Source organism: Pinus tabuliformis, chromosome 6 (assembly GCF_031772625.1).
Source record: "Pinus tabuliformis cultivar Carrire ecotype Pingquan chromosome 6, CPIR1, whole genome shotgun sequence".
In the NCBI taxonomy this organism is placed as follows: Eukaryota; Viridiplantae; Streptophyta; class Pinopsida; order Pinales; family Pinaceae; genus Pinus; species Pinus tabuliformis.
The window spans coordinates 352,366,774-352,438,862 of NC_142292.1; the positions used below are offsets into that span (position 1 = coordinate 352,366,774).

Sequence of the window (72,089 nt, forward strand, 5' to 3'; positions counted from 1 at the left end):
AAGAGACAACAGCAATACCCCCAAGACATAGGTAGTGTTTCCCCTGATCTTCCCCTAGTACTTTATCACAATCTAGAGGAATTTGTTATTAGCTTAAGCAGTGCTGGTATATAGTGCATGGGAGAAATACCGAATCAATTTCAACATCGGGAGTAGCACAGGAACTAGTAGTATTAGTAATTTAGGACTATAGGGATCCCAACAATTGGGGAGCAAAGGGTTCATGCTGATAGCTCTTACCCAAATCATTATAGCAGGATCGTTTACCAGATATCCTGAATTTGCGGGGAGAGGAAACCAGGATGTAGAGCAACACTAGTATCTCTGCGAAGCTATTTGGAGGGCCCGTCAGACTCGAGATAATTCCAGGGCAGTAGAATTTCAAACCACGCTGAGGGAAATGGCTTTGTGTTTGTTTATAAAGTGGGCGGAGCAGAATTAGAACCCCACAATAGATGATATTAAGAGAGGATTTATGCAGGAATTCAAGGTACCACAGATGGATCAACAAGGGCTATTGGAAATGTGGGAAATTAAGCAGAAGGAGCGGCAAACGTCTTGGGAGCTCATACAAAGATTTAAGGATGCCATCGCCAAGTTAAGTTACACTCTGCACCCAAACCACCAGTGGGACTAGTTCATTAACACACTCTTGCCTTTGACCAGAACGCCACTAACACAACAAAAGATGGGAACCCTCTAGGATGTGTTGGAACAAGCATCACACACAGAAGCTATGGCGGGATAACCGCATGAATACAGGGGAGGGACGAGCTTGCAAGTTCCGTCGTTTTTAGGCCTACAGAACTAGATCGCGACCTTGACAGAGAAACTAAAAGATCTTCAACCAGTGCATCTAACCAAACCCAATGTTTGGTGCACCCATTTCATGGTGGAGGGGCACGTTGCGATGGAATGCCCAAGGTTGTGGGGGATTAATCATCTATGTGGGGTTGCGGGGTTGTTAGGAGCCCCACCAACCACAAGAGTTGCGGCAGTAGGAGCGCAAGGGGCCTTCCCAGGGAGGAATAATCAAGACTTTTGTGAGATCTGTAGGGCATATGGACACCTGCCACGAATGTGCCCTATTTTTGCAAAAGTACTATAACGTCCCCAATAAAAAATATTGTGAGTTTTGCGCATCAACAACGCATCACACCGATCAGTGCTAAGCATTGGACGCTCTAGCAAAAAGGCTGGACAGATCCACGTTCAGAATTAATGAGTCAAACCAGGGAGGACGAGGAGGAAGAACGGGAGGAAGAGGACCCGTGAGGTGTTACAACTACGACCAAGAAGGGCATGTTGCCAGAGAATGTCTACTGTTGAGGAGACCATGGTGCTCACAATGCAGAATTAATACCCACGCAACGGAGGACTATTCGGAACTCATTGCAAAGTGGGAAGAAAGGACCAGACAAAGAGGGGCCAACTTGGTGAATGTTGAACCATGGCCTCCCCACAACCAATATTAATATATTCACCAGAGGAGGGAAAGAGACAGGGGAGGACCACTACACAGAGGACCCCCCCTTAATCCTTAAAGCGACATCTCCATACAATGGGTATCAGCCTGAACACCAAAAGTAGTACTATCAGGAAGTAGCTAAGTTGTTCGAAAGGATGATCGCGAGATCACGTGCCTAATCACACTTAGCCGATTGGGGAATGGTTTAAACTGTTATTGAAAATTGTTGAGGATGAAGGCATGTTGAAGGAGTTGAGAAAAAGTCTAAAGGCTACGATATCCATGGAAGAAGAGGAAGTGGAATGACAATGCACAGGGTTGCCAGAGAAGGCTTCCAGAAGAGTGAGACGGAACAAGAGAAGAAGTGGTAAGGATTTCCACATCAATGCGCAAGTGGCAGGATTCCGGATAAGGGACACCATGTTAGACTTAGGGTTGGATGTAAACATCCTACCTAGGAAACCTTGGGAGGCAATGGGGAAGCCTCAATTAAAATACTCATGAATTCAACTAAGAATGGCAAATCAGTACTACATACTACCAATTGGGAGATTGGAGAATGTAGTGATTGATGTGGCAGGGGTGAAGACGCACACTGAAAAACCCATTGTAATACACTAAGAGACTGGGTGAGCGTCAAACAATCCATGAAGGAAATATTTGGTCGGGATGAAGATCGGCCACAGGATAAGGAAATATACAGGGAGGATTCAAGTCCCAAGAAGCACATCAAGGACTGCATAATGAATTAGAAAAGCAAAGGAACACCGAACGATCGATGGGTACATGCATTTATACACACCCTTGGGACTATCCCCGGAGCTTGGTATGTCCAAGAGGAGCTTCGTCGGCAACAACAGATTGGGATACTGTGGAGGTAAAGTTTGTTAGCAACTTCTCATTCAGAGGCGAAAAGGCACAAATGACAGAGGCACTCCAAGTAATAAAATGGGTTCTAGTCACACCAGAGTTGTTGGTTGAGGTAGGGCCCAACGGAAATTGTCTGCAGTATCTGTATGAAATAGATTCATCGGGATATGCAACCTGTGACAGGGTAAACGCAGGATCAGATGACGACGATGGATTGGAGGGGCTGAGACACCTAACCTTTGGGGAAATGGAAGGGGAGAAAAATATGGACCATCCGGTGTACTATGCTAGCAAAAATTTGTCTACTGCAGAAAGAAACTATACAACAACCGAAAGAGAAGCCCTGAAAATGGTTTACTATCTCTAAAAGTTCAGACACTATTTATTGGGCGTGCCATTCAAATTCTTTACAGACCATTCTACGCTCAAATATTTAGTAAACAAGCCAGTACTAGAAGGGAGAATATGCTGATGGCTATTACTGTTCCAGGAATTTATGTTTGAAGTAGTGGTAAATCCTGACAAAATCAATGTGGGACCAGACCACTTGTCGCAGCTGGAAACAGGGGAGAATGAAGGAGTAGTGGATGATCGATTGCCTGATGCCAATTTATTCAGAATAGAGGCAATCCCAGACCACCTAGAACAGATCGCCTCATTTTTAACAACCGGTCACTGCCCAGCAGGATACACAACAGCACAGAGATGACACTTAGTAGTTAGGGTAGCAGATTACCAGCTAATCACAGGACACCTCTACAAGATGGGATTAGATCAAATACTGAGGTGTTGTGTCTTTCAGCATGAAAGGAATGATGTCTTGTGGGAGTGCCACGCAGGGTCGCAGGAGGTCATGTAGGAGGGAAGGCCACCACAAGAAAGATACTCCACGTAGGACTATGGTGGCCAACTATCCATAAAGATTCTAAATAATTTGCCAGGACATGCGACATCTGTCAAAGGGTCGGGAAACCTTTGCGACGTGATGAGTTGCCTCTATATTCGATCCACACAGTGCAAATCTTTGATAAATGGGTGGTAGACTTCATTGGACCCATTTCTCCACCAACGAGGCATTCGCGAGTAAGGTACATCATAACAATAACAGAATACCTCACAAGGTGGGCAGAAGTGGCACCCGTAAAGGACTGCACAACAAAAACAGCAGCAAGGTTCATATTTGAGAACATCATTTCATGGTTCGAATGCCCAAGGAGCCTCATAAGCGACCAAGGGATGCATTTCCTAAACGAGACCATTGAGTCTCTGCTGAAGACCTTCAAGGTTCAACACAAAAAGAGCAGCCCGTACCACCCATAGGCCAACGATGCAGTAGAAGCATTTAACAAGATACTAGAGAAAGGGCTCACAAAAGTCGTATCTGCCAATAGGGATGACGGGGATGGAAGAATACCTGTGACTCTATGGGCATATAGGATGATGGTAAAGAGACTCCATAAGAAAACTCCATTTCAACTTGTATATGGAAGGGAAGCAGTGGTATCAACAGAATCTATACTACCTAACATGTTCATCTCAGAGGCAATGGGAATGACAGACAACACTGCCTTACGAGACAAAATAAACCAGCTAATGGAACTTGATGAAACCCAATTTTTAGCAGAGTTCCATCAACCAGTGGAGCAACGAAGAAAAAAATATTGGCATGATAGGCATATAAAGAGGAAGTCGTTTGAAGTCGGGGAATAAGTGCTACTTTATGACAACAAGTTCCAGAAGTTCCCAGGGAAATTACAGATGCACTGGTTGGGTCCATTTATAGTAACAAAAATAAGAGATTTGGGTGCGGTAAGGCTCACGTAACTGGATGGAGTATTACTGCATGGATGGGTGAATGGCGGACACCTAAAGCCCTTTTGTAACTTGTAAATAAAAAAAAAAGGGGCGGAGGAATAATAAGGTTGCAGCAAAGTCTTCGCTTACCGCAACCCATTTGTGGTCGGGGGGGAAGTAGCATCAATGGACACACATGTAGTCCCAGTCAGCAGAGTCAGTGGGGGAGTAGCGTCAGTGGATACACATGTAATCCCAGTCAGTAGAGTCAGTGGCCACACACATAATCCTAATTAGCAGAGTACACATAGGCATGCACTTTTTCCAACATTTATGACCACACAGATACCCGTCCTGTCCATCGTACTAGTAGTCATTTCCAAATTAAGTAACTAAATAAGAAACTGTCAAAGTAGGAGCTGCAATATCTTTTCCCATTAAGCATAAAGTTAGTTAATAAATAAACCCATCACGACAAAATAAATATGCCATGCAGCCCACTCTGTACTTTCTAGTCCACGTCATGGTTGTCACGTCCAAGTTGGCCGGCAGTGGCAAGGTCTAGCTAAAATGCATGGGAAAATTGACAGATTAATTAGTTATTAAGGCCTCATAAGATAAGGAACGTTGTGTTAGGGGAAGCTACTTCAGTCGTAGAAGAATGAGGGGAATTTCATAATTCCAATTGCAGACGACATAAGAGTTACAAGTTCGCTCTGAAGAATAGGTGCAAAGACAAAGAAGCAGGAAGCCTCCAATGCAGATAGTTTATCACAGGAGAAAGGAGATGGCGAAAGGACTTGTATCAGTTCCACAAGACACATTGGATGCACGAATTGAAATGGTCGATAATCTATATGGCAAGTATGACAAGGCAAATTTGATAGACAATGACTTCACAGACTGTTTCCAGTTCCCGGCCATGAAAAGAGAAGTTTACGCAGAGGATTTCCAGAAGGAGGATGGCACCAAGTCCTCTAGGGTCAAGGAAGAATTTAAGGGAATACAGAGATCGACAATACTCCATTTGAGGAGTCTACCTGTGTTTGGCACTCAATTTGCCACGATGCAGTGTACGAAGCTATTAGTGAGCAGGATGCATGGAGGATCATTGTGGCTGGATAAGGAGTACCCCATCCATGTGGAAGATATCAGTCGGCTCACAGGACTGGCCGAGGGTGGAAATGCAGTTAGCACTGCATTCCAGACAGGGGCTAAGTGGGGCAAGAAGTAGAGTGAAGACAACATTTATGCCAGATATGGGACCGAGCGGGGCAGGAGAGGAGTGAAGCTAGATAAGATTAACAAGGATGACATTAGATTTTCCTGTTACCTCATTGCAGGCAAAACAATGTGGCACTTCACAAAGAACGAATGCACTTTGGACGCAATCTTAGTTGCAGAACATTGTTGCTGAGGGGAAGTTCTCAACTGGTCAACCTTCATTCTCAATGAGTTGTTTGAAGCATGTGAAGACATGTACAGAAGGGGTGTTGGGTTCATGTTTGGATATCTGTTGATGTCGCTGGCAATGTGGAAATGGAGGCCACTGAAGGAGAGGGAAATGGAACCCATCCTCGAAGGCCAACCAATTGCACTTTGGTACGATCCATGGAAGGCATCAGGAGACCCCAGCATGAAAGAGATCAATGAAAGACTAGTACGAGTAGATGTTGGCCACCATAAGGTCAATAGAGAGGATACCAAAGGCTCTGTTGGATGAATTCTCAGAAGAACTCTGGTTTGGTGCCTCCCACGTGCATATGTACTTGAGACCAAGGTGTGTCCACCCTCAAACATTTAAGATGAGACCGCAGAGGTTTGTCCTAACTGAGGAAGCGCTACACAGAGAAGTGGGGTCATGGTTGGGAGTGGCCTGTGAGATAACAGAAGGCAAGCACAAGTACCTCTTTGGAGCGCTGACCCTGTAGGGGCAAGGGGAAGATGGGGCAGAGAGCAGTAGGAAGCGACCAGCCGAGGAGGAAATCAAGCTGATGGTGCTCCAGATGGAGGAAAGGATGTTCGAACTCCGACGGACAATTGCTAGCTTCAAGTCAGGTGAGAGCAACTACCCTACCCTATTCTAGGGCTCCACCATGTTTTCTCCTATCATAACGACGTCATTGGCCATGAAGCTCCCAACAGGAGTAGCTCAAGCCCCCTCCCAGCCCACGGTCCCCAAGCCCAAGAAAAAGCGAGTCGCCCACACCCCAACTGTCAAAAAGCCAAAAGTTATTCCACCAGCTCCGATCGTCGACCTTACTGTGGAGGTCGAGCAATCAATCCCCGCAACCACCATAATTGAAGAGATCCCCACCACCACCTCCACTGCATTGCATCAGTCGTGGGAGTCATCCCCACACACTGCCTCAACCTCTGCGACCTTATCCGAGACCCTTCAGCCTGGCTGGTGAAGGATGACTATGGAAGCAGAAGTTCAGTCAGCTGGGCAAACAGAGGGCACCACTCCTACCACCGAGACGCAACCAACGGAACTCACATCCCCGATGCTTGGGTTGGACCCACCAGAAGGGGGAAACTTAGATGCTAATCCACAGGGGGAAGGGTTGAGCTGTACTTGCCACCTTTCCCTATAAGTCTCACAGTCCACCCGATTCCCAACATCATTCCACCCACTCCACAATTCACCCTACCATCACAGAAAGCCCATTCTCCCACCTCCCATTCCGACAAATCCATCGCCGACGACCTACCCCTATAACAACAGTTCCCAGACCCTAGCACAATGCAGGCTGATACGCTCCAGCACTGGTCATCAGCACAATTGTTTTCATTTATCCAATAGGCAACATAGAGGGCCGAAAGGATACATGAGGACCCTGGAACATGAACATCAAACAAAGCAGTTGCAAGCGGTGATAGAAGAGCATGACCACCTGCGACAAGAAAACGTTGGATTGCAGGCGTAGTTCAACCAAGTCACATAACGATTTAGATCACTATGGTCGACCATCATTGAGGCGGATACTGAAGCACCAACAAACATGGCTACCTGCACGCTGGTCAACTGTTGCGACCACATCCAGGCAGCATATTCGTGCCTGATAGCTACCAATGCCGAGATAAAGAGGAAATTGGATACGGTGAGATATGCACTACCGGATCTAGTGGCAATTTACACAAGGATGGTCAAGGGAAAGTTTATGGAACTAGAAGCAAAGAAGAAAGCTTTAACCAACACCCTTGCTGATGGATATGCCTGATGAACAAGGTCCATGGCTGGTCTGGTAGTCTAGCACCGAAGAACCATCTGGTTTAACCCCTCAGAGAGAAAATACAAACCTTGTTTGCTAGCACGAAAGGCTGTACAGACCTCGCCCAGTTGTAGTAGATCAACGATCAAATTGACACCCTTCAGGCTCAGGTTGATAGTATTGAGGAGGAGTCTGCAAGGGCGAAAAAGATAATCATGGATCTGCAGCCACCGGTTTGAATGCGGGTGTTACTTCTGAAGGAGGTGTGTGACTCCAGTGGGCAACAATGGAGCGAATTTCAAAGCCATTGGCCAACCAAACTAATGTCGCACTCGGCCGAAGTGTTTACTCAGGCCATCGATGCAATTCTTAGACGGTGGGACACCGCCGTTCAAAATTATACAATGTTCAGGTAGCAGACCACAACCTTTGTCCCAGAGTTGGAGCCTTTGTTTGGAACGAGGGAACCTCAAGGGCGAGAAGGTGCAATAGAAACAGATGCCACTCCGCAAGAAATGATCGAAGCAGAAGAAGCACCACACAACAGACAACAGAACCAACGCAGGTAATAGCGCAGCCACCACCCACAGGATCAGCAGGACCGACAGAGGTTGAAATGACTTGACTCGGGGACGAGTCAAGGAATTGTGGTTGGGGCCTGTTGGGGCCTTCATTTAAATTTTGAAAAGGTTTTGACCAATTTTGGCTGACCAAGGGACGAGAAGGAAATGGGTGGCAGCAACGGTTGGTTGGTGGAACAAGCAGTTGCGCAAGAGTTGCGGCAAGGTGGCAGCGGAAGGCAAAGGCAGTCGAGCAAGAACTGGCAGTCCAGGTAACAGAGAAGGATATAAAAGGAGAAGACTAGGAAAGAAGCGGGGTTAGATTTAGCGAGGTTAAGGAGAGGAGCAGCAAAGTTGTGAGAGGAGGTGAAAGGATCCCCAGTTGCGGCAGACGGAGGGAAGGTTGCAGGAGCCTGGAAGACTTGGTCCTTGAAGCTGAGCCGAACCCGTGGAACTGAGCCAGGTATTTCATGTAGTTGTTTGCGGTGGAAGCCGAGTTATATTGTAATGTTTGTTATTAAGATTAATATAAAGAATGACTAAGATCGGTTGTGACTTGTGATGTATCTAGGCCTTGTGTATGATGAATCTTTAAATTTTTGAATGTCTTATCAATTGCATGTAATCGATAGTCCTTATATTATCACGAGTATGTTGTTATCTCTGTGTTATATATAATGTGTCCATGCATGTGATCGAATGCAACCTGGTTAATACTTTCTCGACTCCATGTTGAACCCTTCTCCCTTTTGGTCGCAACGCGCCTTGGGTGAGACTCCTTGCCCTTTGGGGTAGTGAAAATGTTGGCGTTGTCCTAGACTACAGCGGACTATTGTTGGCCTCCTATGCCCGAACCCAGGATCTCCCCCCTGATGACTCTTTCGAGCCAACAGGAGGTTGGTTTGAAGAAGAGGGTAAGGACTTTGAGTGTATGGGAACAAGCTGTGAAGCAACATCATTGTTTGAAATATTATGAGTTTCCTCCTCAACTTTTTCCTTAATGATTATTGCAGGTTATCTATGTTTTTGTTTTTGTAGGTGTATCACCTATCTTGATCTTAGTTGGAGGTCATTTGACACCAACTAGCATGGTCTAATAAATGGGGAAAGGGAGCGGTCCAATAGAATGAATCATTTGTACTGCTTTATTATTTGGGTTGGGCACAGGTTGTGCTAGAAACTGAGGTGGTCGAAATGGTGGTGGAAATGGAAATGGTGGTGGTATAGGTTGTGTCTGTTGAGGAAAAGCAACCAGTAATGTAGGTTGTGTCATAGGGTAAGGTGCATATTATGTAGGATATGTCTAGGTAGGCATGGGATAAGAGAAATGAGAGTGTGGTGGTCCTATCCATCCCTGTTGCCAAGGAGGAGGAGACTATCCAAACTGTGGATGGTACCCATGTTGCCAAGGCTAAGGATAATTCATATTTTGAAAAGAATACTATGATGAATTATGAAAATTAGGATAATATGGTGTGGGTTCAATATTCATACATGTACTTACCTGTGGCCATGATTTTCGAGCTCCCATGGCATGTAGTGGCTCAGGTACTGAAAGTTCCTCTTCAAATGTTTCTTTCAACCCAAGTATAGATGGACATTCATCTGTAGAATGTTTACCTGCACATATCACACAGGTATTAACAACCTTGACATTTGTAGGACATTCATGTGAAAGATGTTTTTTTCTATATTTTGGACAATAAATGGATAATGAAGATTGTTCTTCCGCTAGTTTTTGCTGAAATTTTAAAGAGTTTATTTGCTTAATAACAATATTCATGATTTTAGTTTTCATATTATCTATTTTATTTTCTAAACCAATAATCATAGCATCTGTAGACCAAATCTATTATTTCTAGAATTGCATCTAATTCCCTTGCCAGATCTGGACTGATTATGTGAAAACTTCCTGAACAAGTCACAAATTTGCTCAAAGGAAGGTTAAGCAATGTCTCCCTATCCTGGAAAATTCAAATTATTCCTAGAGTCATCGAAATTCCTCGCAAAAATAAGGTTCTAATAATGCTCAAATCAAATTTTTGTTTGGACCTTTGAAGGATATACATAAATATTTCAAGATAGTCCTCCAAATTTTCATCGTCATTTTGTGTGATAGTAAAGATTTCATCTTTCATTTCACATGTCTTACAATATTCTTGATATTTTTTCATAAAAGTCCTCTTCATTTGATCCCAACAAGTGATAGTATTTCCTCCCAACCCCATAAACAAGTGTAAAATTGGGTCTTTATGGGTTGCATGACAAAGTTTTAACATCTGGGAATCTAATGAATAATCATAACTCCTACAAATTATGTCAAAATCAAAAAGAAAAGAATCGGGATCCTCATGTACCTTACCATGGAAATGTAAAATATCTGAAGGCATAATATTTTTCATTTGAACAATTGTATCATGGTACACAATTGGAAATCCAAAGGTGGATTGTTCTTCTAGTGGTTGATTTTCACCAAACCCTTCACCATTAACATCCTCGTGATTTTTCATCTTCTTTCCTCCAAGAAAGTTGCCTCCCATGGATTGTGAAGATTGACTGTGTTTCAAATGTGATCATTTAGTCCCAATAGTCTCCTTATTCCCCACTAGTGGTTGTGATACCCCTGAACTGCTGTCTCCAAAATCTAGGTGTAAAGTACCAACCTAGTTGTTTTGTGTTTGCTTGGAATTTTTACCTACGGCAGAAGGCCCACTGTAAGAAAATATTTCCAATTTATCAATATTTCATGTGCCCTTCTTGGGCTTTGGGGTCCTACACCTCCTAGTCTTTCATGTTTAAAAATAGAAAAATTAGACTGTAAAAAAAACACTTGCTGGAAAAAATTCAAATCCAAATTTAGCTATCTCAAAAAATGTTCCTACAACAAGAAAAAAAAAAAATTACCCCTCCTTAAACACTCAGCTATAGAAGCACACACTTGCTTAACAAAAACAATGCAGAACTCACCTCTATTGGTGAAATAATTTTAATCAGAATTTACCAGAACTTTTCCAAGCGCCTCCTCGATAACAATGCCAAAATGTTGGTTGTCAATATTGCCCTCAACACTTACTTGTCAAACCAAGAGGTCGAATACTTCAAGGCACAACATAGTCAATGCCAAGAAGAATTGGAAAACCCAGCAAAACCAAACTCTATCTCCAACTAAATATTCAATCTTCCTAAGTTTTGAAAAGAAGATGAAAAAGAACCCTAACTGCATGTCCCTGCACTAGTTGTTATGGCAACACCTAGATCACTCTGGTTACTAGCCACCTTGATCACAAACACCTCAAACAGACTGAGATTATGAGCAAAACAAAATAGTCAAACTAAACACAAGCTTCAATCAATAACTTTGGAAAACATATATTGAAATCACACAAGTAATCAAATCATTCATGCACTGTAAAAATATTCAATCAATCTTGTTCTTGTACCATTTGCAATTTCATTCTATAAAATTCCTCACAACTCTCTTTTTAACATTGTGCACTTGAATCATAACCTTCTTGGTGTGTTACGTCAATCATAATACATGCACAATCAAGGAAACATGCCTTTCTTGAACCAATCGGAAAATGTTCTGAATCCTAGAATCAATCTATGCTTTTAGTAAAGATCAATGAAGAAGAACTTTCAACTTTCAAGCAATAAAAAGAAGCCAAGTCCAAACGAAAAGATAACACAAAGCAACAAACTCACTCAGTTAATAAGCTTCTTCCTCACACCAACTCATAAAGCACTGAAGAAAACTTGTCTTACTCAGGTAACAATCAAGATACTATGTTTTTATTTTATTGTTTAGTCATCATGAAAAGACTAGATAATCACATTCATTTCCATTGTAACTTATATCTCTAAAGTATTCACTTGTGGCTTGGTTTTGTCTCATGCCCAAAAGAAAATCAATGAATGGACATATGTCCCTTTCAATTAGAAGATACATCAGGGTCTTGTTCCCGCAGTAAACCCTGGCATTGCAAATCCTTTAGGTTAAAAACTTTCAAAATCACTGCGTTTTATATTATTTCAACATCATTATATTGCTTTCACTCAAAACAACATAGAAACCTCAAAAGAACCACTTTTGATATGCAATTTGATAAATAAAACCTAGTCTCAGAGACCTTCAAGGTTAATAGTCCATTATGTTAAAGTGATTCATTGAAACTTATAGGGTTTTGGAAAATCATTCAAGGGTTTGCTTTAAAACATGATATATGAGTGTTGGATGAGGTCTTAAATAGAGTTCTAACATCAAACCTAGATTTCACAATATTTCAAATGTAAATACAGTCATCATAGAGAAGAGGCCTAAATATAGCATCGAGTCATTTCAAAACATTTTCAAATAATCTCAAAGCAACAAGATGTTGAACTCAACAACTCAAAATAAAGAAAACGATACCACAAGCCTTCATAAATACACAACGATTGCTTCGAGATCTGGGTTATTTCTTTCTTAAATCAAACACATCATAAATAGAACCTTTAAATCTCTTGTGCAAGCTTATGGAAACAATGAAAACCAAATCTCACAAACACCACAACCATATAAAGCAAATCCAATCACACAATGTTATTTAATCAAAAGATAACGAGCTAGGTTGGTTGGTCCCTAGCCAACTAGCTTGTTTCCATGTAAGAAAAATAAGTAACTCTAAGATAATGAAATACATGAACAAAATCAAATACACATGAGATTTAAACCTGGCATTGAAACTTCTGTATAAATAAAAATCTCAATTCAGTACATCTGATACTTGGTGGTCCAACTCAAGAGAGATCTGGTGATACCTGACTTAACTTTAACAGTATGAAAATGACAATAGTATTGCTAACTTGATGCTTCCTATAACTCGACTTATATAGACTTTTTACAAAGAATCCATGGCCATAGCGAGCCATCCTTTACAAAAACAAAATAGAAACAATTGACAACAAATTCTATCAATAGGTCTTCAAGTCAACTTCCTTTGAATGTCAAGATTTGCTTCTCAAAAAAATCCTCAAACTGGTTTCATTTCGAGAGAAGTTGTGATATTAGAGTTGCTTGCTAAAGACTAGGTGTAAAGAGTGCACCATATTCTCCTTAAAATCCACGAAGATCTTTGACAGCTCATCTGATAACCAACAATCCTTATGCTAGTGCAGGAATCCTTTAACCCAATGCAAGAATCTTGAGGTTAAATAGTTGTCTCTTGTTGTACCATATGCACTTCATAATAATGTTAATAATAGATAGAAGGATAAAAAGACTTAGGATAGCATTACTATAAGCATTAGTCATTAAAAGATTAATCTAATGAACCTTTTTAAAGATAAGCAAACTTCCTACCTAGATTATCATAAATGCAACAGTGAGAACTAGAAAATGCATGCATGAAGGTCTTTTAAATTATAAAACAAAGGATAAGGTGGGGTTTTGTGGGTAAAAAGTAAGACAATTCTAGAACTTGACAAAAACATCATTGTAATTATTTTGGCTTCTTCTTATAACATTGTTAATCTTTTGTTCTCCAAATGGTCCTACAAAAAATCAATAAATGACATGAGTTAAGAATGATAAATTGTTATAAGAGGGCACACCTTACCATTATTGCTCCTTGGTTATAAGTTGATTTCTCAACATAAAAAACTTACATCTTCCATTATTTTAATTAATCATTTAAACTATGTGATTAATGATGACAAATCTAATTTGTTGAGAGGTATTAAATATATTAAGTCACCATATAATTTCTAAAATGTAAAATCCAAAATACCATAAATCATATTTGTATAATTGATTAATTTTAAAATTATAAAATAAGCTTCAATAATTATAAATTAGAAATTATTCAAAATAAAAAAAATTAAACTTATTCAATAACTAACAGCGTTCTTTTCATAGAATAGGAAAAATGCATCTACCTAGAAGAAAGAAGAAACCTGGATCCTTTCATAGAATGGGAAAAATGCATCTACCTAGAGGAGAGAAGAAACCTGGAATTTAAGATAACGTAACTCAGACACCATCAAAATCTATTCACACGATTCCTTTTCTTATGAGGTAGACGTTTGGAAAATGCGCGTAAATTCATAACTTTTTCCTAATTAACATGAAGTTTCGTACCTTGCTCCTTCGTGGGTCTCATCATTCCAAAATTGATTATTACTTCTCCACTTGCATGGCAACTGGGCATAACTACACTTCTTCAAAATCATTTTCTATTTACTACATCTTTAGCAATGATTTAATGCAGAAAGTTCATTCGTTATTGACTCCGAGGTGATGATGCAGAAACTTCAATTAGAATTTATTTTTTTTAGATTTTTAAAATTTATTATTTTCGTTTATATGAGCAATATTGGATTTATGGTCGGGTCTGGAGTATGCCCTAAAACTGCTTTTGCTTGGCTAAGAGCTCGTCTTCCTCAGACGTAAGGAAACAGGTTAACGGCCCAAGACCCAGAGGCATCTGGCAGGAGTGATAGCCTGCTCCCTTACGGACCACCAGCGGGTTATTTTAGGTGGCGTGGTTTTCCTTGATAACAGTGATGTGTCAACTCACATTCGCGGATAGCAGCCAGAGATGGCTGTCCTCACTGTTGGTTTGACAAACTGAGTTTGATAGGTTTTTCCACCTTTTGAAAAAAAAGAAAAAAGAAAAAAAGAAAAATATTGGATTTATGGCCATATCAAAAATGTTTTGATGGAGAAGAATACAGACAAATGGATTTCTACTTGGACATTTTATTCACTAAGTATTATATGTTTTTTAAATTTTGAAAATGATATTGGAAAAGAAAAATTTTCTTATAAATATTTATTTTTATTTATTTATATATTAAAAATCATCATTATAAAATAAAAATTAACTTTAATAATATGAAATATACTATTTCATAAATATTTTAATACATATTATAAATTAATCTTTATAAATATTAACCAACCATTTAATTTATATATCTATATTAATTTCAACCACAATCACATTTTTTTCGAATTCAAATTAAAAAAACAAAACATAAGAAAGTTCAACTACTATGTTTTATTCTCTTAATCCATACCCCCTCAATTATTGGCTTAATCTATACTTCCTCAATGTTAAACTACTCGTGTTAGGGGAGGGACGCCATTACCTGTGCACCCTCCCCTCCACCTGGCGGACAAGCACGTGGATGGCACGCGACGGTGTACAACACGCGTCCAGCTTGGAGAGCCACCTGTTCTGCAGCGTGTCAACCATTAAAACTTCAACTGCCGACCTCCCGCCCGCTCATTTCCGCCTTTACGCCGCAATGTGTGGTTTCCCTATGGGTTTTCTGTTCGGGTCCGATGTTTGTTCGAAGCCCTCCGCCGACGATGGCGCAAGAGGGCTCCATTACCTACACATGATGTCCGCCATGGTTGAGCTCATGTCCGCCATTGCTTGCTTGCACAAATCCATGGTTGGAACAGGGTTTCTATTCTTCTTGTCGGTTTCCGCCTACAATTGTTGTTCAGTCTGGACCGCCAGTGGTTTAGGGTTTCGTGGATGGTTGTTTAATTTGCGCTATTCGCTGTTTGGGGAGGAGCCAGTACCAATTCCAGCCAGTTCGAGGTCGAAGGTGGCATTTTCAGGTAATTGCACGTTTTGGTGGTATTTGTGTGGTTTTTTGGGTTTTTTTTTCTCCATTTGTTCATTTGCTAATTTTTCCCACTTGTTGCAGGTGTGGCAGGTTCGGTGAGCACTGGAGAAGGTCTGCCGAATGTGTGGTGAGCTCTGGACTTATGGCTTCGGCGAGCTCTGGACTTATGGCTTCTATCCGGTAGGATTTTAATCCTACCAACCATTTTCTGAAGTGTTTTTCAACACCTCACCATGTGTTTCTCAACACCTCACCTGGTTTATTGGAATTTTTGTTAAATTTGGAGACAGGTTTTGGGTTTTGTCAATTAAGCCATGGGATGTTGTTGGGTTTTGAGAAAAGTAATACCTGTATATAAAGATAGAGTGTCTCTTTTTTTTTGGTCAAATGTTAACCTGAAAATCTTGAAAAGTTGTTGTACTTCAGAATCTCCAATAAACACGGCTTGCAATCTGACCATTTCAGCTGCAAAATTGAGAACAGTTTCCATGTCAGACACTCTAGTAGACATATGACTCAACAAATTGAAACATCCAAGTAATCTGTCTAAAAATGCTTACCGAATATACAACCAACAGACCAGATGTCTACAGGTGTAGAGTAGTGAGTAGCCCCCAGAAGAACTTCAGGAGCCCTGTACCAGAGAGTGACAATCTGCAGCATGAGCCCACTAGTTTGTCAAAGGAGAAAGAACCTTGTCATGATAATGATAAGAAATATTTCTCCACCCTCAACCCTTTTTTATTCCTTTGTAATATAGAAAGCTATGAAGGTAAGTTTTATGAAGAGGATATATAAAGTTACAAGCAATAACCCACTCAGCACTGTAACTCCCGAAATTGAATCCAAACTTGTTATTGCATTAAATTTTATGTTGTTTGATCGAGAGGTCTAACAAGCTCTGTAAAGGGTTGCTTCTGAAAGGCCAAGCAAAGGGTCAAACCTGGTCTTACGTCCCCACTCTAGAAAGAAAAGGGTTACAAATACGATGTGAATCCTCAGCCTATGACAGTAATCCTATATGTCCAAAAACCCTAAACCTCTTCCCTTATACCTGGAAGTTAAATGGTATACACTATGAAACCTAAATGACCAAAATCAGGAACGACCAAATTTCCTGCTAAACCCAGAAGCAAATGTGGACTATTCCCAAAATATGAATACAGAAAATGTGAGTCTGACATGCTCTGCAAAGGGTTGATCCTAAAAGGCCAAATCATCCAACAAGAAGTTGAACACCTGAAACCTCTAACCTTAGTGCTAAAAATTAGATATTATTCACCAAGAAACCAAAACCAAACCATCTCTAAAATCAGTGAGGACAAAATTTCTACAAAAACCAGTAGCAAATGTGGAAAATGCAGTTAAAGCACTCACCTCATGTGTATATTTCTTAATAGGAATTGTAAATGCTCTTCCGAGGCCAAGATCTGCTATTTTTACTACACCTCTTTGCTTATCCACCAGGAGATTGTGAGGCTTCAGGTCCCTGCCATATTATAGGTTGCCTTTCAATATTGGAGCGTGAACAGAGAATGTTTTAATGACATCCTATTCCTCCTTGGATATCCTTTGCATTTATGGGAATTTTCTTTTGTAACCAAATTCCTCCATGATAGGTTTGCAATAGTAACAACCTTACACTCTTTATCATCATCAAAGAGTTTCCAAAACATGGGATAGGCAAGAGGATGGTAATACTGGATTTGAATAAGCGATTGAATGACATGAAAATCTTGGTCTTCACATCCTTCAATTTAAGTGCTTCGGATTTTGAGTTAGATGTGCCCAAAGAGATTATTTTATGTTCGAACTCATGTAATTTGACAAATCTTGCCCTATTGACTTATCTTTTATTGTTTTAATTGCCTTTCGAGCTTCTGTACCATTCCATATAATTTATTAGTGCTTGCAGTAGCTTGGGTTAGGTTCCTAAAGACTATCTCCCATGTCTGCCTATGCCATTCAATTTTGTCTATCACATGCATTTTGTTCGTTTCCTTGGAACAATTCTTAGCTCAATTATTTTAGAACTATATATGAATACATATTTGATTATATTAAAATCAGATTTGTTGGATTTATTTACTTATTTATGGTTGAGAATTTATTTGCAGCTCTGTGTCTTATTATCTCAGTGTTTCAGGTTTTATTCAACAAATTTAAATAATAATTACTTCAAAAATGAAGAAAATGACTTCAAAGAGTCCACTAGTTCCAATTGTAACTCTTTATGATCTTTGTGGAGTACATATGTTGTGTAGGCTTTAAGTTTAGTTCAGTTTTGAGGGTGCATGCATGGTCCGTTTTTCAAATAGCGTACATCCTTAGGCTGTCCAAGGTGCTTTTATGGGAGTTGTCTATTTCTGGATGAGAGCTTAGTTCTATAGGAGGCACCAGCAGATTTGCCTGATGTGTAGTTATCCATGGAGCTAGGGTGTACTAGGTGTTCTGAGTAGGGTTAGGGTTTGACACAGTGAAACCAAGTTCTTATTGCACGTGTTTAGAGACATTATTTTACCTTATTTTGTTATCTGAGAAAGGTAATGTAGGGTGTGCCACTGTGTTGGTTAGTGAGTTTTGGCTTTGAGTTATTGTTGTGTATTAACTTCTTTCTGTATTCAATAGAAGATGGATGTGTTTGAGAGTTAAGATATTTTACAAAAGTATGTGCTTGTAGGTAAGCTTACTTAGATTTAGGTTATTCTTTCAAAGTTGAAAAACTGCTTACAGTGGCCTGCTTTCTATGATCCTTGTTGACTGCAATGAATAATTAGATCTGAAGCATATTGCTACTTTGACTTAATAAATACCATAAGACAATAATAATAAGCCCAAGACCATTGCACATTGACCATAAGGGGCTAATAAAGTCATATGTTTTTTTGTTGGTGACTTTCCAAGTGCTTTTCTAAGGTCTGGTATATGTTTTCTGATATCTGAAATATGCTTTTCGAGATCTGGTGTACTTGTTTCAGTAAGAAGAAATCAATTTGCTAAGGTTTAATATCCATAAGAAATCACTTATCAGTCTTGGGAGCATCATTTTGAAGCTAATGGTGAAGTATTAAGTGATTTATTTTGTCAAATATTGTTCATATTTGCAGTGGAAAAAGATGCCCCAAGACATAATATGAATTGACATAACAATTTCAAAATGGGAATAAGTATCTAAGTTATCATTGTAGCATCTTTTGTGGACTGATATCATTTGTGCTTAGCTCGCAAATTAAACTGTTTTACAACCAACCAAGCTGCTGTTGGCTTTTCAATGTAGTGAATGCATAGAACCATAATGTTGTTAGCGTTTCAAAGCAATAAAACAACCTAGGTTGTAAGCCAGAATGTTTCTGTGACAAGAAAAAGACATAATCCATCCAAAATCCACATCATAATGTGGTTACAACCAAAAACATATGACACCCCTATTCTTTATGGCCCTGAGAATCTTGAGTGCCAAAACTCCCCGAGTTACCTTCTTGAGCCAGGTAGGTTGGTCTACCTGTCAAGGGTTGATTAGGAAATGGTTGATTGCTGCCATATGATTGACTCAAATTTGCAGCTTCCAACCATGGAGGTATTGAGTACCCATACCTCACATTTGCACTACTGACCCCTGCATTAAGTGGAGGTGTGTAATGAGCATACATAGAATTGGCACCAACTCTGGTAGGAATAAGGCAAGTGGGTAAACCCTCAGTTTGATAGTGAGGCACTTGAATGTTTATGAGATCTTGGAATAATGGTGTATTATCTGCAATGGAGTCCAATGAGTTTGAAATAATCCTGGTTTCATTAGCTATTCTTGTATCATTGTCAACCATATTGATCATCCCTTGTTCCTTTTCAAGCATTTGTTGTGCCTTTCATTTTTCCTTTTCATGTCTTGCCATTTGCTTTTGTTGGTCCTTAACTTGCCTTGCTTTATCTCTTTCAATCCTTTCATCTGCTCGACATTGTGCTGCAACAATCCTTGCTGCCTTCTTCTCCTTGACTAGATCCTTCTTTTTCTGTTTTAATTCTTGCATTTCAAATTTCTTTTTTTCAGACTCAACTAACAAGTTTATATAGTCCTCTGAGGTGAGTAACTGTGAGCTTTAGCCCAAACGAAGACTACCCAGTGCACCTTGCTTTTGTTTCATTGATACTCTCTGTACTGGTAGCTTTAGGAACCGTCCAAGTGTCTTCTCCACCCCTCCCACCTGCATGTCATTGCTTGGTACTTCCCTTTCAGTATCTGTTGGAACTGATTGAACTATATCATTATCCTCGTTATCTTCATTTTATGCCTCATTATGCCCTTCATCTTCTTCCATTGATCTACTGTCCACAAAAAAATGAACAATTTCATTGTTCAATTCTGCTGGTTGTGAGGGCATGTTCATGCTTTCTTCATTGGTTGCTGAGAAACTATGTGCATTCATATTGATCATTGCTTCTGCTAGCCATGAAGGTGGGGTTACTTGGCTTGGCAATGTCAACTGGTCATTGTCAACTGCATGTTCAACAATATCATTAACAATATCAGCAACAGGAATTTCATGTTCTTGAGTTGGTGGAACGATCTCCATGTTACTGCGAATTTGTTCATTGTTGTATTGTGTTTCACATATAGTTTCATCATCTTCATCATATAAGTGTCCTTGAGACAAGGAAATCATATTACCAGCTGCAACAACATCATCTTGGTCATCTACTTCTTGCACTTCAACACCTGTTTGGGCATTCCCTTCTTCCTGACCATCCACATGAAACGCTTGGCTACAACCAGTATCATGCATAAGAGCATCATAGTTCAATGGCCAAATTCCTGTCCTCCTAAAGCCAGCCTTGATATTTGATGGTGTCAAAGCCCTTTTAAAAGCTTTACTTGCAAGCTCTTCTAGCTCAAACCTTTTCACCTCAACCCTTGGATTCTTTTCCATCCATGCAGTGCACTCCGACCTGAAATAGTTCTTGAAAGGGCCAAACACACTAACATCAAGGGGTTGCAGTCTATGAGTGGTATGAGCTGGCAATGTCAACAGGTCGATGCCTAAATTGCTTGCTTCCTCAATTGTTCGTGCAGCCATGTGGCTCCCATGGCCATCTAATATCAAAAGGTGTTTGTTATTAGGCGAGACGCCACCTGGTACCGATGCAACAAAGTGAAAAAGCCAACTTAGAAACAGTTCTTTAGTCATCCATGCATGGGGATGTGTAGCCATGCATGCACCTAGTTCACAGTTCTGTATATAGTTTTTCAGTTGATTTTTACCTTTGAATAGATAAAATCCTGGGATTGAAGTACCAATTGCATTGACACAACATAAAATAGTTATCCAATCCCTGCTCTTGGGCAAAATCTTTGGCACATTTCGGCTCCCTCTCTTGGCAATTACCTGCATGCCACAATTCCTCCCTGCCTGTAAACCTGTTTCATTACAGTTCCATATATGGTCTGCTCCATAAGAATGTTTATCGTAAGCACTAGAAAGTGTGTCATAGAACTTTTGCACAACTGCAGGGCGCAAATTTAATGCTCTGTCTCTGTCAAGGCCCTCAGTAATACGCAATACAAGTTCTGGATGCCTTTTTTTAAACCCAAACCACCATGATTTACCAGGAAACCCATCTTTGAATGGGTTTGGCCTCCCTTGACAGATTTGAGCAACTGTTGATTTGAGTTGTATCAATTCTAGCCCATGTCCCAGTTGGGCCATATCTTTACACCACTCAACCACCTCAACCTCCTCCTTCTCAGTGATAACTATAAGAGGCCCTCTACGTTTTGTATGAGTCAGTCCATTTATCCAATAATGTATTGATGAGGGAGGAATACCATGTTTTTTTGCAGATGCCCGAACTGAGTATCCATGAAACTCTATGTCGTCAATTGCAACTAACATTTGTTCTTTTGTCCATCCTCTTATAGCACTGATCTTTTTAGTTGAGCTTGCCCCTTGGACTGTTGTTGATGGTGGTTCTGTGGCTGATGGTGTGTTAACATCAGTTGCTGTCACATGGTCATCCTCAACAATGTTCCCTGGTGCATTGTTGGCATTGACATCTGCTGGCCTGTCATTGTCAGACGATGTGCATCACAGCTGCGCACCCCTTGTCACTCTCCTGCCACTTCTCCTTGTACGAGCAGAGTAACTTCCTTTTGCCATAGATGCAACAACCTGTAAAATTATTGCATGCATTTAGACATTAGAATATTTGTAAATTATGCTTTATTACTTCAGCAAAAATAATTTTCCTTTATTACAGGAAATTATGAACATGTATGTTACAGGAAATCGAATTGCATTACTTCGTAGTCTCTCATTGCAAATTACTTCATAGTCTCTCAATTGCCTGCCTGTTCATCAGTTTAGCAACTTTAATATGGATTCAAGTAGGATTCTATGATAGTTGTTTCAAATATCATTTTCCATTTTTTTTGTTGTTTGGCATTGCCAAAAATGTCTCAGTACTGCAACTTCTCTGTAGAGGTGGGGGAGACCAGAACGATATTGGAACCCTTGGGGATGGCTTGATACTCTGTCTATCCCATTAAGGGTTCAGTGGTGAAGTGGGATTTTGTTTTTGTAATGGAGATGAAATTGTTTTGTGTTTCTGATGTTGTTTCTTGTTGATGTGGCTTAGATTCATTTGAAATGTTGTTTTTTGCATGTATTAATAGCCTTACAATGGATCGGGGGTTTTGATACATAGCCTAAGTGTTTTTGCTTTAAACCCTTGTAAATCTATCTGTGCCAGATTCCTTGAAGAGTCCACTAGTTCCAATTGTAACTCTTTATGATCTTTGTGGAGTACATATGTTGTGTAGGCTGACAATGGCACCAAATGACCGACAATGTAACACTTTATTATAAATTCTTATAACCCAAACCCAAAGTGATCCAAGAAATTTTGCAATTAAGCTATTTTTCCATGTATTCATATGTTTTCTTAATGAGAGTAAATGTTTCACTTTCATAGGGCAGTGTCAAAATTTTGCAAATTTCATTCCAAGTAAATCCATAGTTCATCAATTTAGCAACTTTTATATGGATTCAAGTAGGATTCTATGATAGTTGTTTCAAATATCATTTTCCATTTACTTTCAACAGCTTTATACAACTAAACCAATGAGGTATGTAAACATGTATGAATTACGCCATTCTCCTTATACCTATTAAAGATTAGGGAATACAGGTAATAAGCAGGTCTATTCAATATGTACTTACCCTATAGAGTAGTGTGTAATCATTACTAATGGTTGAATCAGTGCCATAAGTAGAACCATGGAAATCAAAGTAATGAGGAAACAGAGCTTGTTACATTAGGATATGCGTATACAGTGATTACAGTCTATCCATATGTATTGATTATGTAGAGAACAGTACTCCATATACCAATAAGAAAAAAGGTATTTATATAATAGGAATGACTAAGAGCGAGAACCCCGGGATATCTTGTATATTGATTAGCTTGTCACCTTTGTACCTTATCTAAGCTTATGACAAGCTATGGAATTAGAACATAGTAGTTACACATGACTCTTTCTAACCATGCTTGTTTACCTAATCACTTGCTTGTCTCATTCTCATTACACTCGGCATAAGTAATAGCATAGATATTTTATAAGTAACATCATCTAAAGGTTGACCTATCAGTACTAACCTAAGAAATACGTGTATAGATATGATAAAGTACGTGTATCACAGTTTGGTTATCTCCCTAATAGACTGGACTCAACTTTAATACAGATATAACATATGTAATTATACAGAGCTTTGTTCTAGCTCACTCATAGATAAGGGTGAACTAAAACCATGCGTAGATACTAATACGAGCTTTTTAGTGTATAGAGCTTACTAGTGATAAGATGAATGAGATCCATTGAATATGATACATACCTTTGCTCAATGTATTATGTTATATAGCTTATACAACTTAGCTTCATACTAGATCACATATTGAGTAAGATACACAAGTTTCATCAATTCCAGTACTCTGACCATAATCATACTAGTATACTTGTTCTAACTTATAAGTAATCTGTATAGGTATATCCCTAATTAACACTATCATAACATGTAAGAAACATAGACCCTTAGTAATACATGTTCCTTATCACTAGTCTCAAGCTTCATTAGTATCACTAAACAGTTACTCAGCTTAGGCTATGATCAGAGCTTGTATCGTTTCATCAGAGTTCATAAGGTAAGCATATCCATATTCAACATACAAAAAACAACACGTTTTAAGCATAAGATGTAATTAGAGCTATGACCATGTTGGTTGATTAGATGGATACGACTGTATTCAATAGGTTCAATTCCTATAAGCTAAACAAGTTGTGACTACAGTACTAACACGACATATGTAACCTCTATGATATGTAAGTTGTAATCACTATGAAGCTGATGATCGAATAAGTGTTGCCATAATAAGCTAGAACACATACATGAACTCTGTATAAAAAAGGTTAACTGTAACCCTATGGACAGAACTGTAAGAACAACGACTTTCAATGGCTGTTTGTGAAACCATCCAGGTATCCTTCTAGCAGTTATGGCCAGACAGATCATGTAAGAAATCTGATAAATGAAAACAATGAAAACAGAACTGTAAGAAGAATGAGTTGTAATTCATATAACTAACTTGGATATATTGGCCACTGTTTTGTGACGTTGTCTTCAAGTTTGATGAATAGTTTGAAAGCATAAGATACAACTTCAACGGTGGGTGGACTTCTTTTATAGTTTTAGGGACTTGAATTCAATTGGTGGACATGGATGCACATGGATTGCAATGGCTTCATTTTGAATGTGTGGTATGGATTTAATTTGATGTGATCTAATGGTTGGGAATTGGTTATTTGTTGATCCATGTGCTTTGATCTGTTTTAATGAGAAATAGAGTGAGTTGGGTGTCATTTATTGAACAAAGTGGGTTTACATGTTATTGGGTTGGGTGTCATTTATTGAACATAGGGTGTTTAGTTGTTGAACAACACAACAGTTATGGCTGACATACATTCCCTTTTGTTATGTGCAGGTAGGCATATTTATTTGGGATGCAAAGTTGCAGTTCTGATGAGTGGGGTTTGAAGTGACTGTTGCTTTGTACTTCTGGAATAGACCATTTTGGAAGCCTTTATAACTTTAGCTATTTTCTACTTGGGTCAATATGGTTTGCAGTATTAAGTAGTAAAATACTATTTATGGACAGTTGTGGGCCCAGTCAATGTATGGGGAAATTTTAGACATAAATTAATACTTATTTATACTTAATGTTATTTATTTTTGTTTAAATTTTGGTTTCAAAAGTCTCAATTTATGGTGGTTTGGTGGGACCAGTACTATATCAATTACTGGTCCCTGCACAACATTAGGAATCTCTCCCCTATCTTAATTGAGGGTAGCACACAAATTAACCATTTAGTTGTCAATGGAACATGTCACCATCATGTCAGTCACTCCCTGCGTTGACATTTAACATATCACTTTTCATTCGTATTGTACCATTATTTAATGAACATTCCAGGAAGCCAGTCACACAACAGTAGTTTTAGATATGTGCACACAGAATGGGTCCCATTCTGTTATTGTATCCACCACAATAAGGGGATTGCAATATTTCATCGACACCAGTGCCATAGTATGTTTTGTACTGAAAATTCTATAAATACAGACCATTGACATAAAGGAGACATTCGACGCAGGCACAAGGGTTGAAGGGTGGGGACTCTCCAAGGCTGTATATACACTGTGTATATGTACATTTGTGTGAAATCTACAAGGCATTGGCCATGGAGCCTATGACCAAATCAGGAGTGAAGGAGCGCACAGACGAGTGTAGAGATTAATCTATATATCTACTATGTCTACAACACCATCACCACCCCCACCCACCATGCAGTCTCCCACGGGTGTCATCAATAGCAGTATTTTGATTATTGAGATTGTGGTGGTTGGTGTGGCTGGAGTTGCGTTGGCCTGCGTCATCCTAGCATGTTGCCTCTGGCAGAAGCAAAGGTGGAGTTCTGGACGGTACCTTCCGAACCCACCTAACCCTCGCGAAGGTATGTTACTTGTTAAAACCTAAAGCCCAAAAGCCTCGAACCATATATTTCAATTTTATTTTAATTATTATTTTTTATTTAAAAAAATATATATTTTTTAAAAATCATTTTATTTCTATTTTTGCTTTTATGTAATTTGTTGAGTCAAAATGTTTATTTCGAAGCTTGATAGATCTATAATATAATACATAAACCAAGTGTAACTTTTCATTGTTTAAGTTGTATTTGTGAATGTATAAAATAGATTCAATATCTTCAAAATTTACTTGCACATACACTGCTTAAAATGTTAACCATAATTTTTTTTGTTTTCTATTTATATTATTTGTATATAGTTTTCTTTTTTAAACTACTTTATTTCTCTATTAAGTTGATAGAAGATTATGTTAGTTCATATGGATATTGAAATATTTTATTTATGGTTCAGACTGAGTGAAATATTTTTACCATTTCTCTTTAGCATGGCCACTTAGAGTGAGATTATTGATGTTTTATGATACTTTTAATTAAATAAACCAAACATATATATCAATGATTGATTTTTTATTATATCCACCATTTTTTAGAGGGACACACGTCAACTCACATTGAGCACGGAAGCGCGGACAAAATTACACATTGTCATCATATTAGACTATAAAATGAGCCACTTCACTCAACAAAACAAGACATTATAATATCTCTTTCATACTATTGCTAGAAACATGATAAATGTATTAACAATATTAACTTTTATTTTTATAATAAAAAATATTACAAAATATTTTTTAAATAATTATATATATATATAACTAAATTTAAATAAGTATTATAATATTATTTTCTGAGGAAAAGACATCCTTAATTTTGTCATCATGGAAAAGAAACATAATAACATTTTGGTATTAAAGAAATAATGCCTAGGACATTTAACTAAAAAAATTTATAAATTTAATTAAACTTAATTGTTAAAAGAATCACTTAATTTTTTATTTATTTTTTCATTTTTCAACATTTTTCATAAACAATTCCCTTAAAAGGAAAAAATTTCTTTATCTGAGTCAGAATTCTCAAATACATATGCTCCTTTTATACTCTACTCTATCAGATACCTAGATCTCACCATATTTAATTCCTTTCTAAATATGGATTACGATACCGAACTATGCCACAACATCTCATTTGCTTGGTTATAGTGTTGAAATAATTATTATAATATAACAAAATTATGAAAATAAACAAAGATATGAAAATATGTTATAATGGTATGGCACATTTTTATGTAAAAGTACAAATATTTTAAACAAAATAATATATATATATATATATATATATAAAAAAGCAATATTATGGTATTCTTCTTTTACCAAAAACAGATCATTTAAATAATAAGTAATATTATATTATTATTTCGTTAGTATAAAGGACAGATAGTTTAAAGAAATGTTATATTACAATATAATATTATGCTAAAGAATAAGATACATGGAAGGAGCGGCCTAAACAAAAATAATATTATAATATTATTTCATTGCTATAAAAGACAGATAGCTTAAACAAATGTTATATTACATTATTATGTCAAAGTATAAATATATGAAGGGAGGAGCCAGCTTGAATCCAGCTCACAAATAGTAAATCATAGTTTAAATAATATATAAATTAGAAATGGCTATGTGTATGAAAGCCACTCGGGAGTTGAGTATGCATTGAGTCCACCAAAATATAACCTTATTTAATGGAGCAACAATGAGTCCTTTTTATAGTTGTTTGATTTTTTTTGCTTATGTTAAATGTAAATGAATTAAAAAAATTTAAAATATCGTTTAGTTGAAATTATAGATGAAATAATTAAAAAGATATAGAACAGTAGGTGAGGGAGTGTGTTGTTAAGGCCCTCCGTAAGTAAAGGTCACCTGTTCTAGTTTCCAGCATGGTTTTCGTTGCCGTGGCTTAGGCCCGGTGACTTTGACGGCTTAGACGCCCCTGAGTCATGGCCTCTCAGCCACAGGGTAAGAGTGATTTTCACGACTTAGGCCGGGTGACTTTGACGGCTTAGACGCCCCTGAGTCATGGCCTCTCAGCCACAGGGTAAGAGTGATTTTCACGGCTTAGGTCGGGTGACTTTGACGGCTTAGACGCCCCTGAGTCATGGCCTCTCAGCCACAGGGTAAGAGTGATTTTCACGGCTTAGGCCAGGTGACTTTGATGGCTTAGACGCCCCTGAGTCATATGGCCTCTCAGCCACAGGGTAAGAGTGATTTTCAAGATTCACCCACTTATCAACCAAAAAAAAGAAATTATAGATGAATTAAAAAAAATTACGAAATTTCTCAATATAATTTCAAATATGATTATGTTTTTTAAAATATTTTTTTGAATGTATAACTATATTTAGCGCTCTAAAATATATTTGGACACTCAAATTATACCGATTAAACAATTTAAATTTAAGTTTTTTAAAAATCTCTATCAATTTAAAATGTACTTGAAAAAGATTATTTTATTTATAAGTTGAACCACTTAATTTTATAAAACGTTTCAAATAAAATTATGATTTTTTTTTGTTATTTAAAATAATTTTTTAAATATATAAATATATTCAGCACCCTAAAATATATCTAGACACTCAAATTATACACACTAAACAATTTAGACTTAAAATTTTAAAAATCTCTATCAATTTAAAACGCACTTGGAAAAAATTATTTCATTTATAAATTCAATTACTCAATTTTATAAAATCTTTCACCCATAAATCACGGGAACCACTTATTGACATAACTAGCCCAAGTTAATTTATTTATTAATTTTAAACTAAATTGACTCCGTTAAATTTATTTATTTATTTTAAACTGGGTTGGGTAGCAATTTTATTTATTTAAAATTAAGTTGGTTAGAGCAATTTTTATATATTTATTTATTTTAAACCGAGTTAGATGAACAAATTTATAATCCAAATTATATGGATCTACATATTTTTAAGGAGCAACTTTCACATGCAATGTGAGTAGTGGGTTTAGAAGAGTTCATTATTTTTCACATGCAATGAGCAATGGGTTTAGAAGAGTTCACTTTTTTTAGTTGATGGCAAATATACCTATATTATGGTTTATTTTTTTATTATATGAAGCTATGTGTTTTTTCTTTTCGTGTAGTATTTTTGGTGTAGTATAACACTGTAATTTTCTATATGTGCAACCTTTACAACTTATTTTACTAGAATCTATTTTACACTGTTGGGTCCCTATAATACTAGTAATTACCCCATTACTATTGTAGTTATACCCCTTATTTATATTGTTGTGCCCCTATTACCCCCATATTGTTATTTCTGTGCCCCATAGAATCCCTCTATTGTTATTTTTGTGGCTTTATATTATTATTGTTAGGTCGGCTGGATTATATTGTGACTCCTTAGACTCCTATATATAGAAAGGAGGTTTTGTCATTTTTATCATCCAAGAATTGTTCATTTATGTAATGTAAAGGAGGTTTCCCCCTCAAAGAGGCTGAATTCTAAGGCGTTGATCTATCTTTTCTATCTTTTCTTGAGCTGGTTTCATAACATACACTTCATAGCTTTAGTTTCCAGCACTCTTAGTTACAAAAACCTCCCTTGCTTGAGCCACAGGAGATCTGGGCTAAAGAAATTAGGAGTTGACATTGGCTGATAACAGTGGCTGACCTCTTAATTATCCAAATCTATCATTTAGAAACCTAGAATTGTTATATATTTAGGATAACAAATTGAATAATAACACCCATCTCAAAATACAGTATAAACTTTCTTTATCAGTAATAGATCAATTGTCTTTTGGCATAGGCTGGATTTTCTAAATTTCTTTGCTTTACACATACCATCGCCTGCAATCCCAAATTCGCTGACATTTAGGTTAGCAACAATATATTCTTCTTCCCGTGCGGAGACTCCTCGCAGCCTCTGTTACCATATCAATTGACAGTAATGTGTTCCTATAATTTTTGGGGGGCAAAAGCTTTAAAACTTAAGTAATCACATATTTAGTGGCAAAAGCTTTAAAACTTCAAGTAATCAGATATTTAGTTAATTGTTTTGAATCTCGCACATTCTTCCAACTCAATAATAAGGATAGAGCAACATTATTTTTCCCTGTTTAGGAAATTGCTACAATTCATATTTCAGTTAACTTTTCTCTTCGACATTGTGCAGATGACCTTTATGGGCGTACACCACAATACTTGCCTTATTTTCCTGACATTAAGACAATCACTCTTTGGGGGAATAATGATGTCAAAATTAACTCACCTCCATCCCATCTAGTTCATCTTGGCAATACGTTTGAACCTCAACCATCACCTCGTGTGTCCATGCCACATCCTCCAACTTCCCAACCCGTACTTAACAGTGGAGTCGATTCAAGCTTTGGTTTTCCAGTATCACAACAGCCATTACCTCCTCCACCTCTTGTATTGATTCCATGTCCTACACCTTCCTGACGTATATTTAACAGTGGAGATGATTCAAGGTCTGGTTTTCCGGCATCACAGCAGCCATTACCTCCTCCACATCCTGTATTCATGTCGTGTCCTCGCCCTGTCCAACCTGTAGTTAGCAGTGGGAATGATTTAAGCTCTGGTTTTCCGGGATTACAGCAGCCATTACCTCCTCCAACTTCTATATTCATGCAATCTCTTCCACCTCCCTAACCTGTATTTAGCAGTAGAGATGATTTAAGCTCTGTTTTTCCGGTATCACAGCGGCGATTACCTCCTCCTCCTCCAAGCATTAGTCTTGGTATCTCAAAAAAATTCACCTATGAAGAGTTAGAGGTTGCTACAGAGAGCTTCTCAGAGACCAATCTATTAGGACAGGGGGGTTTTGGATATGTATACAAAGGCATTCTTCCAGGAAACAAAAATATAGCTGTGAAGAAGCTCAAAGTTCGTGGGAGCGAGGGAGAATGTGGCTTTCAAGCAGAAGTGGAAATAATCAGTTGTGTGCATCACCACAACCTTGTCTCATTGCTGGGTTATTGCATAGCTGGTAGCCAACGATTGCTTGTTTATGAGTTTGTTCCTAATAATACACTAGAGCACCATCTACATGGTAAGTAATATGTGTAACAATTCTTCCATTATTCACTTATCATTATGTATATGATTTTGACTAGAAGCGAGCTGTTCCAAGATCTGCGTTGGGTGAGACCTTCAATACTTCAATTGTGCATGTGTAATGATAAAGAAACCCAGAAAAGAGCCCACAATTTAATTTTCTAAATTTTAACATAATGTCTAACAAAAAATTGCTAGTATTAAACATTTTTTAATAAGTAGACTAGATCCATTTTAATCTTCGATCTGTCATGCATTTAAAACATTGAGAACAAAAGGCTTATAGATCCTAGGATAAGATGAATCAATGCTAGTATCCGAGGAAAGAGTATTTCAGTAAATGTCAAATTGCTTCATGCTAGTAAAGTCACTTGAAGTATAATTTCTATGATTTCCAATAAAGTTTATACTTTATGGCAGCTGAAAGTCAGCCTAGCATGAAGTGGCCAACTAGATTGAAGATTGCAATAGGAGCAGCTCGTGGACTTGCTTATCTACATGAAGACTGTATGCTATATTGCTTTTGTCTTTCTTACTTCAACACTCTTTTATTATATATTTTGACATTATTCTAAATTGCAAGTTATCCGAAGATAATTCATAGAGACATCAAAGCTTCAAATATTCTACTTGACTCCAACTTCGAAACAAAGGTAACCTTATGTTCATGGTATGTTAAACCTCACAATATATGCTGAAATCTGATATAATCTTTTGTCACAGATTGCAGACTTTGGCCTTGCAAAACTTGCCTCAGAAGGTTCTCCTCGTGTCAACACAAGGCCTAAGGGGACTTTTGGGTAAATCTCTTTCCAGTGCATTTTGACTTTGTAGATACCTTTTGTACCTTTATACTGGAGCTCTGAGTCCCTATTGTTGCCTGGATAGGTTTTTGGATCCAGAATATGTGTCAAGTGGGGAACTGACAAATAAATATGATGTTTTCTCTTTCGGTGTCATGCTGCTTGAATTGATCACTGGCCGCCGGCCTCAAGATCTAACTCTTATCATTTCCGGAAAGTAGTCTAGTCTATTCGGTTAGTACTTCAAATCGGAACTTATTTGTATACTGTTTTGACTGCTTAAATCTTCATGCAAACTTGAGTTAGAATTTATTCTAGGTGGTCTGAGTTTTTTATCACTCTGTAGGCCCGACCCTTGCTTGCTCGATCAATGGAAGATGGCAATCTAGATGCCCTTGTTGATCCCCGCCTACAGAACATGAATGATATGATGCGGGTAGTTGCATGTGCAGCTTCTTGTATTCAAAAGTCCCCAAGAAGCTGCTCGCGTATGGAACGGGTACAGTCCTTGCTTGGATAAGTTATTGACCTTCAGACGTTTTTTTTTCCTTCAAAGTTCAAACTGATGGCATCATGATGCTTTCTGGGGAGGATTTAGTTGTAGAAATACCCGATCTGACAACAGTTATGTTTTTCAGATAGTTCGTGTCTTGGAAGGTGATGTTCCTCCTGGAATTCTTCACAACGGAGTCAGTCTGCCGCAAAGTACTCTGTATGTCTCAGTGGGAGGATCTGTCTGTGTCGCTAGCCAATATAATGAAGACACTGAAGAATCTCAAAAGATTGACTTGGGAAGTCAGGAACATGGTAGTGTCAGTACAGTGCCTCTACCAGTGAATGGGGTAAACCAATCTGTTTCTAGTAGATAATATCTAAAAGGAAGTGCATCCAGCATTGAGAGGTCACATGTCCCTAGGATTAATGGGCATGACAGAACTCTCTCATGTACAACCTAATAGTACCTCTGTGGGAAACACACGAACAGAGATTTTCCATCAATGTATAGAAATTATTAGTTGCTTTGCAAATGTTTGCTGTTTGAAATATTACTTAATCTGCTTATTCTACCGGTATGTGCATTTATCAACAAATACACACTTGATAGTTTGGAATCCATGCATTCTTCTCTCCTCTCCTCTCCGGTTTATTTTATCTGGCGAAGCTTCTTGTTTTTCTCACAAGTATTATAATCAAAGAAACATAGATGTTCTCAGTAGAGCAAGCTAGCTTTTAGTTTTTCAAACTAGGGCTTGACTCTTTCTTTGCTTGAGAGTGAAGTTCAGGTGAGGTTGTATACTGTATCTCTTCATGACTGCCATGAGCTACCAATAGAATGTTATAACAGATCTTGTGTGAATGAGCTTGTACAATAGCGCATGTGCAGTATAGGATGATGAATTTGTAAGTCCTTCAGTTATGACTTTTTATATTTCTAGGCATAATACAACTAGTCAATGTATAAAATTTCTAGGAATCCATACAAAATTCACTGTCCTCAGTATGTAATAATCAATTTATTTTCCCTTACTATTATTTGACCAAGTAAATTCTGCGCTTCTCAGATTTGCTGGCTTCATGACTGGGGTGACATTTATTCATCCTAGCTTCTATCCTATCCAATTGTTCTACATCCTGCCGACACTGTTTATAAGTTCCAACTTATCCATCCATAAATAGAAAGATGGAGATAGGATAACAACCATCGTACAAGTGTTTATCATGTTTGAACTGTTCCTAGAACTCGTAGGTACACATCCCAAAAGAATTAGAAAAATAGACCACTTCAAAATTGACATCAAGATTAGGAGCATACATTATGATTAGCATTAACATAACATAGATTATAGGACTTCAAATTATTTTTCAGAGCGAAAAAAGCATAATTATATTATATAAGGTATATAATGAACAGATAGTACATCATAAGGGCTTTAGGACGCTGGAGCAATCTGTACCAAAAATATCTAGATGAGATGGGAAGCATAATCCCAGCAAAAAGAGATAAGATGTCCATCAAGATAGACAGCCTTTTGAGCTGTCAATTAGCTTGCAGATAAAAGATTTTGCATAGCTCATGAAGGAGAAATAAGGAAAATAAGATCTTCTGAGTTATAACAGCACTGTTCAAAATTTTTGATTCATACTTCGACCATTCATAAACCAAAAATATTCAGTAGGGAGGAGAGAAGCAAAATGAACAAAATAACAGTGCATACCTGGATTCAGCGAAATTGAAATTAAGTACCAGGGATGGAAAATTCCTGGATGGAGAAAATTTCCTCATCAGATATTACCTTCATGTTCCAGATACCTGTTTCCGATAGAAGACCTTCCTTTGATAAGATGTCTGCTTGCTGGTTCTGTGATCTGTAAATGTGCTGGATGGAGCATCCTTCCATCCTCCTCCAAAGGAACATGATTCTGTCCATCCAGCCTGCAAGGTGAGGATTACTGATATGGTTCTTTCCCAATACATAATCAACCATGACTTTGGAATCTCTGAAAATTGAAACGGACTGTATGTTAAAGAAAAGGGAAAAAGTTAGAAGACCCGCGAGAGCCATCGCCTCAGCTTTGCAATTGGAACCCTTTCCCCCATTCTAGGAAATGAGATATTGTAAATTTTCATCCATGATGATGTGAACCCCACAACCACAAGAGCTATTTTGTGCAGCTCCGTCAAAATACGCTCTTGGAAGCATTGTGTGATCATGTGCTTGCTCTTTTTTATTAGACTTTTTTCGCTTGTATGACTTTGCCGGTAAGGTGTCATAGAGAGATACAATACTTTGTAGGATTCCCATGAAAGGCTCTTTTCTGTCCTTGAAGATTATATTGTTCCTCCATCTCCATGTGCACCAGAGGGCAATAATAATTATTGGCCTCCAGGATTCCTTCTGCCCGCTCCACCAAAGGAATGCTTCTTTTGTAGATGCATGAGAAATATGAGGGAAACCATATAAATCTGCCAGTGCATGCCATAATTGTTGAGTTTTCTGGCAGTGAAAGAACATGTGATAGTTGCTTTCCTCAGCAGATTTGCACATTAAACAGAAACCCAGCCTGTGCCAACTCCTCTTTTTCAAATTATCCCATGACAGGTTTCTGTTGTGGAAGACCAGCCATGAGAAATATATTGTTTTGGAAGGAAATGTGTTTATTTGGAAGTTTTTGAAAACAATTGTAATGCCAAGAAAATGAATACATATTGTCAGATGAAGTGTTTTGTTCAAACAAGGCAGAAAAGTGAATGGCAACCATAGATTCCTACATATTAATGCTGCAAAAGAGAACTTGTTGGTTCCCACGTGTGATTTTTGTAGAAACGTTTTCTACAAATCATCTAGCTCTGATACCATGTAGAAATTTTGAATAATTTAACACATATTCATAGAGATTATCCTGATCATACAATTATAAGCGGAACATGTATAATACATAATCTCCTCTACGTTGATCATCAATTTACAGAAGCAGAAACATTCACAGGCACACATAGAAGCATCAATCAAACTCATTAACACAGTATGTATCCCGGGGAAAGCATCTCGCTAAAAACCCCGCACTATCTGTATATTATATTGATTGAATCATGTAACATTAAAAAGTACAATGCTTATCACAAGCAATCCAGTACCAGCTCCACCTGTTACACACAATACAACTCAGATCTGATCTCCAAATCTATTCCACTGCTTGCCTGCCTCTCCAGCTCAATACCTGCTCAAGAACTGATGAGAATGGTTTACCAAACTCGTATTTGACCTGCAAATAATCACTCACACTGTGTTGGACGTGAGCACAAGCTACAATTCTTGATATTGGCCAATTCATTGGCATACTCAATCCCTCTGATTGTGCAAATCATCATGCACAACTATAGTCACAACTGATAACAATCTGATCCTCTAACACATGTCCCTGCTGAACTGAACATGCACTGACATGCAACTGAGTTAACTGATGTATTCTATAGTTGCATTATGAGTTAATAACTTGTGAATTAATTAATAACTAATTCACCCAACTCATCTCTAGTCTATTGATCAGTTAGACTAAATACAACCAGTTTAACAAAGCTAAACTGAACACAACTCCATCAACTGCACCTCCAGTCCACTAAACTCAACTCACTTGAGTTCTAACTGAAGTCCTGCATGCAAATATTAGTCATCCCATAGGTAACCACGTATTTCCCTCTGGGATTTGCATGTACCACATCCGTAGCTCATCCTGAAGTGCTCCAAGAGAATAAGATCAAGTTTATAGTCCAAATATTATTATGAGACAATAACATTTGACTTTTCTATTTTTGATAGCCAGTCTAAAAATAGACTTTGATCACTCACACTGTGATCACTCACACTGTGGTCACCCACACTGTGATCACTCATACTGTGATCACCCACACTGTGATCAAAAATAGAACTTGCGCCATAATTTTCCTGCGGGCCCACTTAGTGAAGGCGACTCTTTTCACTAAGCTCCATCATCTTGTTGCATTCTCAACAAGAATTTCTTGTTGCACACTTTTCAACACTCCCTCTCAACAAGAAAGGCTTCCTCTCAAACCCGATCCTGAAACTCTGGAATGTTCTCCATGCAACACATCTGGCTGGTCCACTTGCTCTGTCATCAAAGTCTCTGACTGCTATTGCCTCTGTCGACTGAAACTCTGCATCTCTATGCTCTTCAGTATCTGACTGCTCTAGCCTCTGTCACTTTGATCTCTGACTGCATCCGTGCTGCTGCTGGTTCTATCTCCCAGCATTGCATCCGCACTACACCTCCCAACTGACCTCCCTGTTGGGATAGAAACATCCTCTGATGCTGAAGCTCTACCTGTTGCTGACAAGTGCTCCCTCTTTGACATCTGCGCTACTGCAACATCTCCATGCATCTCGCACCATTGCACACCTCTCTGTGCCACCAAGCACTGTGCAAAACACTTGTGCCTCTCGCATTGCTGCAGCCTACTAGCTATGCGCTGTCCTGGGATTCCCTGCACTGTCGCTCTCTCTGTCACTCCATCCGCATCTGTCTCTACCCAATCAGTCAGTTCCTGCTACTACACATCTGGGGCTCCCGTAGCAAGGTCTCATCCAAGAGGTTGGGTACCTCAAGGATCTTGCCCCTCCTCCTTGGGACAATCAATCCACATCACCCCACCTCCTACCTGGAGGTATGGATGCATGCGATCCCTCAGCCCACCTGGCTCGAAGTTTCCCCCTACTGGAGGTCTCTGCATGAGTAGATGTCTCTACTCGATCTCCTCTCAGCTTGCCTTGTTGTGGCTCCTCCACAACCTCCTGAAGCTGCTGCACTAATCGTGGCTCCTCCACAATCGTCTGAGACTTCTTCTGGCTCTACATGTCAAGAGGTAATGTATGCTCCCTCTCAACCACCAAGTCTCCATCATGACAACGAAAGCATCTCACCTTCGACTTGTCAACCTTCTTCCCATCATTGGAAGAATTGGATTCAGAAAGAGAAACCTTCCCCTTCCCCTTCTTCGCCTTACTCACTAAGGCACAGTTCTCCTCATCCTGCATGGATGAAGAACCATCTTTGGTGCTCCGTCTAATCTCCTCCTGCACAAGATCCGACCAAAGTCTCTCCCATCCTGGCAGTTTCTCCCTTCCATTCACCGAGTCCTGGTAGCTATGCCAACTCTTAGGAAGGTCAAGGAGTGCTAGACTCACCATCCTCATCCGACAGTGACCCCCACACTTCCCAGCTCATCCCGGCATTGGGTGAACTTCGTGAGATACTGGGGCATACTGTCTCCATTCTCACACAATGTTTATGAGTTTCGCCCTTGCTTTGGAATAGATCCGAATTCCACTAGCTCAAAACTCAACCGCTTCCGATCTAGAATTCGTGAGAACACAATATTTCTCGTACAGAGATTGACTGTATGCGCATTCACTGGATATCTCACCTTCCAAAGGAAGGATGAATCCAGAGGCTACCTGGCCCGATTACAGACTCTGCCTGAAGAAATAAAATGTAAACACTTTCTGAATAATAGATCCGATGATCAATCCTCGCTTGATATCCTGTAAAGATCTCTTCTACAAATCAAGCAGCTCCGATACCATGTAGAAAAATTTTCTACAAATCATCTAGCTCTGATACCATGTAGAAATTTTGAATAATTTAACACATATTCACAGAGATTATCCTGATCATACAATTATAAGCGGAACATGTATAATACATAATCTCCTCTACGTTGATCATCAATTTACAAAAGCAGAAACATTCAAAGGCACACATAGAAGCATCAATCAAACTCATTAACACGGTATGTATCCCAGGGAAAGCATCTCGCTAAAAACCCCACACTATCTGTATGTTATATTGATTGAATCATGTAACATTAAAAAGTACAATGCTTATCACAAGCAATCCAGTACCAGCTCCACCTGTTACACATAATACAGCTTAGATCTGATCTCCAAATCTATTCCACTGCTTGCCTGCCTCTCCAGCTCAATACTTGCTCAAGAACTGATGAGAATGGTTTACCAAACTCATATTTGACCTGCAAATAATCACTCACACTATGTTGGACGTGAGCACAAGCTACAATTCTTGATATTGGCCAATTCATTGGCATACTCAATCCCTCTGATTGTGCAAATCATCATGCATAGCTATAGTCACAACTGATAGCAATCTGATCCTCTAACACCTGTCCCTACTGAACTGAACATGCACTGACATGCAACTGAGTTAACTGATGTATTCTATAGTTGCATTATGAGTTAATAACTTGTGAATTAATTAATAACTAATTCACCCAACTCATCTCTAGTCTATTGATTAGTTAGACTAAATACAACCAGTTTAACAAAGCTAAATTGAACACAACTCCATCAACTGCACCTCCAGTCCACTAAACTCAACTCACTTGAGTTCTAACTGAAGTCCTGCATGCAAATATTAGTCATCCCATAGGTAACCACGTATTTCCCTCTGGGATCTGCATGTACCACATCCATAGCTCATCCTGAAGTGCTCCAAGAGAATAAGATCAAGTTTATAGTCCAACTATTATTATGATACAATAACATTTGACTTTTCTATTTTTGACAGCCAGTCTAAAAATAGACTTTGATCACTCACACTGTGGTCACCCACACTGTGATCACTCATACTGTGATCACCCACACTGTGATAAAAAATAGAACTTGCACCATAATTTGCCTGCAGGCCCACTTAGTGAAGGCGACTCTTTTCACTAAGCTCCATCATCTTGTTGCATTCTCAACAAGCATTTCTTGTTGCACACTTTTCAACAATTTTCAGCTTCAAGGCTGACAATAGGAGGAATTATACAATAAATGATATAACCAGACACGGATATAACCAGAAACACAATTTAAAGCATATCAGTGTTGATTAAAAATCAGACACGGATATAACCAGAAACACAATTTAAAGCATATCAGTGTTGATTCAAAATCAGACACGGATATAACCAGAAACAAAATTTAAAGCATATCAGTGTTGATTCAAATCACAGAAGCAAACATTCTGCCACCTGAGAACTATTTGCCCCACACATCACAATTTATCTCAAAAATAGCTCTCATTTCCCAAGAGGTCGAATCTCACGACTTCACGATTAAATACACAGATTTCGAGTTCGGATGAAGCGGGGAATAAAACCCACTTACCTTTAACGCTGTCTCCAGATCTCCAACGAGTCTTCACTCAACAGGGCTGCTCTCGTATTTCCATCATTCAACGCAGTCTCCTCCCATTGGTCGAATTCTCTGTTCGTTTGACCTTTGCTCTCAATTTTCCCACTTTTGCCACACGTTCTTTCTCGCAGTCACTCTATTCGACCCTGACATCCCCACTGCAACAATACTTAATAAATATCTTCACACATGGTTGTTCTGGGTCACTAGAACGTTCTCGGCCTCCTTGGCTGAAGGTTCATTCCTGCTTTGTCTCGAAACCTCGCAAAACTCAGTGTGTCTGTGTGTAATAATGCTTCCACGTCAATCTTGAAGTCAACAAACATACCTGCCTCCTGGTCTTTGCAAGCAAGTCAACAGACACACCTACCTCCGGGTCTTTGAAAGCGCGGTCTTTGAGGCGTTTATGCCTCACTCAAAATATCGTTGCCAACTCATACACTTTTTTCTTCCCAACTCCCAATCCTTTAACACAGAATGCGTCTTTAACAAAGAATGCATGAGTTTAACAAGTATTTCCATGACTTTTCCTCTAGAGAGCCGCCTAATTTGATGAATTTGAAAGACCATTGACTTTGTGATTTGAAATGTATATATTAGCTCTCTCAATTTTCCATGTCTTTTAGTTTATTTCCCAGCCATGAATAACTTTGTTTCCAAATTTGTTAATATATTACAACTTTGGAAAATGAGATAAAGTCTCATTGGTTGTTAATGCTTCCCTATGAGCTGTGCAATGGATAACTAATAAATGAGGAGCATACGAAGCTTTGAAGATAAACCTTTGTGAATACCCCTCATGGAAGATGCATTATCAAAACAAAAACCAACAAGCTTCATCAAATATAAATCCATTTAGGCTAAAAGAGTTCTCACTAGATCATGCATACATTGAGCTATTCCATATTTTATTTGAAGCAAACATATAAACTTTGTTAAACATTGACCTCTTCCTCCATTCGTCAAATATGCAATATAAACAATTAATTGGTGTTCCATAATTTGACCAGTGCTTTCATCAACTACAATGGAGTAAAATCGGATATGTAAATTATCTTCTTTTAGTTTGTTCCAATACACCTCTTTAGCAACTTGAAGAAACTCTTTGCTTGGTGTGGTATTTGTGTATGCAGAATATTCAACAAAGTAGTGCCAATAGATGTAATATCAACATCATCTTCTTCAAAATTTTGATTCAACTTATTTAATTCAACGAGCATGTTTGCAAGTAGATGGATGCAAAATTGCACTTGAAATATCGTTGCCAACTCATACATTTTTTTTCTCCCCTAACTCCCAATCCTTTAACAAAGAATGCATGAGTTTAACAAGTCTTTCCATGACCTTTCCTCTAGAGAGCCGCCTAATTTGATGAATTTGAAAGACCATTAACTTAATGATTTGAAATGTATACATTAGCTCTCTCATTTTTCGATGTCTTTTAGTTGATTTCCCATGCCGTGAATAAACTTTTTTTCCAAATTTGTTAATATATTCCAACTCTAAAAAATGAAATGAAGCCTCATTGGTTGTTATTGCTTCCCTATGAGCTATGCAATGGATAACTAATAAATGAGGAGCATACAAATTTTAGAAGGTAAACCTTCGTGAATACCCCTCATGGAAGATGCAGCATTTGAATCAAAACCAACAAACTTCATCAAATATAAATCCATTTATGCTAAAAGAGTTCTCACTAGATCATGCATACATTGAGTTATTCCATCCTTTATTTGAAGCAAACATATAAACTTTGTTAAACATTGGCATCTTCCTCCATTTGTCAAATATGTAATATAAACAAACAGTTGGTGTTCCATAATTTGACCAATGTTTTCATCAACTAAAATTGAATAAAATGAGCTATGTAGAATCTCTTCTTTTAATTTGTTCCAATACACCTCTTTAGCAAATTGAAGAAACTCTTGTTGGAAATAATACTGAGGGGGGGGGGGGGGTGAATCAGTATTATCAAGTCAAATATTCCCTTTTTCAAATTCAGATGATATACGCTACTTCAGTTAATTAAACACGCGTATATACGCAACTATGTCGAAATAAAACTGCGTACACAATGCAAACTTATAATTTAGTTTATCTGTCAGATGTTGATTGTTAATATGTGTATCAGAATCAATTAACCAGTAACCAGGAACATTGAAAACAGAGCAGAAGAAAATCACACACAAGAACACAAGATATAAGGTGGAAACCCAATGTGGGTGAAAACCACTTGCTGCAATTCGTCTCTATCTTCTTTTAATTAGAAACTTCCTTTTACAATGTACTGGTGCAGTCCTTTACCAGTACGTAGGCTGCAACCTGCAAAGAGCTACAATCCTCTCTCGTTCTCCAGCTTCTCCTGGAAGGGAGCTACAACCCCCTTAGCTCTTGCACTAGCCAAGATACTAGTACGTAGGTGCTGGCCTACAGAAGGCTACAACCTTCTCTTTCTTCCAGGGACCACGTTTCATAAATTTTAAGACTTGATCCACAAATAACATCAATCAAACATCAAGAATTTCTGCATCAACCAATCACCTTTTCACCAATCAAAACTGAAACAAAATAAACACTTCTTTGATGACTATACCCAGATCACAGTAACAGTGACCACACACCAAATCTGAACCCAGAACACTGCAACAATAAACAGAAGCAGCAAGATCACAACTCAAAATATATACGCTACTTTAATAGCCTGAAAACTACGTGCATACGCTTCTGCGTATGGAACAACCTGCGTATACGTTGTTTTACTTCACTGAGCCAGTGTGTATATGTGCCTTCGCTTCACTGAACCTGCGTACAGATCTATAAAGAATAATTCGCTCTTTCAGATATTCAAACACTAATTCACCCAGATTATCAGTTTTATAGATCAAGTAAGCGCCACATATAACAGATCAAAATCATACAAAAATACTATCATTCAAGCTTAAGGATTATGATCCATTAATAGAACTTATCCATCTCTTTGCGCTGAGGTTCCTCCTTCATTCAGATCCAGATCTGCACCATAACCCAATTACCAGTATTCCAGATCTAGCACTTTATCAGATATTCAATAACAATTCAGATTATCCCTTGCCACAAGATCTCCTTCCTCTTTTATAGTTTTAGGCCTTCCACAATACCACGGACCCAATACTTGGGATCAACACTTCTGACGAGGTACCATGGTCCAAAACCATAGGTTCAAATACCAAGGACCAAAGGTAAGTTCTCCAACATATACACACTTTTCCTTGCATGAAAGTGTGTGTATACGCACACGCGCCTTTGAAACGTCTAAATCGCGTGTATACGCGTCTTCGTCTAGATGAACCTGCGTATATGTCTTTTCCTTCATTCTGAAAGTCTGAACTGAGATCTGTTACCAAAGAGAGTTGCCATCAAGGACAACACCTGTGCCATAGCTTCAAACCTGTGCCATAATGCCAACAATCTCCCCCTTTGGACTTGATGGCAACCCAACATCCTCAAAGTCATTCTCCCCCTTTGTCATCAAGGGCAAAGGGTTGTCCTCCCCCTGAGTACATGCTGAAATTTCGGCCCTGCTGTGCTAACCATGCTCCCCCTGACTGTAGGCAAGATCTGCAAAAGATGTTCTTCAAAAAGAACCATGACTTATACATCATAAAAGACCTTCCTATCAAGAAAAGATTCAATACATACATCCATCACCCAACAAGTGGGGATACATCAGAAATTTACATAAGACAACCAAGTTCATTACATATTCATCCCAGGCATAGTGGGGAAACCAAAATAGGCTGTTACATGACCTTGACACCATAAAAGAGATATCACAAAAGAGATACATGACATAGAGACGAAATATCTAGAACAAGACTTATGAAAGTCACCAATTATTGATAGCAGCAGCATTTGTCAATCACCATTCAGATCAGCAACCAAGATTTCCTTCTGTTCTTCCTCTGCCTTTGTTCCACCTGAAACCAACAACAGTTGTGAACTAGAACCAAAAGCTTCTAAGATAATGCCAACAATGCATTATTAGAAGATTATCTGCTTCGCCTGAACCTGTGCCGAATGGTCTCTGTCAGACCCATATCAGAATATCTTCAACCAGAGCCTGTCCCTACTGATATTCATCAAACCTCCATATACGCGACTGTATCTGCACAAACTGGCGTATGTACGTGGATCCTCCTCAAGAAACTCGCGTGCACCCATTTTTCTCTGGAACAGACAAGATTTAACAGCAAGATGATGCATCAACTACGCCCAGCTTCTGTCTGAGGTATTCAAATGTCTCCCTGGGCATTGGTTTGGTGAGAATATCAGCAACTTGTTCCTTAGAAGGAACATACTCCAGCTTGACCTTTTGTTCCAACACTTGTTCCCGGAGAAAGTGATACTTGATTTGTATGTGCTTGGTCTTTGAATGCATGACTGGGTTCTTTGAAATGCTGATTACACTTGTATTATCACATAAGATGGAGATAGGTGGTGTACAAGTGATTTGAAAATCCTGCAAGGTTTGCATCATCCAGAGGAGTTGAGTGCAGCAAGATGCAGCAACCACATATTCCGCTTCAGCTATAGATAGAGAAATTGAACTCTTTTCTTGCTGAACCAAGAAACTAATCTGGAACCCATAAAGAATGCACCACCATTTGTGCTCTTCCTGTCATCCACGCTTCCGGCCCAATCTGCATTTGTATAAGCATGAAGTGTGAGATCTGTATCTCTAGGATACCATAAGCCATAGTTTTGAGTTCCTTGAAGATACTTGAAAACTCTCTTCACTGCCTGAAGATGGGTTTCTTTAGGATTTGCTTGAAATCTTCCAACTATTCCCACTGCATGCATGATGTCTGGTCGAGTACCTGTCAAATAAAGAAGACTTCCAATCATGGATCTATATGTTGGTTGATGTGCTGCTGCAGATTCATCATTTGCACTGAGGCTGCATCCTGTAACCATGGGGGTACATATTGGTTTTGCATCTTCCATGCCATATTTCTTCAAGATCTGCTTGAGATACTTGGTTTGAGACAAAAAGATACTGTCTTCATTTTGTTGGATTTGCAAACCAAGAAAATATGTCAGTTCTCCAAGCAAAGACATTTCGAATTCTTTCTGCATCACTAAGGCAAAGCTTTGACTCATAGCTTCTTCATTACTGCCAAAGATAATATCATCTACATACACAACAAGTATTAGCAATTTGTCATTTTCAACTTTTATATAGAGATTGCTATCTGCTGAACCTTTTGAAAAACCTTGTTGATGAAGATATTTGTCCAAGCAGTAGTACCAAGCCCTTGGAGCCTGTTTAAGACCATAGAGAGCCTTTTTCAGTCTGCATACAAGATTTGGATCATTCCCAAGAATGAAACCATCTGGCTGCTCAATGTATACTTCTTCTTCTAAGTCTCCATTCAGAAAGGCTGATTTCACATCCATTTGAAATACTTTGAACTTCTAAAAGCTTGAGAGAGCAAGGAACATTCGGATGGCCTCAAGTCTTGCAACAGGAGCAAAAGTTTCTTCAAAGTCTATTCCTTCTTGTTGAGCATACCCTTTGCAAACAAGTCTGGCCTTTTTTCTAATTACTTCCCCATTTTCATTCAAATTATTTTTGAAGACCCATTTTGTCCCTATGACATTCTTATCTTTTGGTCTAGGAACCAACTCCCAAGTGTTGTTCTTTTCGATCTGCTCAAGTTCTTCATCCATTTCCTTGACCCAACATTCATCTTTGCATGCCTCTCTTACATTTTGTGGTTCAGTGGAGGAGAGTAATGCCAAATAGCTTGAAGCTTCTGCAATTGTTCTTCTTGTTTGTACGCCTGCCTCTTTCTGCCCCAAAATTTGAGATTCTGGATGATTCTTCTGAACATACCTGGATGGAGTCTTCTCTTCTATCCTTATCTGTTCCTCTGGTGCCTCTTGAGGTTCTTCTTCATCATCAGTCTGATTTGGAGAGTAGTCTTCATCCTCTTCGATATTTTCATAATTTACTTGCCTAGGAATGTATCCTTTTTCATCAACCACTACATCAATGCTGTCAACAATTCTTTCAAGTATTTTATTGTAACACTTATATGCTTTGCTTTGGGGAGAGTAACCAAGGAGAATGCCGTCATCTGCTCTAGGTTCAAGTTTTCCAAGCTGTTCATCATTATTCTTAATATAGCATTTGCTTCCAAAAATTTTGAAATGATTTACCGAAGGAGTCTCACCATACCAGAGCTCATGAGGAGTTTGAGTGTTGTTCACTCGGACATTTTTTTTGTTGAGAATAACAACCACAGCAAATGCAGCTTCACCCCAGAAGGTTGCGGGAGTTCCAGACTCATCAAGCATAGCACGAGCCATTTGTTGAACCGTTCTGTTCATCCTTTCCACCACTCCATTTTGCTGAGGAGTCCTAGCTGTAGAGAATTCCCTTCTTATTCCATGTTCTTCACAGAAATTGAAAAATTCGTTTGAGGTAAACTCCCCACCTCTGTCAGACCTGAGACACTTAATTTTGTGATCTAATTCATTTTCAGCCAAGGCTTTCAAAGATTTGAATTTTTCGAATTCTTCGTCCTTGTGTTTCATAAGTCCTAACCAAACCATCCTGGAGAAGTCGTCAATGAATAATATAAAGTATTCTTCTCCTCAAGGTGACCTTGTCCTAAATGGACCACATACATCTGAATGGACTAGTTGAAGAGGCCTGCTGGCTGAGCCTTCCTTCTCAGGGAAGTTGGTTCTAGTTTGCTTACCAAACTGACATGATTTGCATATGGTGTTGTCTGGAATTTTGATATCTGGGAGACCACGAACTGCTTGATATTTGCATGCTTTCCTTATTTGTGAAAAGCTTAGATGCCCCAACCTCCGGTGCCATAACCAGTGTTCATCATCCTTGCTCAAATAACATTGTTGTTGTCCTTCTTCAAATATGTATAAGTTATTTGGAGTTCTTCTGCCTTTGATCACTGTTTTTCCTGTATCAAGATCACGAACACTACATCCATTTGATCGAAATATTACCTCAGTTCCTTGATCGCACATCTGACTGACACTCAGGAGATTATGCTTCAAGCCATCAACATACAAAACGTTTCCAGCTTTGACCCTTTCTTTCAAATGAGTAGTGCCTTTTCCTTTTATGACTGCAGGGGTATCATTTCCAAAAGAGACTTTCTTTCCCTTTTCTAAAACACTATATGATTCAAGTTTTTCTTTATCACCTATCATATGCTTCGAACATCCACTATCGATGTACCATAGATTTTCCTGTCCTTCTGCATAAAAAGCTATCCCACATCTTTCTGGTTGTGGTTCCTTCATTCTCCATGTTCTGGCATTTGGGGTTTGTTCCTTCTGAGTTGTCTTCTGAAACCTGCTCCTGCATTCAGACTCTTCATGACCAAAGTTATTACAAATAGAACATTCAATTTCACTTTCAAGGGTGGAAAAATTGTTATAGGTCCTCTTCGTGATTCCAGACATACTTCTTTGTTTTTGAGCTTCTCTAGTCATGATTGTCTTATAGGCAACACATTGAGCTGCTTTGTGACCAAAGTTATGGCAAGAGAAACATTTCCCATTGAATAAACTTCTGCGATTATCAAATCTATCATCCAACCGATTGTAGTTTCTACCAACATCCATTCTTGAGGCAAATTGGGAAGATTTTACATGTGGCCGGTTGTAGCTTTTGTTTGTCCTTAAGGTAGTTTGCCCCCGATTTTATTGATAGTCTTTGTTCGTTCTTGAGGTAAACTGTCCCTGATTTACCTGATGATTTCTATTAAGCCTTTGCTCGCTCCTCCTTGCTGCATCAAGATAACTTTTGGAGGTGGATGCTTGAGATGCTTCTCCATTATATCCCAGACCTGTCTTGATTAGTGGAGAATGCTGCACATTGATAATCTCATCCAGAGTTTCAGATCCTTTAACAAATTTAAGATTAAGAGCTTTTGTTTTCTCAATCTCTTTTCTAAGACTAACAATTTCACATTCCAATTTTTCAAGATGTTTTTCCCTTTCAGCCAGTTGACATTGCAGAGAATCAATAATCACATTTTTCTCTTCTAAGCAAATTTTGAGATTAGAAATCTCTTCATAAAAACCTTCTTCATCTATAGCATCCATGTAATCATCATCTTCAAAAGCCATTAAAAGTTTATAATCATTACCTCGTTCATCTCCATCACTATCTTCATGAGTGTAATAGCTTTTCTTATTTGCATTCTGTTTCTTGTTCCATCTAATAGGTTCCTTCCCCTTGTCAATCTTATCCTTATGAGGACATTTGGCAGCATAGTGACCGACTCTTCCACAAGCAAAGCATTTGAAAGGTAACTTACCTCGAAATCGTCCAGCACCCCGTTGAAGATTTTTGACAAAATTTGATTCTTCTTCTTCTTCTGACACGTGTCCTGACTCATAGTAATCTCCTTTGCCGGAAGCCTTGAAGGCAGCTTCTCTCTTGTCTGATGGACCTCCTTTTCTCATTTCATAAGCAATTAGAATTCCATGCAGCTGTGACATTTTAAGGTTTTGTAGATTCTCTTTTTCTTCTATTGCAGAAACTTTAGATTCAAACCTAGGGGACAAAGATCTTAGAACTTTTTCAACCACAACAGCCTCTTTTATTTCTTCACCCAAGTTTTTCATATAGTTAACAATCTCATCTATACGAATAAAATAGTTAGCCACACTTTCATCATTGTACATTCTGAGATTTTCATACTGAATTCTGAGGGTTTGAAGTTTTGCTCGTTTTACCTGATCATCTCCTTCATAGCTCAGTACAATCTTGTCCCATATTTCTTTTGCGGATTTAAACTGCATAACCTTGACAAATTTTGATTGAGATAGGCATCCTAATAGAGTATTGACTGCCTTTGCATTTGTTTCATATTTCTTCTTCTCAGCCGGATCTGTAGGAGTTACTGATGGAAAAGTATACCCTGTTTCTATGATATCCCAGACTTCTGTACCAAGAGATTGAAGATAGGCAGTAACTCTTACCTTCCAGTATACGAAGTTTGTCCCATAAAAAATCGGTGGCCTGATTGATGCTTCCCTTTCGTAGTTGCTCATGATGAATGATCTTCCTTCAAGCGATCAAGCTTCTTCTGAAGGACCGACTTTGATACCAATTGTTGGAAATAATACTGAAAGGGGGGGGGGGGGTGAATCAGTATTATCAAGTCAGATATTCCCTTTTTCAAATTCAGATGATATGCGCTACTTCAGTTAATTAAACCCGCATATATACGCAACTATGTCGAAATAAAACCGCGTATATACGCAACTATGTCGAAATAAAATCGCGTATACAATGCAAACTTATAATTTACTTTATCTATCAGATGTTGATTGTTAATCTGTGTATCAGAATCAATTAACCAGTAACCAGGAACAGTAAAAACAGAGCAGAAGACAATCACACACAAGAACACAAGATATAAGGTGGAAACCCAATGTGGGTGAAAACCACCTGCTGCAATTCGTCTCTATCTTCTTTTAATTAGAAACTTCCTTTTACAATGTACTGGTGCAGTCCTTTACCAGTATGCAGGCTGCAACCTGCAGAGAGCTACAACCCTCTCTCATTCTCCAGCTTCTCCTGGAAGGGAGCTACAACCCCCTTAGCTCTTGCACTAGCCAAGATACTAGTACGTAGGTGCTGGCCTATAGAAGGCTACAACCTTCTCTTTCTTCTAGGGACCACATTTCATAAATTTTCAGATTGGATCCACAAATAACATCAATCAAACATCAAGAATTTCTGCATCAACCAATCACCTTTTCACCAATCAAAATTGAAACAAAATAAACACTTCTCTGACGGCTGTACCCATATCACAGTAACAGTAACCACACACCAAATCTGAACCCAGAACACTGCAACAATAAACAGAAGCAGCAAGATCACAACTCAAAATATATACGCTACTTTAATAGCCTGAAACCTACGTGCATATGCTTCTGCGTATGGAACAACCTGCGTATACGTTGTTTTACTTCACTGAGCCAGCGTGTATACGCGCCTTCGCTTCACTAACCTGCGTATAGATCTGTAAAGAATAATTTTCTCTTTCAGATATTCAAACACTAATTCACCCAGATTATCAGTTTTATAGATCAAGCAAGCGCCACATATAACAGATCAAAATCATACAAAAATACTATCATTCAAGCTTAAGGATTATGATCCATCAATAGAACTTATCCATCTCTTTGCGCTAAGGTTCCTCCTTCATTCAGATCCAGATCTGCACCATAACCCAATTACCAGTATTCCAGATCTAGCACTTTATCAGATATTCAATAACAATTCAGATTATCCCTTGCCACATGATCTCCTTCCTCTTTTATAGTTTTAGGCCTTCCACAATACCACGGTCCAAAACCATAATAAACCAATACCACGGACCCAATACTTGGGATCAACACGTCTGACGAGGTACCATGGTCCAAAACCATAGGTTCAAATACCAAGGACCAAAGGTAAGTTCTCCAACATATACGCGCTTTTCCTTGCATGAAAGTGCGTGTATACACACACGCGCCTTTGAAACGTCTAAACCATGTGTATATGCGTCTTCGTCTAGATGAACCTACGTATATGTCTTTTCCTTCATTATGAAAGTCTGAACTGAGATCTGTTACCAAAGAGAGTTGCCATCAAGGACAACACTTGTGCCATAGCTCCAAACCTCTGCCATAATGCCAACAACTCTTTTCTTGGTGTGGTATTTGTGTATGAAGAATAATCCTCTGTTAGAAGCATGTGTGGAGTGCATTTATACCTATTCAAGTCACATATTGACTTGTATATTTCTAAATATAAATCATCTATAACAACAAAATACATGTTTTCAATCATTGACATAATTCTCTTATTCTCAGCATCTACTGTTAGTTCTACATGTTTAGTGATTAGAATATTGTTTCGTTTTCTTTTTCCCTCCAAAATTTGTAAAAAACAATTATGAGCTTTTGATTTTGCATGGCCACTTAGACCACTAACTTCAAGAGTGGCAGTTCCCTCTTTTGCAAATGGAGTCTCACTTTTAAATTTAACACATCAAGAACATTTTATCCTTTCATTACTATTACAATATTCTACAACATAAGCCCATGGGAATCTTATATTTCATTTAGATTTTAATATTATTTTGTGTTTCTTTGATGGGTTTTCTTTTTCAACAAGCACTACACTATTTGATTCATCATATTCATGTGGATGAGCATCAACTTCATTTTGAATATTACATGGTTGATTAGAATGTTGTGCGAGGTGAAATGATTCAACAATTGACAATTGTCTTTTATCCTTCTTAGGACGATCAGTAGGAGACATTTTTCAAGATTTACACATACTAAATAAATAAAAATAATAGAGTAAGTAAATACATAAATTGAAAATCCCTTAGCAAGATTGAGATAGACAAAATTTAACCTTAACAAGATGTCATTAGATTTGCCTATAGATTTCTTGATAGGTTATTCATTGCTTTGCTATATTATGTTTTGTAACATTCAACAAAACATGTGGCTTTATGACAGAGAACAAACGCTTCATGAAAAATGGTACTTGGACAAGAATTTTGTATGGATTTAAGCAACGAAGAAAAACAAGCAAGAGTTTGAATGGGAGTGGTATAGTTATGGAGTCCAATACCCTCGGTATAAGATAGATATTTTTTTCATAGTTGGTAGAGTCATATAATTATGACAATAAAAATTTCCACCATTAATAGTGTAGAAAACAACTCAAACATCCATGCCTGAGATGGAAGGATATCGCAAGTAGTTGCATTCAAGGTATCTAGCCACAATGTTGATTTCCTTGGGTGTGGATTCTATGGTGCCCAGGATACATTGTGTAACCGCGAAGGCTACCATTACTTCAAGGAATGTTGCATTAAAGAATCAATAGAATGAAAAAAGTGCTAATGAAGATATGAGGAGGATAATGAAGAATACCTTATATTCTAAAATTGAATGATAACTTTCCTTCTATGGACGATGGGTTACAATTCAAATGAAAATGGAAAAAATGGATATAGGGAAAGAGCAATCAAGGATAATCGAGGAGGAGCGAGAGCACACACATATTTGTTGAATGGGTATTCAATGTGCTCCGCCGCCTTGTGCTAGGTTTAATAGTACCATGATGGTTGCATGTCTTATTGTTGCAGGTTACATCATGTTGGCATAAGTTGGGGGCCTTAGGAAATGTCCCCAAATCATAACATAACTATTAAATAATATGAGGCCATCTAGACTTTGAGTGGTTGATCCAGGTGGATATTGGTGGCCACTCGCTTATTCCACCTAGACCCCCCAATTAGTTTCATCTGTTTCCTTGTTCATTTTAGCATTTACTATTTTTAGCATTTTTTCAGGTCTTGAACTTCCAGAGCAGTTTTGACCCCCTAAATAATGTTTTTTTGGGGTCCACGACAGGCACATAGCCATAGGCAAGGGCCTGTAGCGAAGCCTGTAGTACTCAGAGAGACCTTTCCAACAAGGTATCGTACACGCCAAACGGAGATAATATGACCATGTTACAACCCTGGGAAGTTGGCTGCCCAACTAACCCCAATGGGGCCCACAAACTCTTGGTGCTACATCTCCTGGGGTTAGGGTTTTGGTTGTTTAGGGTTTTCTCATGTTTTCCAATAATAAATAGGCCCTTGAGCCTCATTGTAACATAGTTGAGAGGCATGTAGCCGCCACATTTCTTCTCAGAGATAAGCTACCATCGCCCGAGCTATCTTATTTCCATTCTCTTTGTAAGCATAGTTCAATATTTTTCTATTAATGAAATGAAGTGTTTTCCTGTTGCATCTTTATGTTTATGATTATATCTATAAGTTGTTGTGTTCCTGTTTAAGTTTGGATCAGTGGTTCTCTTCTAAGAAACTGTCACTAATCAGAGTGATTTATGTGCAAGTTCAAACTTGAAATTCTAGTAAACTTAAAAAGGTATTCATAGATTATTAAAAAATTTCCCTTCTTTTGAAATATAGAAATTTAATCTAACCTTTTTAATTTAAGACAAAGGTGCCAACATTCATAATTCTTGTTGTTTAACCAAGCTCTCCAGTTGCAGCAATAAGCTCGACACCTTTGTCTTATTGATTGCATTCTTTGAACAATGTTACTCAAGCCAATCCTTAAACCTTGGATTGATCAACCGATCTCTAAAGAACATTGCATCATAATGTTGTTCATCCCCTCTTCTACAATTTCTCTCTTATAGATGCATTCTTTGATTGTTCAAGGCCTCCTCCTTAATGACATTTGAGGGATAATTTTGCCTCCTTCCTTGTCTTAACATAAACTTGGTTTTGTTATCCATCTTTCACATGGCTGCTAGGATCCATGGTCACTTCTGAAAATTGCTTGCAGGGTTATCTTGGCTTCATTGTGCCTTGTATTTTCCTTTGGGAAACTCATCCTTCCTTGAAGATTTTCTAGCATCTACTACCTCAATTTGCATTTCTTGGATCAATTTAGTGCTCCCGTCCTCCTTTTGGACCAATTGTCCATTCTCCTCACATGCAAAGCATGCTTTCACATAAAATTCACCAATTTTAAAAATAAAAGGTTACCTGGCCTCTTCTGATGCCTCCAACATCAAATTTTGTCTTCCTTCCATGCTTTAGGAAGGTACTCCTTCTCTTTCTTCTATTATTATGACAACTATGAATGATTGTCCCTCTTGACAATCCTTATCATCTACATCTATACACATAGCATCAGTATCATAATCACCAAGCTCTTTAGCCCCATATGGTATGTATGTTACGAGCACTTCTAGCTAACCTCCCATGAGACTTTAATTTATTGTCTCATTGACATCCTCTTTGTGTAGCTCACTCTACTGTTCTGATGCTTTTTCCACCATATCTTCTATCAACAAATCCTTATGTTGATTTGGACTCTTTATGCAGTCCATGAGACTCTCTGATAGTCTCGCTTCAACATCTTCCTCATCACCAAGGACTATTCCCTGCTCTGGTTCAAAATAGTGAACTAATTCAACTTTAGGCTCAACAGGTGCTTCATCTTCCTCCCTAGCTTTCTAGCTTTAGGGGGCTTCCTCTTAAAATATTTTTTTTGACAAGTAATTTGGCCTTCTTCCTTAGGTACCATCTCTACCTTTGGTATTCTCTTTCAAGCCTCATTTTGACTATTTTGAATCTCTCCTTCAACTCATAAATCTCCTTTTCAATTTCTTCTTGACTTGTGCCATTTTCCTTGGCATGCTTCTCCCTTTTGTTATGGCCTTTCTTTGACTTATGTCCATCAGTAGCCATCTTCTTTCCTCCTTTCTTGTGAGCTTTCTCTTGCTCATTGTGAGCTACACTCAAGCCCCTTTAACAATTCTTCTCCATCACTTGTTACCCAATACCTCACCCACTTCGTCTCAACCTAGGCTTTTGGTATTCCTCTAGTTCCCTCCTCTGGAACCCACTTGAGCATGCTCTAGTCTTCTATGGCTTCTACACTTTTCTAACCTTCTGAGTGTTTTCGGGAAAAGCGTCTATTCAGAACGACCCTATCCCACAGGGTTGTGACAGAGACCTCAGAAACAAACAAGGAAAACTACTCTTGTATTCTTCTTTATGAACTATAAACGAAGATGATTAAGATGAACCGACCTGTGTCTTGCGCTAGTTGTTCGATCCAATCTATCCTCTCTTTGCCAGCTTCCACCGATCTGCTCCCTCACTTGACTAGCGTCACCAAGTTCCTGCAAGTTCACAGAAGAGAGAAACTACACAAAGACATAGATTTATGTTCATAAAAAGCTTAGGATCAGATTTAAGCTAAACATACAAATATAACACACATCAGATATACAAGCATGTAGGAGAAACTCAAGTAGTTTTATTGATAAAACAAGAAGATCCAGGAGCAGTTACAACCGATGAGTCCTGATCCAGCATCAGCCTCCCAGCATAGAATCCCTTCTTCACCTCCAACAAAGCATAAATCACCCAATACTCTGATATCAATCACAAAACCAACAACAATTCTCTGCAATGTACAAAATTCCAGCCTCTGGATCTCTTGGTGAGGGATCCATATATAGATGTATGCAAAGAGGATGAGTCAGCTCATGAATTGATTAGTGGCTTCTCTCTGTCAGTTCTTGCTTCCACTTGGAGACTGAGAGCCTCTTACTCATCACTGGTCGAATTCAGTGAGGCAAGTGTCATTGGAGAAGATTCTGGAAGCTTCCATTGTCTCTCCACCTCGTTGAATGACTCTGCCACTTGTCATTTCCCGCTCAACGCACCCTGGTAGTGCATTCAAGTGCGTTGCAACGCACCTAGCCAGTGTATTTGGGTGCTTTGCAATGCAGCCAGCTAGTGGAGCACTTGAAATGATCCTATTTTGACTAGTTTTGAGCAGTTTCTGGTGGAGAAGTTCTGGGAGAAGCTGTAATTTGTTGACCTTGTTTCTTTAGGAGCTGGAACAACATCTTTAGGGACTTAGGATCCCTTGGTTTATGGAAATTTCATGCTTATAGCTGTAAGGCACAAAAATGTCTATAACAGTTGCCCCCTAAAGTATGAGGCCGTTTATCGGGTGAAATGCTTTATTAGGAGGATCCGAAGTTCTTCTAATGCTGGAGAGGAGACCTGTAATGAGATACAATACAATACATTATTTTCACACTGTTTTCATGATCTAGCTGAGGCGGGCATTCCCATGCTCAGCTTTATAAATTCATTTTCATGTACATAGGACAGACAATCGTCTGATGGTAGACTGATGATTCTGGTGAAGTCATCATCCTCTTGGTAGGATGATTATCTGTGCTGCAATGCTGTACATTTCAATGTATTTATTTTTCCTGAATATATATCGCAGCCCGGATGGATGAAACTAGATCCGGGGTCTTCAATCTCATCCGATCTTCACTCTAAGTACAAGTCAATCCATGTGAGAAATGTTTTGAAGTCGAACATGGAAAGACATCGCTTGATTACCAGTCAATAATGTGAACTGTTAACAAGCGCGAGAGGAATCACTGATAATGATAATGACCCTCAAGGTACTGCAGTACAATTCATGTGGTGTGAATAAAGGACTTAGCGTCGAACACCACGCAAAATATTTCGGTCGAAGGTCATTGACGTATACCTGTCGCCGGAAGTGAGAAACTTTCCATTGAGGCATGCAAGCTTCAAAGTACTGAAGGGGTGTTCCTAGATCAACTTCTTGGATAATGAGCTGATGTCGACAAGAAGCGATCCGTCAAAGGAGGGCCTTAATGAATCCCACATCAATGACACGGAACAGAGCAAATGATTTTGATGGAAGTGAAAACGATCTGGTGACATACGGTTCAGGGTGGCGGTCATGAAAGAGTGAAGTATAATGTATGGTAGTGGATGGGACACGGGTGACTTCTCTGGATGACTTCTCTTGAACATGTCGGCAACACTTATGTGATGGATCGGTAGCATTTACCCCAAATGTGGATGGTATGGCGTGACCATGGTGATGTGACCGGTGAATGAAACAACCCAACCCGACTCTGGCATGGAGTGGAAGTGTCATGTTCAAGAGAGACTTGCTACCAATAAAGTTTCTTTGAGTTTTCTTCCCAATTTTTTCCCAGACATTTCTGACCAGTACCTCTTTATTTTTGTCAAGCTTGAGGAGGATAACATATGCTTGTTCTATAATTTTCCCTTCGGGCAAACCCATCGCTATGTTTTAACGAGCCTAGTGATAGTGAAACTCGTTCTCGTCTAAAGACAAGTTTGTCGCTATTAATCTTTTTAACTAGCCTAACGACAAAGATAACTCGGTCCTTTTCCTTTTTAGGGAGTCTGAAAAGGTACGTAAAGATAACTCCGGAATTCCTTTTTCGTCATCTAATCCCTTAAGTCCGAAAAAGTATAAAACAATACAGAAGGGATGAATTTTCGATAGTTTTAATGAGCCTAGCAAAACAAGCGCTCGATCTTTTTGTGCAATAATCCCTCAGGTCCAAAAAGATTAAAATCTAGAGGAGGGATAGCACTTCCTGTCGCTTTAACGAGCTGGAAGGCCAAAACTCGGCAATCTTTTCATATTTTACGAGTCAGATGAAAAGAGCTTAAAGAAGACTCGTCTTTTGAGGAACGAGTGATAAGACGGGTAGCAGCTGATTCCAGGTAAGGTTTGGAATTTTCCAATCATGGCAGTGTCACAAGGATGGCTAGTGAAATCACTCTTCGCAGCTGTTCCTCAAAATGGGTAAACAATCAAATGGAGGTGAATGATCGGCCAATGGAAAAGTGGAGGTGATGGTGCAAACACGACCAAGGCTTTAATGGCTGAAAATGCTTCATTCACGGTGGTTATTTACCAGAGGATAGTTCATTTTTTAACGAGCTTAAACGCGGGTGGAAACATTTGCTCGATCTTATGTTTATTTTTTAACGAGCTTGAACTATGCGCTAAAACTGCTCGATTAATCCAGTCATATGATAAGAATGTCTCATATAAAATGGCAACTTTTAGATTTTTGCCCCACATCCTTTCTTAATGCAAGCTAGGAAACGACTAATCCAAAAAAAACAGATAAATAATCGCTCTTTCGCTTGCATGCCAAAAGGTTTGCATGCCCCCAGGTATAAAATATGATTTCAAGGTTACCTCTCAATTTGCAGACAAAACATTTGTTCTATCGGGAAAGGCCTACCTCTTACAGGTTACCCAAAGATTGCTCTATTCACGCAGCAAACAAAACACTTCTTCGGTGATGTCTACCGAAATAGACAAAGGTGAGTGGCGAGATCAACCAACTCACATAACTTTGACAAGAGAATTTTATTCTAGAACAACCCCTCTTCCAATCACGGACGGGGTACGGACTAGTCACATTCTCCCGCGGAAACCTACTTTATACCCGAAGTTTTCTTACCGAAGCACGCCAGGACGCATGCCCCCTGGGTTTCAGTCATATCCCTCCGGATTACTTGCGCTCATCGGGAGGACGGACTGGGACTTGAGACATTTCTTGCGTGAAGAGACCATTTAGGGACGGTATATGACTATTTGCTATGCGTGATCCGGGAAATGAAAGCTGGTCTACGAGCTTGACCACTCTTCCTTTGTGCGGAAAACACATTACTCTAAAGAGTGAGGAGACGATGGCTCCCATGCAATAAATATAGTCTCGTCCAAGGAGTAGGTTATAATCCAAGGGTCCTTGAACGACCATGACATTCATGCGAACTTTCTTCCCTCTCAATGTTATGGGCACATCGGGAAGGATCCCTAAAGGTCGACTGGTTCCTTTATCAAATCCTGTCAGATTTCTCATTTCAGGCAATAGCGATGGCGAACCAAGCGCTTTCCAAGCAATAGAGGAAATGATACTCACAGACACCCCCTCATCTATGATGGTGCCAGCCATGACCATTCTGTATATTTGAACGATAATTCAGAATGGTATGCTTGCTGGCAAACGGGGTCTGCCTAGTTGGTTCCAGTCGAAGGATACAAATAGGTTGCTTGGAGGTGGGACCGAGTAGATGGCCGGGTATGGCTCTGACGAACTTCCTTCCTGCAATAAAGGAATGGGTGGATTGCCCCCGTGTTCGTCGGAGTCTGTGTTGATGAAGAGAATTTGGACGGTGTCATCCTTATCCTCTTCAGTGACTGTATCATTCGAAGATAAAACCTCTGAAGGCAAGACAAGGTCAACTGCCGCCTCGACCTTTTGACTTTCGTCTGGTATGGATTCAGTTGGTTTATCTTCAATGATAGACGCTTTAGCCGACCACTTGAGCGGGCCAGCTGGGTTCTCAACTAGTGACGGACTTGGCAAGAGTTTTTTGTATCCAGGAGGAAGTCGTAACGGTGAAACCGGACGATCATCCAAAACTCTTTTAGCCTTGTCTAAGAAGGGACAACGGTGGAGGGCATGGTCGCCTTCGCACAGTCTACAGGGAAATCTAGCTTTCCCTTTTTTTCCTGGGGCTTCACTTTCACTAGTTGACGGTGTACTTTCAACATGATCTCCAGAGGTTGATGACACCGGATTGTGCAAACGAGGAGACCAGTCCCTTAGTATCCGGGGGATGCAAGGACAATCTCTATGAAAGTGGTCTCCTCTACAAATGACACATGGTGATTTAGGCCTGGTCGGTGCTGTGTGTGGATTTTCATTAGACGACACTCGTTTTCCCTTATTCGCCTTTGGCTCCTTCTTCTTTTTCTCTTTCTTCTTCTTTTCCTTCTTCTCCTTAGGAACTTGGTTTTTAGCTTTACCAGTCCCGTCAAGCGAAGAGGAAGGAGGAGAAGAAGAATTAGAGAAAGTAGAAGGCTGGTGGGTAACTCTGGACTCGTCTAACTGCTGATTCGACTGTTCAGGAATAGTGGTGTTCTGAATGACATTGGTTGAGAAGAGCCAAACTGGCAAGCCAATTGTCAGTCCTGGAAGCGACAATGTGGCCATATGGGGCGCACCAACATCTCCCCAAGAGGAGAAGGGACTAGGATTTCCACCAAGGGGAATTCCTTGGTTGGTAGGCTCCATTTTTCTCAACCAAAAGATCAACGCAGGAAAAAGGGGTATGAATATTCCATTTAAAATAAATTTTAACACGCTTTGACACAACTTGCTTTTTCAGTTTTAAAGAGTCGAGAAAAAACAAAAGATGACTCTAGTCTCCTTCGATTTTTAATGAGCCTAAAGTGACAAGTGCTCAGATGGACCTTTTCCGTTAAGGAGTCTGAAAAGGAACGAAAGGGACTACTCTGGAGGTCTAGGTAGAGGGAGTGCCAAACCAATCGCAAAACCGCAAAATACTTTTTAGGGTACGGGCGGTCAATCTTCCCGAATGCTGTGTTCAGTGCATTGCGATCAGTAGGGCGGCTGACACGGCTTCCTATGGATAAAGGTTTTATGCCTATAGGGGTCTCCCAATATATACTCGACGGTACGTGGGAGCACAAGTTCGTACTGGCACTTATCGTCTCAAAGTGGAGGAATCACCCAACCAACAGTGAGGACAACAGTTACCAGGCTTTACGACGCCGGAATACGTCTCTAGCCTAGACCTCTAGATGTTGTGCGTTAAGTTACAAAGCGTTGTTAAGTTCATTGAATTTATTTTAGGTTGATCTTTCTTATGAAGTTTGCCTTTTGGGTTCACCACGAGATGTAGATGTAATTCCTAAAATGCAGTCTAAAGATGATAAGCAAGCTTTTTATCTCTTTTCAGCAATGAAAATCCTAGCTACAAGGGGAAAAGAAAGACACAATCTTTTCTCAAAGAGCAAAGAGCACACCGTAAATGCACTTTTCCTAAATCAAGCCATACAAACTGTCAATATGCAAATGCACTTGTGCATGTATTTGTTTTTCACTTTCTTAATATTGATGCCTAAAAAGAAAGTTGTTGTACAAATTTGAATTCGATTTCAAGTGAAAAACACAAACACACTTCTTTTCGAAATAAAAAAGTAGAGACGATTACGACACTTTATGATTTTGAAGTAAACACTTGTTTCGACACTAGAAATTCACAAATTCAAACCAAAGGCAAAAGTAAAAGCGTAATCAACTGTCAACAGCAAATAAACTTTCTCCTAAGATCAAAATGACACTTACGACAGATCTAGATCTAAGGGCGAGAGTATGACCAGTTTACTTTTGCAATGGGAAACTGTAAATGACGTAACAAATACAGTTTCTTTTATACAACTGAGGCGGAATTAAGGCAAAGAAAAGGGGCTTTTAGACAGACAAACACATTGATCATAGGCTGCAAAAATCAGAGGCAAAACTGGAAAAAGTGAGCAAAGAACCTCAGCTAGGCAGGGCTAGGTTGATCAACGCACCTGCTACACAGAGAAACTGAATTGCAACGCAGGTAGCCCTCTTGGGAACTGCACTGAAATGCAGAGTCTCTTCACAGAGCCTGCGCTGAACCAGAAACGAGAATTTTCTCTGGGTTCTGGGTCACGGTTTGCAGTTTAATCTATGGTTTTTGGCCGGATAAAAGCAATCAAATGTGCACAATCAGAGGGTTGATTTCCAAGAGGTTTGAGAGCTATCACAAAGGGTAATCAGATCATTTGTGAGTCAACTGTTCAGATCATAAACAGGCCCAGTGAATGGACTAGAGTAGCAGATGTCTACTTTGCATTTGTAAATGGCAAATGGAGTTTGATTCGCCACTCCTAAGTTTATGAGATGAACAACAATAGAAACACAAATAAACTAACTAGACACGATCCCCAACGGAGTCGCCATTTTGTTTTCCGGAAAAGTGTCTATTCAGAACGACCCTATCCCACAGGGTTGTGACAGAGACCTCAGAAACAAACAAGGAAAACTACTCTTGTATTCTTCTTTATGAACTATAAACGAAGATGATTAAGATGAACCGACCTGTATCTTGCGCTAGTTGTTCGATCCAATCTATCCTCTCTTTGCCAACTTCCACCGATCTGCTCCCTCACTTGCCCAGCGTCACCAAGTTCCTGCAAGTTCACAGAAGAGAGAAACTACACAAAGACATAAATTTATGTTCATAAAAAGCTTAGGATCAGATTTAATCTAAACATACAAATATAACACACATCAGATATACAAGCATGTAGGAGAAACTCAAGTAGTTTTATTGATAAAACAAGAAGATCCAGGAGGAGTTACAACCGATGAGTCCTGATCCAGCATCAGCCTCCCAGCATAGAATCCCTTCTTCACCTCCAACAAAGCATAAATCACCCAATACTCTGATATCAATCACAAAACCAACAGCAATTCTCTGCAATGTACAAAATTCCAGCCTCTGGATCTCTTGGTGAGGGATCCATATATAGATGTATGCAAAGAGGATGAGTCAGCTCATGAATTGATTAGTGGCTTCTCTCTGTCAGTTCTTGCTTCCACTTGGAGACTGAGAGCCTCTTACTCATCACTGGTCGAATTCAGTGAGGCAAGTGTCATTGGAGAAGATTCTGGAAGCTTCCATTGTCTCTCCACCTCGTTGAATGACTCTGCCACTTGTCATTTCCCGCTCAACGCACCCTGGTAGTGCATTCAAGTGCGTTGCAATGCACCTAGCCAGTGTATTTGGGTGCTTTGCAACGCAACCAGCTAGTGGAGCACTTGAAATGATCCTGTTTTGACTAGTTTTGAGCAGTTTCTGGTGGAGAACTTCTGGGAGAAGCTGTAATTTGTTGACCTTGTTTCTTTAGGAGCTGGAGCAACATCTTAGGGACTTAGGATCCCTTGGTTTATGGACATTTCATGCTTATAGCTGTAAGGCACAAAAATGTCTATAACACTGAGAACTCCACTTGTTCTCTTCTCTTTGAGGACCTCAGCTAGAAACCTTCTATGTTTTGTTTTGTAGCCTATTTGTCTTAAGGTTCTTGCCATGCACTTTAAGAACTTTATTGGTCCTATGCTACCACTCCTTCTACTATTACCACTGTAAGGATTAACTCCTTGTATACATTTAAAAAACAAATACAAACTAGTTACCTACTAGTTCCTTAACCTCTGAGGTCTCAATATCTCAGTTCTTCCTAGCTCTACACTTGGTTGGTACTTCTTTAATATGCTCCAATCTTGTATTCCATTCTCAATCTCTTTCTCTCCTTACTTTCTTTCTCAGGTTCCTCTTGCCCGAAATTTTCTTGGTTTCTTTGTCTCAACTTTGATGTCTCTTCTTCACGAGTAATCTTATAAATCTTTTTGGTTCACTGCAAAAGCCTCCTCGATTACTTGTCAATCCCCAAGAGCATCAATATTGCTCTGGTACCACTTAATGCATACCTTTTGGCTACTCTCATATTTCCATCATTCAACGCAGTCCATCTCATTCATTCACCTTCCCGTTCTTGGCTCTTCCGGTCCCTTTTTCTAGTAGCCTTAACTGTGGAACCTTACTTTACGACCCACTAGTCAATTGCTCTGTTCCTTTGACCTTTAACACAATAAACAATCTTGATTTTCCCAAATTTTCCACAAGTTCTTTCTCACGGTGACTATACTTGCCCCTGTCTTGCGTTCTAAACCTTCCTACTACCTTCAACACAACCACCCTTAATAAATATCTTCGCATAACCCACTTAGTTGTTCTAGGTCACTAGACATTTCTAAACCTCCTTAGTTGAAGATTTGTTCCCACTGTGCCTTGAAACCTCACAGAATCTGCTTAAAGTGTGTAATAATTCTCCCAAGCCAAACTTGAAGTCAACACACACACTTGTCTCCTGGTATTTGAAAGCACTCAATCTCAATAATAAAGGTGCTTAGGCCTAACTATACGCTACGCAAATAACCTTAGCGAAGACTCACTCCAACTAGTGGTCAAAATTTATTCTCATGTTGACAGTTGTCATTGTTGAATTGAGGCTTTTGTGATCCATATCAAGTTTACGAGAGATTTGTAGAAATTTTGAATAACATGACACTTAGTCACAGAGATTATCCCGATTATACACTATTGCGAAATACATGCACAATAGATAACCTCCTCTACGTTGATCATCAATTTCGCAGCATTAAAAACAATGAAACATCAATCGCATGCACACATTAACACAGTATGTAACCCGGGGAAAGCATACAGCTGAAAACCCCACACTATCTGTATATTATAATGATAGAGAACATGTAACAATACATAGTACAATACTCCTCACAAGTACTCAGTACTATCTCCACCTGTTACACACAAACTAGCTCAGATCTGATGCCTCAAATCTCCTCCACTGTTTGCCTGCCTCCACTACGCAATCCTGCAAGAGAATAAATCACTCTGTGAAATCGAATTCCCTTGGTTATACTACGCAAGCCTCATGGGCAATCTCCATCCATGCATGTGCAAATCTCATGCACAACTATAGTCACAACTGATAGCAATCTCAACCTCTAACACCTATCTCCACTGAGCTCACATGCACTGAGTTAACTGATGTATTCTTTAGTTGCTTTATGAGTTAATAATTAGTGAATTAGTTTAACAATTAATTGACATCACTCATCACTAGTCTATTTGCAGTTAGACTAAATACAACTAGTTCAACCAAGTCAAACTGAACACAACTCCATCAACTCCACTGAAACTCCACCGAAACTCAACCACATGAGTTCTAACTAAAGTCCTGCATGCAATAGCTCAACTGACCCACAGGAAAAGCGTATTTCCTTCTGACAGCTACATGTGCCACATCTGTAGCTCAAACTGAAGTGCTCTAAGAGGATAAGATAATGTTTATAGTCCAAATATTATTATGAGACAATAATATTCGACTGTTTTATTTTTAGCCTGGCAGTCTAAAAATAGAAACCGCCCATATGTCTAGAAATAGAAGTCCATCTATTTTTACCAACATGACCAATCATCCACAAATAGAATCCTGCAACTCATAGACCATGATCCATATGTCTAAAAATAGACTTTGTGCCAAAAATAGCCTGCGGGCCCACTTAGTGAAGGCGACTTCTTTCCACTAAGCTCCATCATCTTGTTGCATTCTCAACGCTCCCTCTCAACAAGATATGTATTATCAGCAACCCCTATCCTACCTCTGTGGTATTCGAATTTGCTCCTGGTGAGTGCCTTCGTCAAGATATTAGCGTCCTGATCCTCCGTTGGAATGTATGAAAGTAACATGATTCTCTGCTGCACACAATCTCTGATATGATGGTACCTGATGTCAATGTGCTTAGATCTATCATGAAATACAGGATTAGCCGAGAGTTTAATGCAACTTTGGTTATCACAGTAAATCATAGTAGGCTCCAAGTAAGAATCGAACAGCCCGACCAGAATCTTCCTCATCCATATAGCCTCGCATGCAACCAAACTTGCTGCCATATACTCGGCCTTTGCTGAACTGAGTGCCACGGATCTCTGCTTCCCGCTGTACCAAGAAACTGTTGTTGACCTGATACTGAAGACCCCTCCAGATGTGCTCTTTCTGTCCGTTGGGCTCCCTGCCCAATCTACGTCCATGAAGCCACACAGCTTCACCTCATCCTCCTGTATGTACCACAATCCATATCCTGATGTGCCTCTAAGATAACGCAATACATGCTTGCCCGCCTTCTAGAAGAGCTTGGATGGCTTAACCATAGCTTGTGAAAGCTGGTTAACAACATAGCATATATCGGGTCGTGTATTGACCATATACATAAGCGACCCCACCAAATGTCGATAAACAGTGGCATCCACTACTTCTGCCGAGGTAGCATCCTCCTTCCTCCAACCTCCAGGAAGAGGAGTATCAACAGGCTTGCAGCCATGCATGTTGAACTTCTCCAGTATCTCCCGAGCATACTTACCCTGAGAAACAAATAGTCCATCATTGCGCTACCAAATTTCCAATCCCAGGAAATAATGAAGGAGGCCCAAGTCCTTCATCTCAAACTCCTTAGCAAGATCATCCTTGCATGAAAGTATCAAAATCTCATCACCTGTTAGAATCAAATCATCTACATAAAGTACAATGATAAGCAACTTACCCTCCACCACAATCTGGTATAGGTTAGGATCTGCCTCACTCTTGGAGAATCCAAGTCCGGTGAAATAACTGTCTATCTGTGTGTACCAAGCACGTGGTGCTTGTTTCAACCCATACAACGCTCTCTTGAGCCTGCACACATGCGACTCGCTGCTGAAGATCTCGAAACCTTCGGGTTGCTCTATGTACACCTCCTCCTCAATGACTCCGTTGAGGAACACAGTCTTCACATCCATCTGATGAATGTGCCACCCCATCTGCGCTGAGAGAGCAAGAATCGTCCGTATGGAAGAATACCTTGCGACAGGTGCAAAGGTCTCCTCATAATCGATCCCCTCTATCTGTGAAAAGCCTCGGGCAACAAATCTTGCCTTGTGCTTCTCCACACTCCCGTCAGCTGCCTACTTAACTTTGTAGATCCATCTCAAACCCACCACTGATTTCCCTTCTGGTCTTGGGACAATCTCCCATGCACTGTTTCTGACAATTGAATCATACTCTTCCACCATGGCATCTACCCATGCGAGATCCTCCACAGCTTCCTTGAAAGAGGATGGCTCAGTCACAACACATTTTCTCACAAGAGCCATGTATCCAGTGTACTGCTTAGGTGCTCCTTGCGTTGAGCTGTAGGTGGTCCTACAACCTTCTCTGCATCTTGAGCCAGTCGCTTAGCTTCTGTCAAGCGCTTTCGCCCTCTGATGGTTGGCGCTGCATGAGTGGTTTCTTCCACTCCATGAACTTCTTCCTGTTGCTGATCCACGTCCTGAAGCTCATCCTTAGGAACTAATACCTCCTCATCTGCATGCAAGTGTGGCTCCCTCTCAAGCAAACACTTCATGGCTTTCTCCTCCTGAAATTTTATATCCCGTCGCACAACAGTCTTGCCGCTGTCTGGCAAATACACACGATAGTTGTGGGGCGTATCAATGTACCCCACAAATATCCCAACCTCTGCGGTCGGTTCCAACTTCTTCCTGGCATCCTTCGTCACATGCATGTAAACGTTAGAACCAAAAATCCTCAAATGAGAAATATCAGGTCTCTTACCAGAATTCTGAATAAGCCTCCTCAGGTGTAATCATGCCAAGTATCCTGTGAGGACAACGGTTCTGCACATATACTGCAGTATTGCATGCTTCCGCCCACAAGTGAAGGGGTAGGCTCTGATCATGCAACATCACCCGTGCAACACCCACGATCGTTATGTTCTTCCGCTCAGCAACCCCGTTCTGCTATGGGTTATGGGGAGCTATGAGCTCTCTTCGAATCCCTTCTGCGCTGCAGAAGTCCTTGAACTCGCCAAAGATGTATTCACCACCATTGTTGCTCCTAAGAGCCTTCACCTTCTTCCCCGATTCCTTCTCAACCAGTGCTTTGAACTCACAGAAATTTGAGTATGTCTCGCTCTTCTTCTGCATGAAGAAGATCCAGCACTTCCGAGAGAAATCATCAACAAAGATCACATAATACCTGTGCTTTGCTATCGAAGCTACTGAGAAAGGTCCACACACGTCTATGTGAATTCTCTCAAGGATCGTCGTGGCGCGACTATCCTTCTCGTGAAAGGTGGCTTTCACAAACTTTCCCAAAGTACACCCCTTGCACTGATCTAATTGCGCAAGAGTGCCTTGAGGAAGCCCAGTAGTGATCTGCTGCAGTATCTTCAAGGCTCCATGGTGAAGGTGACGCAATCTCCTGTGCCACAGCTCGCCATCATCCTAGCTCACCAATCCTTCTGCCTTGCATGCCATTGTTGTGCAGCCATCTACATGCAACTGATAAAGGTTCTTCACTCGAACCCCTATCTTCCGGGTTTCTCCAGTTGTCTTACTACACAGGAAAGCCTTTCCCTCGCTGAAAACAACATCATATCCCTTGTCTTCTAACATTGCCACAGAGATAAGATTCTTCTTCAATCTTGGAACATGCATCACTTCCTTCAATACGAAGGGTTTACCAAACTCCCTCTCAAAGTAAATGGTACCCATACCGGTCGCACTGTATCTACCATCATCACCCATCTCGATGTGCACTCCAAGATCTTTCTCCTCCAGATCAGAAAACAAATCTCGATCTCCTGTCATGTGAAAAGACACACCACTATCCAAGAACCATACCAATCCCATCACACTTGATACCAAGCATGCGATCAATGAAAAATCAAGCTCAAACTGCGAGGCTAAGGCCTCTCCCACTGCAGATCCAACAACTTGCTTATTTTTCTTCTTCTGCCGACAATTTGTGGCATAGGGTCCGTGCTGGTGACAGTGAAAGCACTTCACCTTGGACATGTCCTGCTTCTTGCCTTTCGCACCGGAATGAGAAGCTTTCTTGTTCTTCCCCTTCTTTGGTTTGGCAGCCAAAGCACAATTTTCTTCATCAGTTGCCTTTGATGAAGATCCGTCCCTGGTATTCCGCCTGATCTCCTCCTGCACAAGATCTGACCAAAGTCTCTCCCATCCTGGCAATTTCTCCCGACCATTGACAGAGTCCTGATAGGAATTCCAACTCTTCGGAAGACCAAGGAGAGCCAAGATCACCAAGTCCTCATCATCGACAGTCACCCCCACACTTCCCAGCTCATCCCTGCACTGAGTGAACTTCGTGAGATACTTGGGCATACTGTCTCCCTTCTCGCACTTAATGTTTCTGAGTTTATCCTTGAGCGCCAACTTCCTCTGGTCGCTCTTGCTTTGGAATAGATTTGTCAACGCTTTCCACATCAAGTATGGAGAAGCCTTTCCATGCAGGCTGGACACAATGTGATCCTTCACGCCCTCCAATAGAATCCTTTGACACTTTGTTGTCTTCTTTTGCCAAGCATCAACTTGTGCAGTATCAGTAGGCTTTGGGACCTCAGCCTCTATGAACTCCTTCAGCCCATTATCATCTAACACTGCCTCCATCCTGTCCTTCCATGCAATATAGTTTGAGCTACCCTCAAGAGCATACTCCAATCGCAATCCGTTGAAAGACATTGCAACGTTGACAGCAAGAAAGCACTGTTTCAAATTCGAATTCCACCATCTCAAAACTCAACCGCCTCTGATCTAGAATTCGTGAGAACAAAGTATTTCTCGTACAGAGATTGACTGTATGGGCTTTTACCGGATATCTCACCTTCCAAAGGAAGGATGAATCCAGAGGCTACCTGGCCCGATTACAGACTCGGCTGAAAGAAATAGGATGTAAACACTTTCTGAATAATAGATTTGATGATCAACTGCTCTGATACCATGTAGAAATTTTGAATAATATGACACTTATTCACAAAGATTATCCCGATTATACACTATTGCAGAACACATGCACAATACATAACCTCCTCTACGTTGATCATCAATTTAGCAGCATTAAAAATAATGAAACATCAATCGCATGCACACATTAACACAGTAAGTAACCCGGGGAAAGCATACAGCTGAAAACCCCACACTATCTGTATATTATAATGATAGAGAACATGTTACAATACATAGTACAATACTCCTCACAAGTACTCAGTACTATCTCCACATGTTACACACAAACTAGCTCAGATCTGATGCCTCAAATCTCCTCCATTGTTTGCCTGCCTCCACTGCGCAATCCTGCAAGAGAATCAATCACTCTGTGAAATCGAATTCCATTGGTTATACTACGCAAGCCTCATGGGCAATCTCCATCCATGCATGTGCAAATCTCATGCACAACTATAGTCACAACTGATAGCAATCTCAACCTCTAACACATGTCTCCACTGAATTGTACATGCACTGAGTTAACTAATGTATTCTTTAGTTGCTTTATGAGTTAATAATTAGTGAATTAGTTTAACAATCAATTCACATCACTCATCACTAGTCTATTTGCAGTTAGACTAAATACAACTAGTTCAACCAAGTCAAACTGACACAACTCCATCAACTCCACAATCAACTCCACCGAAAAAGCGTATTTCCTTCTGACAGCTGCATGTGCCACATCTGTAGCTCAAACTGAAGTGCTCCAAGAGGATAAGATAATGTTTATAGTCCAAATATTATTACGAGACAATAATATTCGACTGTTTTATTTTTAGCCTAGCAGTCTAAAAATAGAAACCACCCATATGTCTAAAAATAGAAGTCCATCTATTTTTACCAACATGACCAATCATCCACAAATAGCATCCTGCAACTCATAGACCATGATCCATATGTCTAAAAATAGACTTTGCGCCAAAAATAGCCTGCGGGCACACTTAGTGAAGGTGACTTCTTTCCACTAAGCTCCATCATCTTGTTGCATTCTCAACAACATTTTTCGGAGTAAATCACATGATATTTCATTTGTCGACGCGTTTCGAACCAACCAGTGTCATTGTATCATGTCATGTGATTTACACCGAAAAATCTCTCGTAAAGTTGTCATTGTATCAGGTCACAAAGTTGGACTCGATCCTAGCCACCTTTGGAACCCAATGGGCTCCTTCTTTGTGGGTTTGATAGTGTTACTAGGCACAAATGAAGCCCTAATCAGTTGACCCCCTCAAGAGCCTAATGTGTTATGAGTACTCTAGCCTCCATTGGTTGCAATGTTCTTGTTTGGGATCAACAACATTGATCAATGCCTTGATCGAATGCCTGCAACTTCACACTCTGGCCTTCAATGCACCCCACTCACTACCTTTCCTAGCTTACTAGACAACTTGTTGATTTTCCTAGGTACTTCAACACACGTCATGTTGAATGTTCAGTTTTGATTACGAGAATTTGCGGCTTACAACATTGGTCTCTACTTGGGGTTCTCACTCACTGGTCACTCTAGTTCTCTATTTTGAGTGTTGTTAATGCCTAGTAGGATGTTTGCAATACCACACTAGATTCTCATGTTTTACCCTATCCAAGACTTGGGAAGACTGCCACCAAAATAAGAATGCACATATATATATGAACACATTTACGAAAGTAAACACATTCTATTACTTTAATCAAGAGGTACTTACAGAGCTCTCTCTGACACATACAAGTCCTTTCTCTCGACCTCTTTAGACACAAAGCTTCCTCACGGGCTCACTCGACATAGAGTTCTCACTTCACCACTTAGACAGGTGTTAACATACATTCAAATAATGAATTAAACATGCATTCAATGGAAATCATTTTATTGATCATAACATAATATTTACGCATATTTTTACAGTGGCTCTCGGCCCTACTCAATATGCCTCAATTGATTATTTCCTCCTATTCTTCCTCTCCCATTTCCCCATGTTATTCTGACACTATAATTGTCTATATACCTAACATTAAGACCTAAATTACAAATAGACAAAGATCCTTTTTTGACACCTGTCCTTTACCCTTAAAACTGGTTGCTCCTCACCTAAACACTTGCCTTGTTTAGAAAATACCATGCAAAGGAAAAATACTAGCTCACTAAAATTAACTATCAATTCAACCGTCTCAGATTCTTCTAGAATTTGGACACATGCGATTACAACAAAATTACTAATTCTACTTTTATACAGATTTACAATTGAAGGAAAATATATCCCCACTTGCGACATTTGATGACCCCTTTTGGTTCCTAAACAAAAGGAGTTTCCTAAGGGTTAATGCTCTTGCATCGATTTAATTTGTATATCGATGATGATTTCCCAAAAAAAATCCCCACACATTTTCCACCAAACATAACCTATGGATACTTTTCCTTGCTAGGACTACGTTCCCACTCCTCAAAAGGTATTTCAAACCTTCTTACGAGAATCTAGTATTCTTGTATTTGATACCACTAAAAATCAATCAACGTCTAGAAACCCCTACATTAATAATTTATACAATTCCTGAGCAGCCTTTTTGCATTCATTTTCCCTGGGAAACACATAGATTCCCGAGGAAAACAATCATATACTCCTTTATATTAATATTATCATTCAATAGAAACATTCATCACAATAAACAAAGATATTCACAATAACAAATGTATATAAAAGTGCTCTCAATTTCAAATAAAGAATATCTTGGCCTAATATAGAGTATGGGTGTATTCTTCATTGGCCTCTCCTCTCCCTACCACTCTCTCTTCTCTTCCTCTCTATTGTCTCTTTTGTCACAAGGTATTTTATTTCCTAGATTGTCTTAGTTATTTTCATTAAAATATCAAGCATTACAACAAACATGATGGATCTTGTTTCCAACAACTCACTAATTTAACTACACGTGTCCTCATATCTAGAAACTACATGACAATTTGTCCCTTTTTACAATTCACTACATGGCCATGAATGTTAGCTCATCAAAATTCCCCTAACAACCTAAATTTCTTCTAGAACTAGGACACTTGTATTTATGTAATAAATTCACTATTTCTAATTTTATACAAATTTTACTTAGGGAATCCAATCACTTCCATTTGGAAAATTCCATGACCCCTTGGGCCAAGGTTACAAGGTTAATTTTGGGATATTATGCTCCTACATCATTTTCAAGAATATTTTAGAATATGTTTAAAAGAGTATGTTTTTGGTTTTATGTTAGAATGATAAGAATAGATGATGAATTATTATTTTGAGGAGATTGTGAAACATAACCAATGATAAAAATGGATGATGAATTACTTTATTTTGAGATAATGATAGAAGGTTTAATTTAGTATGGATATTTGTATAAATAGTTTTGGAATTTGAAAAATCTAAAGAGTTTGGAAATTCAAGAATTTGGAAGTTTGGAGGTTTATAGAATTTGGAAATTTTACTCTTGTAAGGATGATAGAGAAGTTTTTTGAAAGATGTTTTTTATTATAATTTTGTCTTTTTATATATTTGTTATTGGTTATTCTATAAGAGATTTCTTGTTAGGGAAATCAAAAGAAAACACACATTTAATACCAAGAGAGGGTGTTAGAATAAATAAGTGTGGCAAGACATATTAGTCCCTACCGCTCAAGTTAGAAATTATTCTCTCAATTTGTAATAGATTATTGCTAGGGAAATCAAAAGAAAACATGCATTTAATATAAAAGAGAGGGTGTTAGAATAAACAAGTACTGTAAGGTGAATTAGTCCATGCCACTCAAGTTATAAATTATTCTCTCAAAAAAATTGCATATAAAATTATAATTTGCATTAATCAATGTTAAAATAATAGGGTCAACATTGAAATCCATTGTTATTGTCGTGATATGACAGAGACTAATAAATTGATATTTGAAGCGGAGAAATTAATTTCCTACCAAGGTGCAAGGACTTACATAAATTATCGCGGGTACTAACCACTAGTAAACCTACACATTCATATTTTTACCCCTACTTATTAAAGTGCTAAGGAACACAAAAATAATAGTGGAAAGTAGGGAACCCCCAATTGTGGCGTGAACCGGAGGGCAACCTCATCAAGTCTGATTTTAATGCAAAGTACGTCAGGGTACACACCCAACTCCCCCCACATGCTCGAGG

At 39.2% G+C, this 72,089-nt stretch overlaps 1 pseudogene; it reads left to right on the forward strand.

Moving 5' to 3' along the window:
• Window positions 1-30,123: 30,123 nt before the first annotated feature.
• LOC149258755 (proline-rich receptor-like protein kinase PERK1) lies at window positions 30,124-32,476 on the forward strand (annotated as a pseudogene).
• The last annotated feature ends 39,613 nt before the right edge of the window (window positions 32,477-72,089 follow it).